General features: G+C 42.5%; 6 protein-coding genes across 14 annotated transcripts in view; 4 read left to right on the forward strand and 2 right to left on the reverse strand.

Moving 5' to 3' along the window:
* Positions 1-4,201, reverse strand: part of arhgef7a (Rho guanine nucleotide exchange factor (GEF) 7a) — a 41,483-nt gene extending 37,282 nt beyond the window's left edge. The window contains exons 1-2 of one of the 3 annotated variants that reach the window (XM_050048788.1): positions 4,063-4,201; positions 3,729-3,975 (exon numbers count right to left, since the gene is read on the reverse strand). In XM_050048788.1, coding sequence (XP_049904745.1) covers positions 3,729-3,893 — 165 coding nt within the window. In that variant the 5' untranslated portion in view covers positions 3,894-3,975; positions 4,063-4,201. Of the gene's footprint in view, positions 1-3,728 lie in introns of all 3 variants that reach the window. The other 2 variants (XM_050048789.1, XM_050048787.1) reach the window with 2 other exon arrangements.
* Positions 4,202-13,176: 8,975 nt separating this feature from the next.
* aff3 (AF4/FMR2 family, member 3) lies at positions 13,177-41,609 on the forward strand. Of its 5 annotated transcripts, none has more exons than XM_050049277.1 (19): positions 13,182-13,474; positions 15,257-15,301; positions 24,987-25,061; positions 26,582-26,615; positions 26,720-26,777; positions 27,906-27,957; positions 29,521-29,555; positions 31,376-31,565; positions 34,947-36,950; positions 37,172-37,299; positions 37,418-37,583; positions 37,677-37,780; positions 37,879-37,942; positions 38,792-38,928; positions 39,013-39,084; positions 39,199-39,292; positions 39,389-39,438; positions 39,545-39,750; positions 40,793-41,609. In XM_050049277.1, the coding sequence occupies exons 1-19, from the start codon at positions 13,403-13,405 to the stop codon at positions 40,912-40,914; spliced, it is 3,708 nt and encodes a 1,235-aa protein (XP_049905234.1). In that variant the 5' UTR covers positions 13,182-13,402; the 3' UTR covers positions 40,915-41,609. The 5 variants fall into 5 exon arrangements, with proteins under 5 accessions (XP_049905236.1, XP_049905237.1, XP_049905234.1 ...); XM_050049278.1 differs by lacking the exon at positions 13,182-13,474 and adding an exon at positions 14,810-14,982; XM_050049279.1 differs by lacking the exon at positions 39,389-39,438 and having other exon boundaries at positions 13,177-13,474; positions 39,500-39,750.
* A 5,439-nt stretch (positions 41,610-47,048) lies between these two features.
* On the forward strand, positions 47,049-60,131 carry rev1 (REV1 DNA directed polymerase). Of its 3 annotated transcripts, none has more exons than XM_050048695.1 (24): positions 47,049-47,369; positions 48,091-48,166; positions 49,297-49,429; positions 49,648-49,816; positions 49,914-50,429; positions 50,538-51,352; positions 51,786-51,884; positions 51,972-52,088; positions 52,554-52,680; positions 52,768-52,896; positions 53,390-53,544; positions 53,631-53,750; positions 53,840-54,060; positions 54,149-54,321; positions 54,410-54,639; positions 54,729-54,919; positions 55,010-55,288; positions 55,386-55,485; positions 55,572-55,777; positions 55,855-56,005; positions 56,093-56,195; positions 56,289-56,391; positions 59,195-59,280; positions 59,985-60,131. In XM_050048695.1, the coding sequence occupies exons 2-23, from the start codon at positions 48,101-48,103 to the stop codon at positions 59,270-59,272; spliced, it is 4,281 nt and encodes a 1,426-aa protein (XP_049904652.1). In that variant the 5' UTR covers positions 47,049-47,369; positions 48,091-48,100; the 3' UTR covers positions 59,273-59,280; positions 59,985-60,131. The 3 variants fall into 3 exon arrangements, with proteins under 3 accessions (XP_049904652.1, XP_049904651.1, XP_049904653.1); XM_050048694.1 differs by having other exon boundaries at positions 55,569-55,777; positions 59,985-60,128; XM_050048696.1 differs by lacking the exon at positions 59,985-60,131 and having other exon boundaries at positions 55,569-55,777; positions 56,289-59,325.
* Positions 60,132-60,658: 527 nt separating this feature from the next.
* Positions 60,659-64,619, forward strand: txndc9 (thioredoxin domain containing 9). The gene is made up of 5 exons (XM_050049409.1): positions 60,659-60,745; positions 61,866-62,072; positions 62,522-62,640; positions 63,630-63,884; positions 63,982-64,619. Exons 2-5 carry the CDS (start codon positions 61,899-61,901, stop codon positions 64,100-64,102), a joined length of 669 nt encoding a protein of 222 aa, XP_049905366.1. The 5' UTR covers positions 60,659-60,745; positions 61,866-61,898; the 3' UTR covers positions 64,103-64,619.
* A 2,029-nt stretch (positions 64,620-66,648) lies between these two features.
* Positions 66,649-69,901, reverse strand: mrpl30 (mitochondrial ribosomal protein L30). The gene is made up of 5 exons (XM_050048702.1): positions 69,567-69,901; positions 68,339-68,425; positions 67,807-67,953; positions 67,414-67,487; positions 66,649-67,237 (listed from the first exon to the last, which is right to left on the reverse strand). The coding sequence occupies exons 1-5, from the start codon at positions 69,606-69,608 to the stop codon at positions 67,105-67,107; spliced, it is 483 nt and encodes a 160-aa protein (XP_049904659.1). The 5' UTR covers positions 69,609-69,901; the 3' UTR covers positions 66,649-67,104.
* A 220-nt stretch (positions 69,902-70,121) lies between these two features.
* The window catches only part of mitd1 (MIT, microtubule interacting and transport, domain containing 1), a 4,853-nt gene continuing 4,814 nt past the window's right edge, over positions 70,122-70,160 (forward strand). Inside the window, exon 1 of the mRNA XM_050048828.1 lies at positions 70,122-70,160. This exon is cut by the window's right edge and continues 195 nt beyond it. The gene's annotated coding sequence lies outside the window, so the exon portion shown is untranslated.

The following is a 70,160-nucleotide window of genomic DNA, read 5'->3' on the forward strand; positions in this document are numbered from 1 at the left end:
AAACAAAGGTCAGTGGGTTATCATGACTAGCTGGGTCATGATTTCTGGAAAGAGACATTGCTGCTGAGTTGCTGTTGAGATATTAGCCATAGAGGCAGACATCTCTATGGCTAATATCTCAACAGCAACTCACACCAAAACAATCTAGGTTGATAAATAGCACTACAGGTAAGAGGAAAAATATGTATTTTTGATTTGGAGTCAACCATCTCTTAAAGAATGAACAGTAAAGATGGGATTAGGCAATAGGTTACATGTAGCCTCATGTCCACCATCCTCACATCTCTTATCTCTCCATCACAATGTAACTGGGAGGAATCTAAAGGGTGAGGAAAAGATGCAAGTAATGGAGGTAAAGAGGCCTGTTACAGCTAATCAAAAAGAACCATGATACAATATCATCTCTGGTCTATACAGTACTAATATCTATCCTGATAGCAAGTGACATCTGACCCAGCTTTAAACCACACATCACACTGTCTACTGGCCCACATACAGAGCTGCTCAGCCACAACTGAACCACATGAGGGCCACATCTGGGCCAGACAGAGGCACAATATGACAGGCCCATGGGAGTTTAGAGATATCTGACTCATTATAGAAGGGCAACATGTCAATGTAGGGGAAAAGTGGGAAGCACAGAATGGGGAAAATATTGGTATTATTAGTAGTGATGATCATAGAGGTGGGGGTTGCAGTAGTATTTAAAGCACAACAGATTAATCCATCAGTGTAAGCCTATCCCACATGTATCATTTAAGTGTATATGTCGGCTGATACCAAGTACCAAGAAATGTCAGTGCTAACACACCAAAGATATGTTTGAGGTTAAAGGTCCAGTGTATAGGATTAAAGGGCATCTGTTGGTATAAATGGTATATAATATTCATCACTATATTTTCTTTAGTTTCTAATCAGCTAAAAATAAGAATTGTGTTTTTATACCTTTAGAATGAACAGTTTATATCTACATACAGATGTGATGTTGTTTCTATAGTAGCTCAGAACGAACAACTGAAACACTGGCTTTTTTTGTTTTGTCTTTTTCATGTCGGCCACCGAAGTTCTAGTTTTAGGCCCTGTTTAGACGACAATGGTTTCTCTAAAAACGGAAAAGTCTGTCCTTTGCGTTTTAAAAAACATCTGCGTTTATATGACGACGTTATTCTACTGGAAACGCTGTAGAATGCACGCCAGGCCAATGGGTGGCAGTGTAAATTTGCAAAGCAACACCACGGCATGATGCCATGCACCTGCACTGAAGCGCCTTCCTCTACAATGCGGTGATTACAAACCAAAACAAAGAAGACACTATGGCAAAAGCATGCACAGATAACTTTGTCTGGATGGACGACGAGGTGGAGTTGCTACAGTAACAGATCTACACTTCACTTCAAATCACCGGGGTGAGCAGCACAAACAGAGCTCCGCATTGTTGTTGTGACGGTCGGCATGCCTAGTGACTGGAACCGTAATGCACATGTGCGAAAAGTCTCCGTTTTCAGAGGAACTGCATATTGCAAATTTACATGACAACGGAGACGCTGCTGTTTCCAGAAAGTTGCACTCTGGGACTCGTTTTCAAAACGTTACGTTTTCAGGCCCCCAAAACGCCGCTGTAGTTGAAATCATTGTCATATAAACAGGGCCTTAGGGTGCTTTCACACCTGCCCTGTTTGGTGCGGTTCAATCAAACTCAAGTTTGTTTGCCGCCTAAGTGATGTTTGTTTGGGCAGGTGTGAACACAGCAATCACACTCAGGTGCGCACCAAAACTAACCAAGACCTTCTTGAAGAGGTGGTCTCGGTCTGGTTACAAACAAACTCTGGTGCGGTTCTTTTGTGGTGAGAACGTGTACTGACCTGGATCTGAACCAACTGCAGTCACATGACACATTGTTTGGGTTAAACATGAGCATGTTACAGTCCTGGAGGATTATTAATGTGCACCTCCTCCTGTACTGCCTTAATATGCACATTCAGCACATCCAATGCATCAAAACATTGTTTTCTAGTTGGAGCCGCGCCTCGTTTTCAAACTGTATGGTTTGACTAAAATGAACAATGACAGCAATATAGTCCACGATGAGCAGCGCTAAAATCAACCTGCGTAGTTGTCCCTCCATTGTGACATTAGAAAGTGTCACATTTATCTTGCAAGTGTACTCTTCTTCAACGTTTTGTTTACTTCCTGGATTTATCCCACATGGAAATTCTGACCAATCAAGAGCAGCTTTCTCGTGCAAGGCATTTTATCTGGTCCACTTGTAAATGCTGTCATGACAACACAAACCAACTCTAGGCAATTATACAACTTTGTAAGAAAATGAGTCCCTGATTCAGACCAAAGCAAGACAACTCTAGGTCTGAAAGCACCCTTAGTTCTGCAACCTCATCACTAGATGCCATTAAATCCTACACACTGGGCCTTTCACCATTACATCATTTGTCCACCAGAGAGCATTGAGAAGTTTATTTTTCAACTATAAATGTCTCTGTAGTTTTGCGAAACTCGTGGGTTTTCAGTTTCAGTTGGTTGCAATCTACAACTACACCACCAAGTGCCACTAAATCCCAAACACTAGACCTTTAAGATTTAATTTAGGACTTACAGTAAGCTGTCTTCTCTGACCAGAGATTTTTGTCACAATTTTGCCGTTTCGTACCATTTGGATTAATCTATCACAGCAATAGTGTGTTTGACAATGTAAGCATATAGTTGTGGGGCAGGACAGAGACATTAATCTATGACAGTTGAGCAGTTATGTGTCAAACATTTAAAAAATCCTCCCAACCTGAGATGGCAGCAGATTTAACAGAATTAAAATCAGCAACACTGGATTTCACCAATCAGGATGAAGTACCAGTTGTTTCCGCCTTCTCCAGAATAGACTATCTCAAACACAATATGCCTTTTAATCTACATCCAGCCCTCTCCTGTTGCCTATGCAAAACACTGAAACATGATTTGGATATGTCTCAGAGATTAAACAACACCCACATGGAGGAAAATAGAGGAGACGTATTTGCCATTTAACAGGCAAATATCTCATTTGCTTATGTGGAGGTGCAGGCAGCAGCCTCCTCTCTTTTCAGGAAAACATTGCCTCCCTTAGGTGGCTGACGCTATACGTTGACAGACACAAACACTGCGCTGTTTCTTTAAATGGGGAGAGGGTCCATCTCTGTCTGTGTGCGCCTTTGCAGTCAATGGCGGCCCACTCTTATTGCTGTGGTCTGTGTACAGAGAGCTAGTCATCCCTGACTAACCATACTGTGAGTGTGTGAAAAATACACTGACATACACGCCACATCGCCCTGGATTAAAGAGGAATATTAAACAGGGGCTTCACACGATCAGATCTGCAGGGTGTTTAAATCAGCTGCATTAAACGCATAATAAACGAGGCCTTCATTATAAAGACCTCATAGATCAATTATTTTGCTGTGATGTTTAGAGCAGATCAATACGCGGAGGAAACAGCGGCCTTTCTGTGACATCAGTGTATGTGCAGCCATGTAACATAGTGCTGTTTTCGCAGACAATAACCCGGGCTGCCGTGACCTACAAAAGAAATCGCCTCATGGACCAGTGGGCAGAAAGAGAAGCCAGACAACAAACCGCGTCGGTTTCACGGATCTGGGCAGCGGCGCACAGACACGCTGACGGGGCGGGCGGTTGGTGTATGCAGAAGGGAGCAAAGGGGGGTGGATGTATATTGCCCTTACTTTCTCCGTGGACCCCGGGCTGAGCCGCTCCAGCAGCCTACACAACACCACCCCATCCTTCAGGGAGCTCTGCAGAAACGCTTCAGGATCCGAGATGGTCTTCTTCGGCGACTCCAGCACCCCGAGCGTAATCAACCATGTAACCGTCTGTTCCGCCGAATTCATGTCCAGTCACAACAGATCCGATGCAACAAAGCGGCTGTGTTTTGGGTATCTGAGCAGCTTACCGCCCCGGTTACGCTGTCATCTGTGCGTTAGGAGAGAAACATAATTAATCCCCAAAAATGATGCATGAGATGTCGATGAGAGAGAGAGGCTGCGGGAAACCCTCTACCTCCTCGGGTTGGATGCGGATGACGGCTGGCTGGTGGAAATTCAGCAGGTCTGGTTTCCTCCCTTGAATGGTGTGTGTGTGTATGTGTGTGTGTGAGAGTGTGTTTTCCCCCCCTCTAACCTGGCAAGCTGTCAAGTGCGGTTCGCTGTGATGCGTTAAGGCAGTGGACTGCATACATGCGCATCGCAGCCGCCAGCCACTCATCCATTGGATGACATCACACAAGAGGGACAAGCCAGTCCAAGCAGTTGTTGGTGCACCTCAGGATGACATGAATAGGCTTTTCACTGCGTGGCTTTGCATATCCTGCTCTTTTTATCCGTTTATTGTGACCACGCTGCGGGCTGTGTGCTGTTATCTGATGTAAACTGCGTGTTTTGGACAGGCCTCCATTCAAAAGGGGAAGCAGAGCTAAGCAGACAAATCATATGTATTTTTAATAATAATATGGATATTATTTAACAAATGGTGACACAACACGAGCAGGAAATTAAGTCACGACAGCTGGATTTGAGCACTGAGTCATGATGATCTGATCTCTGCTCAAACATTACTGTCATCAGTAATTCTTTCTTATGGCTGTCAGTCTACCCCAAGAGAGGTGGCTTCCAACCTGATAAATATGAGGGGGTCACAAGATCATTTGGAAAACAGAGAAAATGCTTTAAAAAACTGGGGAAAGTAATTCGACATTTTCACTATAAGTTGATGGAGAAAAGCTGGCACCTGACATCAATATGACATCAGAAAGACGGACTCTTACGTCAGATTGGTTGAAATGAACATCATGGTTGACGATAGTTTAAATGTCTTACGATATTAGAATTTAACATTGTGTGGACGTTAACATCATGACGTTTTGGTCTCCATACCTCATGCCCAAATGTGGCTATTCTACCTCAAGATGACGGTGGCATGAGACATTTGGAAGACATTAGATTTGGTTACTTACCAACACAACTTAAAACTAACAAAATATCAATGTCATCTGTCAAATTAAGGAGGAGCAATGCGGCCGCAGAACAGTGGACCAGCAATACCCTTGCAAGGCTGCTGGAGGAGTCCACGGAGTTTGCTCATCCAGTCTTCATGTGTATTGTGGACTTGGAGAAGGCCTACAACTGCATCCCTCCATCCATTCATCCCAAGTGTGAAGCAGTCAGGATGAGAGTCAGCACCTCCAAGTCTGAGGCCATGGTTCTCTGCCGGTAAATGGTGGATTGCCTCCTCTGGGTTGGGAGATAGTTACTGCCTCAAGCAAGGGAGTTCAAGTACCTCAGGTCTTGTTCACGAGTGAGGGTAGAATGAAGCGTGAGATGGATCAGTGGTTTGGTGCAGCGTCTGCAGTGATGCGGGTGCTGTGCTTGTGGTGAGGAGGGAGCTGAGCAGGAAGGCCAAGTTTTTGGTTTACTGGTCCATCTACGTCCCAACCCTCACCTATGGTCATGAGCTCTGGGTAGTGATCGAAAGAATGAGATCACGGACACAAGCGGCTGAAATGAGTTTCCTCCATGGGGTGGCTGGGCTCAGCCTTAGAGATAGGGTAAGGAGCTTGGACATCCGGAGGGAGCTCTGAGTAGAGCTGCTGCTCCTTTGCATCAAAAGGGGTCAGCTGAGGTGGTTGGGTCATCTGATCAGGATAGGATCAGGAAATTAAGTGTTGGAAGCTCAAAAAGTTCTGGGGGAGGACCCCTAAACCCTCTGTTCCATATGGGGATGTCAGCAGGGAGATGAATAGTTAACAGAGGCAGCGCCAGATACTTGCATATCTGGCATGCTTTCTCAGGGCGATTTTTTTTTCTCTCCCTATTACCGCAGCAATATGCACTACCTCACATTTTCAAGCCACTTCATAGTAACAGGATTCCTAAGATGAATGTTGAATCCATGCCATCATAATCTGGGCTGCTCTTAGTAAAAATCAAGGATCTCCAACAATGTCAAGGACATGTGATCCTCATTACTCTGAATTGAATTTTAGGCCAACATAAGAAAATTTACTAAAATACTGTATATTATGTTTCTTAAGAAAATAGAATGGTAGGACAGACAACACAGGCAAAGTTGAAGGTGTTTTAAAGACCTAAAAGATTCAGGACTTTTGAGAAGTAAAAATTTAGGGCTGGAGCCCCAGAAGCCACCCCCCGCTCCGCCTCTGATAGTATAGTCAACTGTTTTAATGACCCTTTCATAATAATTTGACTCACTTGTGAAGCAGCAAGGCCAAACCTTTTCTGGTTTCATCTTCTCATTGTGATGATATGCTGCTTTTCTTTGTCTTGTCTTGTTTCGGACTAATGATTGGACAAAACAAGCAACATGAACATGTTAATTTGGGCTCTGTGAAATTGATGAGTATTTTTTGACTATTATTTGACATAATTAATAGAGACAACAATAAGCAGATTAATCAATAATGAAATAACTGTTGGAGTTGGAGCCTTAAGATGTATCATATCACATCACATTATGATATATTCACAGCCTGTGTGCGTCTGAGTGCACGTTAAAGAGGTGTTATTATACAAGAATGCATAATCCATTGTGTTTATCCTGGGGCAAAAGGGACAATAAAACATTTATGATACATAACACAGCAATGCAGGAACTGGCAGTGTTGTATGGTAAAGCTGTACTTCACACTTTGGCCACAGGGTGGAGTTCTCAGCTCAGTGTGCTCTGAGCTGATCATCTACTCATCAAGCGCTGCATGGACACTGCCAGTCATATCAAGGCACCTCTGTGTGGCCGATACCTTAGGACAAACTGATCAAACTTCTACAAATCTGCTACTTATAATCTTGATCATCTATACATTAATGTTGCAAAGCATTTAATCCATTTACCAGAGGCAAAAGTAGCCTTTAGTTACAATAGGCCTGATACTACTTTGGCATATAGAGGTGTTTGGATAATGAACTAGAAAAATCTTTTGCTGTATCAGCCCTGTCACCAGAATAAAATATTGGCATTGTGTGTTTCTGGAAACCACAGTTATGTTACATTTATATGCTTCATATATATCATCAACATTTTGAAAGTGATGTAGTTCAGATAACATGTATGTTAGCTGTGTTACTCATCAGAAGGACAGGGGGATGGTAGATGGTGTGACACATACAGTAGGCAAGACGACTGCCAAGCAGCAGACCACTGTTCAGACCAGCGACATTTTTCGCTCTGTTTGTAGCGATAACACCAGATATTTTAAGCCAAAACATGATCCAAGAGGTTTTTGTGCCTAAACTTAACCATGTTACCCACAAAACATAAAATTGGTTTGTAAGGAAACATACAGAGTTTCAACACATCTGCTACATATTAAACATTCAAATTTAACATATCCTTGGTTTGCAGAAACATACAATGCAAACATTCATCCATTCATTTTCTGGGGCGCTGGAGTCTATGCCAACATTGGGTGAGAGGCGGGGTACACCCTGGACAGGTCACCAGACTATCACAGGGCTGACACATAGAGACAGACAACCATTCAATAGAGGAATTCTTACATTCTGGGACAAGGCTGCAGAACACGTGGACCAAACAATATCGACAACAATTTCTTAACGTTTAGATTGGTGTAAAAATTATGTTGTAATGTCTTTAATAACATTTATAACTGCAGACGAGTTGGCTTATTAGATACTGAGAAACCACTGAGTATTTATTAATGGTTTACCTACATTTTTCTTGCATCAGTCTGAGGAGTTTTTCACAGCCTGGCAACCCTGAAGTTGTTCTTATTAAAGGCTTGTAACTTGATGTATAAAGGTTTACCACAAACCATTAAAAATAGCTATGAATTAGAGCATATCTAAGCCTTTAAAAGGGTGTCTTCATAGAAAGTGGTACCATATTGTCTACCTTTCCCTCTTTACCTGCAGGAATCTGGAATCTCCATGGTAACCAAAGCAAGCTGCAGGGATAGACAATGTAGCTCAGGCCCACTCGTTCTCTCCCAACACCTCTCCATCTCATCGTCTTCATTTAGGCTGCATGTGAGAGAGAGGCAGAAAGAGGGAGAGAGTAAGTGTGTTGTCAGGAAGGCTGACTCTTGAGGCCAGCCGTGTTCTAAACAGGCAGTGTCGGGGGATGCCGTTGCGCCTTTGAGCTCCTGTCGCCATGGGTCTGTAACCAAGGGTGCTACTGTGTGACTGTGGAGACTGGCCCCAGGCTTTTCTTATCCCTCCATTACCAGTTCATCCCTACATTTCCACTCTGTTCAACAAGGAAAACACTGTTGCTTCTCTCCTGTCTTTGCTACTGATGTGTTGTGGGTATGCATAAGAAAACAGAGACAGAATGAAAGTGTCTGTCATATCAGGACCACAATCTGTGAGTCAGTCTAGTCAAGAGAAAAGAGCAGACAGCCACATGCACTCTAGTGGGAACACCTGTACAATTTAATGCAACCGTTCCGCCCAAGACTATTTTTGTGATCCCTGAAATGTTTAGGTTTTTTGACACTGTCATAGAGGTGTTAATTGCAGGTAAGAATTATATGATTTAGCAGGCAAGTTTCCAGCAGAAAATGTTGGCAATGTATGTTTCTGCAAATCACGAATATGTCTCATTTGCATGTTTCATATCAACGTTTCTGAACTGACAGACTATATAAGCTGATTTCAGGAAGTGGAGAAGATGGTGGATGGCGTGTCACTAAGGTGAGATTCCTGCAAAGCTGCAGACCACTGTTCAAGACCAACAAACAACAACACTGGTTGTGCTTTAGCGAGACATTTGCTGTCTTTCCAGCTGCTTTTTAGGCTGCAAATGTGGGTGTTTTGTAGCAACCTATAGGCTAGGATGGTGCCATGACAGTGGTTGTTTTTTACCAAGACATCTCAGCTGCTTTTCTCTCTGGGATTGGGTCCCCAAAAGCGAGGATTGTAAGCCAAAACTTGACATTTTCCAAACCATAACCAAGTGATTATTGTGCCTAAACATAACCACGTGTTAACCACAGTGTTGTTGAAACCTAAAGGTGGAATATATCCACTACATAATAACGTGCAAAGCGTTGAGGTTATAGTTTGTGATGGTGTTGTATTGGACTGCATTGAAGAATAAGAATTAGAAACACCTGTGTGACAAACAAAAGCGTAAAATCTTCACATTTGAGAAGCTGAAGCCTGCAAATATTTGTTGGGTTTTTTTTCTTCACAAAATTTCCACACTGATTAATCAATTATCTAAATTGTTGCCATTTAATTTACCGTCAACTGAATAATCAATAAAGTTCTCTTTATCTGATACTGAAGTAAGTACATATAGTAATACACCCTGTCAGTGTGCACAGATGTTACAAAGAAAGTGTTCCCTCTCACATCGTCGCTGGTGCATGACGACAGAAATATTCAAATTGTACTGACTCATCCGACGACAATAACCTCTGTCGCCCTCCATGTCTCTTCTCAGTTACATGTTCCTAAAACAACATGATTTTTTGACTGATTGACTAACTAACTCCAGTATCTAAAATGTGAGAATTGACAGCCTTACCCAGTAACAAGTCAGCACCATAAAGTGCTCAATATGTCAGAGCTTTTATCCTTCTTGTGAGTGCACAGCTTATCTTTTACCATAACGGTTCGTTCAAGTACTGCTGCTGTAAAATGCACACTTCCTCTCCGGAATAAACAAAATACCCATCTATCTAAAACACCTCTCAAGTTAATGCACAAGAAACAAACAGATTAAAACTTCCCTTTGAAATACGGAAACATAAAAGCCACAGACAAAAACGTATGCACCCACAGAAACACACACAGATAGACTGCATGACCTAAAAAGAATGAATTAATGCAGTGGAGTTAATAAAGGAGGTCACAGACTGTCTCATTTATTACAGGTAAACATAATGTACACTCCTCTTATCTCTTTCATTAAGATGTCAGACCCATAAAAAGTATTGTGAGCACAAAGTCTTTCTTGTCTCTTCATCTCTCTGCAGATTAAATGAGTTTCTACATCTGGACTAGCAGTTATTGACTGGGGCTGCCCCTGTGTTCAGTCTGTGACAGGTGGCCATAAACAAATAACGGGCACTATGGGGTTGTTCCCTTTTGTCTTTCTAAAAATACGCTTCTGTTTTAGAGGAGAATATGTGGTGGCACCTCTGTTCCCTCAAATCAATGTAGTCGCGTATATCAAGCTCTTTGTGTCTGACTTTCCCTCCTCTCTCAGCCTCCTCCCGGCAGAGCCATCTGAGCCAGAGAGACAGCTCATATTTTATCATGACAAGGCAAAATCCATGCAATCCAGAGCCACTTCACAGGCCAGAATGCATTAAGCAGAATAATGGATGGACGAGACAAGTGCACAAGGCCGAGATGCTGGAAGGAAAGATTATCAGATTTTTGTCATTGACCCTCAACATGCTCTCAGTCACTGAACCGTCTAATGTTATATATTTTATAGTTTAAGTATATCAGTGGTGGAGGTAAGTTACTCAAGTACAGTTTTGAGGTACTTGTACTTAACTTTCCTATTTTTGTTTCATGCTACTTAATACTTTTACTCCACTACATTTCTGAGGGAAGTACTGTAGTTTTTACTGGCTTTAGTTGCTTTGCAGATTCAGATACAGATAAAATTAAGATATGAATTATGATGTGTTATTTTAGATAAGCAACCCAGAAATATGGCAGCATGGTGGTGCTGTGGTTAGCACTGTCTCCTCACAGCAAGCGGATTTCCTGGTTTGAACCCAGGGTGCGGTTACCACCCCCCACCCCCCACCCACCCCACTTCTTCTGTGCTGTGATATCACTGGTATTCATATTAAATGACTTTACATACATGATTACACACTATATACTCTTGACTGTAAACAAGAGGGACACGATACAAACAGTAAAACCTAAAAACAATAACATGAGAATATTCTTCCTGCAGAGAAGCAAAAATAAGCAGGTCATATTAATTGTTATAATATAAATTCATTTTTGTAAAGACATTAAACTCAACTCAATGTCCACTTACTCAGTCATTGTGGAGCTTTTGGCCACACCATGCAGATCTCATGGGCAGACTGAGTTTGTTTGGTTGCCTTGGACTGTAAGTGGATCTATTCTCATCCATGTTGACTTTAAAGTTCATCCTTGACCTTGGAAAAAGCAGTTGACAAAACAAAATCAACCCAAGGTCCACATACTCTGCTTGTTCTGGAAAACAATTAGAGATCTGTAAAACTATTTGACTTTTTGACTATAAGCACTGCTGGTTCCTGGACCTCACTGAGAACCACTGGCTTTAGTCTTCAATAAACCCTGTATAAGTAGTGTCCATGTGTGCCAGGCCCCATTAGAAGTATGACACTTGAAAAGTATGCAAAAATTAATCTGGAAACCTTGGTTTACAGTAGTGTTTAAGGTTACATAAAAAAAATATCTGTTTCCTCTGTAAAAAATGATATTTTGTGGCTGTCTTGCAGGCTAAATAATGATATTAAGTCATAGCGTACGTTTTAAACTATCACTGTACAGGGGAAAAAAAGTAAAAAACAAAGTAATGATCCTATAATTGTATCAGTTTCTTGCTCCTTTCCACACATCATTTCAGAAAAAGCTCTGATAAACCAACTTAACACTAACGCTACATGCCCAACACCAAACTACATACAAAGGTAGCGACTAAGCTAGCTGTTGTAGTGATAGGCTAGCAGCTGAAAAGCCAAGTATTGCTCTAAGGAGTTGATGACAAACCAAAACAAAGACAAAAAGAAAGTAAATTTTGGGGAGAAAAACTTTTAATGTATGTTAATGTTGCACAGTGTTTTTTAAAAGTGTAGGCAACTGTTCACTAACACCTTAGCCATAGCATCGTTAGCTTACGTTAATCCTGTACGGCACTTTGTACATTGTTTTGAGAGGTTTTATCCAAATAAAATTAATATATTATCATTAATATTATTAATATTAAAAGGTCATACTATGTCAAATGTTGTTCTTACAGTTTGTTGAGATGCCCCTAAGTGGCCAAAAAATGAATTAATGCAACTGCTTACCAATAACTTGGCCATAACAACTTTAGCTAATGGTAGGCAATGTTAGCTAACATTAACAAAGTTAGCAACCATGCTAGCTGTTGTTGAGCATATAGGTTAGTAGCTAAAAATCCATGTATTGTTCTGAGGAGTTGAAAAACCAAAACAAAGACAAAAAGAAACTAAATATTGGGGAAAAAGACTTAATGAATGTTAATGTTGCACAGCCTCTCTTTAAAGTGTAGGCAACTGTTTAGCTAACGTTAACTAATGTTAATCCTGTAAGGCACTTTGTACATTAACATTACCTTTATGAGAGGTTCTACACAAATTAAGCTAATATATTATAAGTATTATTATTATTATTATTATTATTATTATTATAAGGTGATACCATGTCAAATGCTGTTCTTACAGTTCGTTGAGATGCCCCAAAGTGGCCAAAAAATGAATTTATGCAACTGTTAACTAACACCTCAGTCATTACAACTTTAGCTAACTGTTAGCTGATGTTAGCTAACATTACTAAAGTTAGCAACTATGTTGCTGTTGTGGAGCATATAGGCTAGCAGCTAAAAAGTCAATATTGTTCTGAGGAGTTGATGACAAACCAAAACAAAGACAAAAAGTAAGTAAATATACAGAAAAGGTTACTAATATATGTTAATGTATGTTGCCCACTGTCTTATAAAAGTGTAGGCAACTGTTAACTAGCACCTTAGCCGTAACCTTAGCTAGCCTTAGCTATAACAACTTTAGCTAACGTAAACTAACGTAATGTGATCCTGTAAGGCACTTTGAGTTTTAACTTTGTTTGGAAAGGTAACGTTAACGTTAAGCCTATATACAAATTAAACTAATATATTATTAAAATTAATATTATTAAAAGGTGATATTGTGTCAACTGTTGTTTTTACAGTTTGCTGAGATGTTCCCAAGTGGCCAAAAAAATAATAATTAATTCAGATTTAGGGGCCCCATAATTCGTAGTGTCGCCCCTGTACGTTGGACCGGATGTCATAAACTTACTACATCAGCGGGTGTCAGGTCGCTGGTGTATTCAGCAGCTCTGACATCCTAATTACGCCTTTAAGAAAGGAGGCAGCACCGGTGATGAACATCAACGGGGCCGCTCTGAGTCGTGATGTCCCTGCATGAGCTGCGTGTGTGTCATCTCTGACGTTACCGGCCCGCCTACATCGCCCTCTGTCTCCCCCGGTGACACAGACACACTCCGGCAGTGAAGAGCCGCTCTGCCCAGCGTCACGGAGGGGGCACCGCATCCGCTGCTCCTAACGCGAGTCCTCACTGGCATGGACACCGGAGGAGAGCACTGACCAGCCAGGAACCATGCCTACTGTCCTCGGTGGCAAAGGGAAACTTTCCGTTGTGTGTTTTCTACTCAGATGCGCATATTCTCAGGTGAGGGAGTGCATGTGGATTATATGTCACAAGACTGCACATGTGGAGTGCATGCAGGTTATTTGTAAAGATTACTAAACACTGGATTTAAAAAGGGATCATTCCTGCAGAGTGTTGCATCTTCTGCTCTTATTTACACTAAAATTCACTTGGCACATTAAAGGTGTTTTCACATTTTTTCCCAACACAGATGGAAGTGCTGCACAGAAGCTGAAAATGAGCATAACTCCAGTAATAGCTGATACTTTAAGAATGTAACAGGTGGTTAGTAGTCTACTTGGCTTGCATGCTGCTTGCTGCAGTTGTTATGATGGGTTGTGGTTTGTTTGGTCCCTGAGGAGTTCACTCATCAGGGTATTGCACCAGAGCTGTAGCCTGTGGTGCTGCTGGGTATGGACGTGTGAAACACATTGCACATGACAATATCCGTACTAATGGACGTGAGAGTGTAAACTGAGGATGACGGCCTGGCTTTTTTTGCTTGTGCACCGCCACAGGGAGGTAAAACACTGGCTGTCTGTGTTTATGTTTTTCATTTAGTGCCTATGGCCTCATAACTGTCTTGTAGCTGTAATAATCAGACAGTTTTTCACACACACTGTTTTTCATCCTCAGGCGTTGAGTGCATCCACTCAGACACTGACCTTAGTGAGTCATGCATGCAAGAAGACACAGCTACACACACACACACACACACACAGGCATGCACGCTGCACTACACACGTTTTCTACTGTGCATACTTATGCTGCACAGATGGCGCAGGAGACAGACTGGGTCACAGAAGAAAGAAGCAAGTCACCAAAATGAAAACTGGCCTATGTAGTGTAAAGGACATGTTAAAGATAGTCCAAAGGTTCACATAGAAATACAGAAATTCAGACTGATGAAGAAGTCAACTGAAACCAAACCTGACAAGATAAAGAGTGTGAGCCCTGCTATGAATGAGGAACTAAACAAAACAATACATTTTTTTGCTGTAGAGTGTTCCCAAAAAACACACTCCCACATCAACAGAGAGCACCTACACACACTTGTCTTGCACACAATGATGCAAAGTATTCATTCCTTAATCTTTCTGCTTGAGCAACATGGTTCTGGGCGTTCGTGCCAATGAGGTGAATTTGAATTGTGAGCTGGGTTGTGACAAGGGGGGGAGGAACGTGGGGGAGGGAGAGCGGGGTTGCCTAATGCGGATGGAAACAGAAAGTTGCTTGCAACAGAATCAACATCCGTCTGATCATCTGCAGCTGTGATTTCTAACATATGAGTCATCAACAACCTCCTCTCAACTCTCACAATTACTGCGTGCGTGTGTGTGAGAGACTGTGAGGTTTACAGTAAAGTGTGACACCGAGTTGTGAATGTCGCAGCAAAAAGGCGGGAAGCAGAATGCAGACAGTTCTTTTTTGAGTGTGTGTGTGTGTGTGTGTGTGTGTTATCTTTGTGAGGGAGAGTGAAAGTTAACATCTTGAGCAATGACCGGTGGAAGAAATGAATGAGTCCCTGAGTGAGTACTTGTGCACGGCTATATTTGCTGTTGAACTTGCGTAAGAGTGAATTTTAGATGTGACACACTCAGCACTTTACTGTAATTTAGATGCTCAGATATGGTCCGTGGGCAACAACAGCTCCTCTTCCATGTTCTTGTCTACCGTGGTTAATGACTTGTTTTGTGTCTGCTGATCTGAAGGGTCACTAAACTCCCTCTGATCACCTGCTGGCCTTGACTTCCTGTGACTTTCTCCTCATTTACCATCGCCTCCTTTCTTCTGTTTGCACAGGTAACAAGAAGCCAACACAGCAGCTGTGCCAAAGATATTCTGGAGGTAACAAATTCCTTTTTTATTTTCTTAATTATAAAATAATTTGATTATAAAAATAGCTTTTTGTCATGTCTGCTGAAACTGTCACTACACTCACACAGTAGTACGTGAGAGAGATAGTTTGTGAAAAAACTCACTTTCCTCCTCCTTGTAGTGCTTCTAATGGCATTTGTTAGATTCTACCATAGAGACCACGCCCACTGGAGGGGGCGACAAATGGCGCCATAATATGCAGCTAAGGCAGGGGTCAGCAACCTTTACTATCAAAAGAGCCATTTTTGACCAAAAATAGATAAATAAATCTGGAGTGCAAAACATTATTGAGTCTTATTTTGAAGGTAAAACAGAGGTCTAAATGAGTATTCATCAATATGTTTTAGCACAAGGTGGCTACTCTGCAGTAAGCTAATTCTAAATATTTGGTAAGAGTTGGAGGTGAAAGTGAATTCATCTGTCCAACCATTTTGAATATCTCTTTTTTCCTCTGAAACTTTTACGTTTTTGAATTTGGAGTCTACAACTAGCCTCGCTAAAGAGACTCAAGACTAGCTATCAGTAGCCCTTTTTAGATAGGACTTCTGCAAATTTGCAGGAAAGCCCAATCAGTCTTCTTTCAGCATTGGCAGTATAAAAACAAAATCGGGGAGTGCAGCAAAATGCCTCCTGCCTACTTTTGTTTATACAGAATGCGCCTTTTTCGGGGCAATGGGGGGCGTGAGCAAGTAACAAAACGCGTAGCTCAGCGTGTGACGTAAACAGCGATGTGGGAGGAAAGCCGTGGCTAGTCAGTCCTTTGGCAATTCTCTCGTAAGTTGGCCCGTTCTTCACCGTCCCCGTCATCTGACGGTTAATGGCCTCTTTGTTTGCGAGGACAAGGAGGGCGCATAATTCCTTGTCTCCCCAGTTGCTCATCTTTACAGTGTCTGTCAGGTTTGCATTTCCCTCTTGCTACTAGCTGCTCGCTAATTCCTACTATCAGCTGTTTCCTGTTTATCCACCACCAGTGGCTCGCATGTGTGGCGTCATCAACAGCTCCTCCCACAAGTGAACTGAAAGGGTTCAACCAATATGACTACCCTACGAGGCAGAAAATTGGGCACCTTGGGTCAACTCGCCAATCTGACTCTGTGTGTCTAAATGCTCGCAGCTTGCCGGCAAAAAGGCCCAACATTCGCAGAAAAATCTGGCAGTGTAAAAGGGGCTACTACTGAAAGTCATTTAGATATGATCCAAGTAACATTTACAGGAAAAGGTGCCACAGGTTACCTACCCCTGAATTAAGGGGTGAAACCCTAACAAAATGTTTGTAGCTCACTATAAACTATAGATATCAGCATGTCAAAGGATTATTTTAACGCCATAAGTCTACCAGACAGGAAAAGTTACATCGACAAACTCAAGCTATTGTCGGTCTATCTCAGTGTCCCTTCTGCTTACATCACTTATCTTGAACAAATGATCCCACTAAATGGCCAGTAGTGACATACTTTTATGGTTACAGCTATCTGATCAAATGACCAGGTAAGATCATCATTAAGCTAATAAAGATCAAAACCAGGTCTTGCAAAACTTAGTGAGCTTCAGCCTCTACAGTTTGTCTGTATGCTCGCTGTCTACAGTAAATGGACTGCACTTGAAAAGCGGTTTTCTGGTTCTCCAGCCACTCAAAGGACTTTTACACTCGGGGCTCTAGTTTCCCGGCGCAGCGCAGGTGGCGCAGGGTGGCGAACCCCGCGCAGAGCTAGTTTCGAGCAGCGCAACCCGAGGCGCGCTCAGTTTGGTAGTTTGGCAGACCGAGGTGCGCTGAGATGGGTGTGGCGGCGCAGCAGGGGGAGGTGTCGACAGATCCAGCTTGGCGCAGTGACAGTTTGGTGCCAAAAGGCTTCGCCGAAGGTGCGCTAAAAGCTCGCCAACTGAAACCAGGTCGACTGTCAGCGCAGGGGGAGCACAGCCGGTGTAAGCCAAAGTTTGGCTGACCGGCGGACAGTGCGCACACGTCACCAAAACCTCACAGGCAGGTTTCCAGAATGTCAGGCACATTAACGATGCAATAAATAGCCACAAAACCACTATTCAATGCAACTATCTGCAATCAGCACATAAATGTATCTCTATATCGACTGTCCCGTCACATGTGATGTCAGATCAAAGGGGATTGGCACCGTTTGACACGTTTGGAAACCACGCGTAATGGAAACCGAACCTGATTTGATTAACAGCCTAATGAGTTCACATCCCTCTCAGCCAACCACAAACAGCCACAGCATCAGATAGGGAGTATATATTCAGCAACTGTCATCTTAGAAAAGTCAAAAGAAAAGAAACAGAGTGAGACTGCGAGAGAGAAAGGGAGAGAGCGCGCGCACGAGAGAAACGCAACAGTGAGCACGGTTACATGCACACTTATAAACCGATCATTATCTGATTTCTAGAGTTAACTGATTATTCAAGTGGTCATGTAAACAGCATAATCCGATAGGCTTTATCAGATAAAAGCCATTATCTGATTATGAGAAATCAGATAAACACATCTAGCTTTTTCCCCAATAGTCAGAGCATGAGTCAGGTGCATGTATACTCTTTAATCTGGTTTCTTTTGGGTTTTGCTATTTTATACTCCCACTCCACTACATTTTAGAGGGAAATATTGTACTTTCTACTCCACTACGTTAATCTGACAGCTTTTGTTTCCTTTCAGATAAAGATTTTACATAAAATAATATATTTTTATATTCTAAACCAGGTTTTTCTGATTATCAGATTATTGAAGTGCACGTAAATGCGTCAAATCAGATTGTTACCATTACCTGATTATTCCCAGTTATCTGATTATTGTGCGCATGTAAACGTGCTCAGTGATTTACAATTGTGGTGACCTCCTCCCAGGCTACCTTTGCATCATCAGCCCATGGACCTCCCGGACCAAAACATAAGTTTCCTCCTGGGAGAAGTTTGGCCGTCTGACGCTGCTGCTCTCTTCTGCCATGGCGAATTGAGTAAACTCTCATTACACCTTCGCGCGGCGCATTTAAGGGCGAGGAGAGGGGCTCATTTGATTGGTGTGATGTGTGTAAAACCCACTCCACGCCTTCTCTCCTCCCTCTTTCCGACTTGCACCGGTAGGAGGGACGGAGGTGGGAAAGAGGAGTAGCTGCGCCAGGGCTCACAGTGTGCCAAACGTACAAAATCCGCCTGGCCACACCCAGTTGGCGAAGCGCAGTTGCGCTGCGCCCCCGCCGCGCCCGGTCTGCGAAACTAGAGCCCTAAATGTCATTCACGCATTCACACACTGGTGGCTGAGGCTACTGTACAAGGTGCCACCTGCTACTCAGTAAACATTCACAAGCTCGCACACCGATGGAACAGCCATCAGAAGCAATTTGGGGGTCTTGCTCAAGGATACTTCGACATGCGGGCTGGAGGAGCCGGGGATCGAATCGCCGTTCTTCCCATTAGTCTTCCAAAAGTCAATAAATAAAAGTCCATGGAATAAAATAAAACTAACACCAGGCATTAGAAATAATTTTAAAGATTGTATTGTATGCGTTTGCAGTTTAAAAAGCCAATAAAAATATTTGAATAATAAAGAAATAATTTTAAAAACCATTATTAAAACCTAAATACTAAGGCTATGACATAACTCTAAAAAACAACAAGAAAAAAACCAAAGCAAATCTTAACATCTGAGATGTTCGGATCATGGCACGCGTTTCTTGTGGAAAAAAATAAACTATTAATTGATTATTAAGATAGTTACAGATTATTTTTCCAACAATCAAGTGACTAATCAATTAATCCACCCATCTTTACAGCTCTAAACTCACAGATATCTCAGACTGTGCTCGGTGGCGCTGAGTTTTCTGTATTTTTCCTGTTATGTTTACGATGCAGAGGATCACTGCTCCCTGTGTCCTGTGTCCTGTCACCAGTGTGGGACAGATAGGAGGAGTGGAGGAGGAGAATAGAGATACAGTACACAGGGTGGGAGGAAGATAGCAACACATAGTGTTTCCACCTGGGAGACCTTGTTGTTGTTGGAGGAGGAAAGGGGTGAGGGCTGGTGCTGTGTCCTTGGTGACTGAGGGAGGAGAGATAATGACGTGAAAGGATGAGCAGAAAGAGGAAACATTTGCCCTTCGAGGTTTACTGTAGAGGGTGGGAAGAGGGAAGAGGAGGTAGAAAAGGTTTTGAATCACCTGACAGGTTCATAAAAATGTGTCATTTCATGAGCGTCACTGGATTTGAACGAATGAAACTGGGAACATTCCTTCTAGGAGACTTCCATTAGACTTAAAATAGATAGTGTGACATTTTGGGAAACACTTATTTGCTTTTTGCTGGGAGTTAGATGAGAAGACTGAGACCTCTCTCATTTTTGTACAGTAAATATGAAGCTACAGCCAGGGGGTATGTGCCAGGTTATTTCTTGACTTTTGCTTAGCTAAGCTACGCTAACTGGCAACTGACTGTAGTTCAAAGGGGACTCCTTAAAAACACAGGGTTTCACCCGGGGGTGGTATTTATTATCCCAATCTTTGCCATCATCCCAAGATGAAACCTACAGGGGACCTAACATCTCTCTTCAAATGTTTTTTTTTTTTTTTTTGTGATCATCAAATTATGAAGATCCACTTTGATTTTTGGTCCTTGTATTGCTGGCCCTGTTGCAACCGGGACTTTTACCTGACTGCTGATAAATTCTCAAGTTGGCCATCATAATGTTATTGTGGAAGGGTCATGACCGTGCACTTGGGGTGTTTTCACACCTGCCCTGTTTGGTTCAGTTCAGTCGAACTCACGTTCGTTTGCCCCCTAAGTGCGGTTCCTTTGGGCAGGTGTGAACACAGCAATCACACTCAGGTGTGCACCAAAGGATTATTAATGTGCACTTCCTCATGTACTGCCTTAATATGCACATTCAGCACATCCATTGCATCTAAACATTGTTTTCTAGTTGGAGCCGCGCCTCGTTTTCAAACTGTATGGTTTGACTAAAATGAACAATGACAGCAATATAGTCCACGATGAGCAGCGCTAAAATCAACCTGCGTAGTTGTCCCTCCATTGTGACATTAGAAAGTGTCACATTTATCTTGCAAGTGTACTCTTCTTCAACGATTTGTTTACTTCTGGATTTTTCCCACATGGAAATTCTGACCAATCAAGAGCAGCTTTCTCGCGCAAGGCATTTTATCTGGTCCGCTTGTAAATGCTGCTGTGAGAACAACTTTATCACAAAATGAGTCCCTGATTCAGACCAAAGCAAGACAACTCTAGGTCTGAAAGCACCCTTAGAGTATGGGCTGAACTGGGCTTAGACGGCCACAGAGCACACATGGGAGAAGTTTGCTTTGCAGGCTAAATTTATTCATCGCAACCCCAAACCAGGCTTTTTTTCCTAACCTTAACCAAGAAATCCCTTTCTGGAAGAAAGCCGTCTAGCCAAAGTTATACCAACAACTCACGGAGCTCGCCGAATCATTCCCCACAGCATGAGTGAATCCCCATGATTTTATGGAGTCCCATAGCTCAAGGGGTTATCTCCTGGTCTGAAAAGCAACTGCAGGTGGAGCAGCTACATGACCCACCATACCTACACGTCAGTCCATGATCAACCCCCTTCGTACCTTGGCTTAGTAGTGGAAGTCCCGTCATCTTGATGGTAGGTTTGTCTTGTATTAGTGGTGGGCATGGTTTGTAGGAGTGTGTCATGTACACTACAAACAGACTGTGTCTGCAGCTATGCCTCCAAAAAGTGAAGTCAACGATGAAGTGCCTTAACCCTGCATTCTTTCTAATGGCCAGCACGGGGTGTTTTCACTGGTTACAAAAAGACGTTTGATTGTTTAGAAGTCTATGAGAAAAAGACCCTACTTCTAACTTGATTTATTACTTCAGTTAACATTTTTGTAATGAGTTTATTGCCTTAATCTGTAGTTTCAAGTCTTCTGCGATACAGCATGATGGTCATTTTGTAAATTATGGTCCCATTTAGAGCAAAATAGATGATAACTAAGGGTATGCTTTAGGACACAGTTACCATGGCAGTGTCCTTGAGTTCTCAGTTAGACCCACCACTCGCTCCTCCGAAACTCCACCCTCTCGTCCAAATATGGTCACTTCTGTCTCCAAAAAACAAGATGATGATGACCAAAGATTACAGCCAGACTCAAGGCTTCAAAACGGAAGTCCACAAACCAATTCATGATGTCACCGGTGGCACTGTCCACTATACAACCTACACTGTAGCTTCATATTTAGCGTACAGACATGAGAGTGGTATCAGTGTAAGCGTATTTTCCAAGATTACAAACTATTCCTTGAGACCTCAACAGCCACGGTTGAGTTTGACATCTGAGCTGATGAAACATGACCTTTTCCAGAGTTTTAGCAGTCAATCTACCTCTTGCCGTCCCTCAGCCAGTGATCACCACTCATATTGATGTTATACCCTGAACCCCCATGCTCCCACATTATACCACAACTGAGGAGCCAGATCATACTAACATGGTAAATGAATGGTACAAAATCAGGCCGTTTTGTCAGCATCCATGAGGCCCGGGTTGTCTGAGTGTGACTGCATGCAATCTAATCAGCAGAGATTATAATCAGAGCAGGAGCAAAGACAGAGTACTGTGGATGCAGAGCTCTCTCCATGTGGCTGGTTTCCTGTTGAGCGCCGTGCGGTGAGAACAAATAAGAAACGGGGTCAATTTTCATAATAGTCCAGGTGTATAATCATGTGCAATCATCACTTCAGTCTTCCCTCAGGGTGAGCAGTGACACGTGCTGTCACCAAGCTGTGAGCGTGCACCACATGTATTTCAAATATGAAATAATATGAGATAATTACCCCGGGATCATTTGTAATTTTTAATTTCTCATTTTCGTAAATACTGTTATCTTTGGTTAACTGAAAAATAGTCAGTGCGTTAACACCACAGAGGTGGAAATAACACATCAGAATTCTTATTTTGGGTGGTGTTCCCCTTTAAAGCCAATCAGTGAAGCCATAGCTTGACGCTCTAATCCTCCCCTTCGTCTTAATAACAATACAGAAACAATTGTCCCTTTCCAAATCCAAAATTATCCAGGAAAAAAGAGGTAAAGTAAAAGGTGAAGGACAGAAGAGATAGGAGGTCAAAAAACTGAGTGGCTCCACTCTCCACTGCGATTAACTCTCTATAAAATCCAAAAACTCCCCCTACTAGTGAGAGTGTAAAAAAGGGGCAATTAAAGGTACAATACAATAATAATAATAATAATATCTTAAAAGTTACAAATGTAAAAACTGCATTTAGGCTCCTACTTTCTTTTTTGCATGGCTTTGTAGTGTTTCCCACAGGATGATATTACATATGTGGTGATAGCTGACAACAGGGGGCGGAGGGAGGGGGCCGGCAAACTTTCTGGGGGTTTTTTTGTTTTGTTTTGTTTGTTTTTTCTTTTAAATGCCCATGGGTCCCTTTGTATCCTTTTGTGTTCCCTCTTTAAAGTCGGATATTTTTGTGGGTCTGTGAATGTAGCACAGGCAGAACTCTCCATGAGTTGGATAAGTGATCTGTTGGGCCGTTCAGAGCTGACCAGGTCAGAGAGGAGTAGCTGCTGCAAGTGAATGCAAACTTTTAGACCCAGTAGAATGAATGGTAAAGTTTCACTCTCAGTGTGCCTGATGTTCTGTTGCTCCGTCTCTGCCCTGAGTGTGCTCTGCGCTACGACAGTGTGCTGCTATTAATAACCAAACGTATACATATTTCAGTGACGCTCCTAATGAACGATCCAGCTCCAAAAATAGAAAATCTACCCATCCAACATTTGTATGTGGGGCCCATGTGGGTAGTAAATGAGCTGAAAAATGGCCATTATATGGGATTGTCCAAGGGCTCCATAATGGCGCCATGCCAATTGCCTGCATGGGTGGATTTTACTTAAGTGGGCCCAGGATAAGATGCCCATTTTGGGCACATACCCACTTGGTGCCTTGGTAGCTGTAGCATAATCCATGTGGGGCCCACTTGGGTCAAACCACTCATGTGGGAAATTGGCATATGGCCATTATGGAACCCATGGACAATGCCATATAGGCCCTATTTTAAAGCTAATTTATTAACCACATGGGGCACACACAAATGTTGACTGGGTATTTGTGGCAGCAGATAATCATGGTGGGCTGCCACAAATAAATGCATGTGTGGGAAACCCTGCTTTAGGTTTACCATTATATCGCTACCTGTTGGTTTGGCGTGCTCTTGACAGCGCTTCAGTTGTGTTTTTGTGTTTTCATTTGGACAGATTTTTTTTACAACAGTGTGTGTAGAAAGGATTTTTTTGAGAACGAAGAAGGGAAAAACCCTGCTTATAAATGTGTTGAATAGGCCCTAGACTATGTAGCGCTCCATATGGGTGAATAACCATCAACTTTTGCAATGTGGTTAAATGTTCCTATGTGCAAATGTGAACAAAATTTGGCTGTAATTGTACCATGCGTTCAAGAGTTGACTACGGTTACAGCTAACAATGATTTTCTTTAAAATATTGATGTATTTTCTTGATGTTTTGCTCAATTTTTATTCTGTAAAATGCAAAAAAATACTCTCAAAAGTCCATCACAAGTTAACTGAGCATGAAGCAATGTCTTAAAATTTAATATTTTTCCAAAATGTATTCAATTAACTGATATTTTGATTTCACAAGAGGCAAATATAAAAAAAAAAATCACTTAACCTGGGCTCTGAGTTCTTTCTGAAAATGTTCAAACAATCTGCAAAGTGATTCGTAATTTCCTCCTCTATTGTACTATCTTCAGTTGGATATTGTACCCTACAAGTGCAGTGTGATTTTAACTGTTGCACTTGGTACTGATGAGGACTTCTTGTGGCCCGAGCCAGCTGACATCTTTTATATTCATTTCCCCAGAGCCGCCTAACGAGTAACAAATGTTTTGATGAGCTGTCTCGTGCTCTGGTTCACTGAGTGCACACCTCTGAGATTTCCACCTTTGAAAAGCGAGGAAACTCGTCAGTGTAGTGATACTCAGATCTCAGATCTGCCCTCTTGGAAAGCAAAATCATGCCTTTTTAAAATGTTTATTCGATCACATTTTCAGCTCATACTGTGCAATTGCTTCATATTCAGAAAACAAAACAAATGGAGCACACAGAGTGAACACAGCCAGAAACAAATTCAGTTTCCAAAATAGAACAGATAGATTCATAAAATCTATCTAGTAATGAATTTTTATAAAAGGAGGTACTTAAAATATCTGGGAAAAGATAAGCAGTACATCAATCAATAAGCAAAATGATGGCACAGGAATCCTGACACCGCTGCAGAGTACACGCCCCCACACCAACCATGTATCACACATCTCTCAGCACACACTGAGACTAACCCATATTTATAGCCAGTCACACTCCCCCTGGTGGGGAGGAGCAGTGCTGATAACAAGAGTCAACTGTCAGAAGAGGCGCTCCGTGTGTGTGCGTGTGTGTGTGTGTGTGTGTGTGTGTGTGTGTGTGTGTGTGTGTGTGTGTGTGTGGAAACAGGAGAGATAAGTTGCTCCTAAATGAAAGAAAACTGAGGAAAGTCCGAGTGACAGATTTAGGATGTGTGGAGTTTCTGCATGTGAGAAACATCACTCACAGTGGCGTCTCACAGTTTACCTTTGACCCCTCCTTCTGTTGCACAGGACATGACTCAGTCGTGGCCATCCCAGCAAGCCTTAGGGGGTGACCAGGCCCAGCGAATCCTCTACAACCCTAAGGTATGCATGTGTGTGCTGTATTTGTGTGTGTGTGTTTTTATCTTGGATACATAAAGGCGAACTCCAACAATTTTACATATTAACGTCTGTTTACAGGTCTAGCAGAGTGCCAGAGGTGCAGATTTCAGTCACATGACTTGGACTTGAGTCACAAATTTGATAGTCTCTATAAACAGACTCTACATTCAGTGAATGTAGAGTCTGCAGGCAAACCCCGGAGATCTTGCCTCCGGAAGAAGAGCGGAAGAGCCCTGGTTTCTGGTTGTAGGCTGTTTGTAGTCCGCGTGATATTGACCAATCATGTTTGAGCCGGCTGCAGTTGTTGCCAGGTTAAACGGTCTGTGCGGTGAAATAACGAGGCGGAACATAATTGGTGTCACTGCAAACTGTGAATCCATCGCAATGGTTCAGCATATTTACTTATATATAAACGGAAGTCGGAAACGGAAATTCGCCTCCTCCGCCCAAATCAAACCAGAATGCCAAAAAACTGGGGGTCTGCCCCCAGAGGCTGTATTCGCCGTCTGCCGGAAGTCAGACGGCGAATACAGCCGATGGGTTCCGAGAATGCAAATTTGATGACTTCAGACTTGTCTTGACAAAATTTAAACTTGGACTTTAATACCAATGAATCGTGACCTCACTTGGACTTGAGCCTTTTGACTTGAAAATACTCGATAACTTTCATCAAGCCCAAAGTTTCAAAACTTTGTTATTTAAAAGGTATGCCAGGAATCATCTAATTTCCCTTTATTTCCCATATCAGCTAATGTTTAAGCTGTTCTTTCCAAGCAAGTCGACACTTAATTCCCCACATCCACTTTGTTTGAACCACTCCGAAAGAAATAAAAGGACATAAACATACAAAAGTCATTCTGTTGTGGTACAGGTTAATTGAGGCTACATTAGCTGCTACTAGTAGAACACACCTGATTCTCTGAAGAAAACTGTCAGTGGTCAGGTTGCATTGTGGGTAACATAGGCGGCAGGGTTTGACAAGGAATAATAGGGTCTGTTCCAATTTGCATATTTTTTTCTTTTTACTTTTAGTAGGTACTGCAGCTACCCTTAAAACGTATGTAGTGTTGCATGCAGTATACACACAATCAGGACATACAATAAATAATTTTACTTATGGGTAAATACCTCATTGTAACAAGTGGAGGAATGGTAAGCCCTCCTATAACTGGTTTATAAATGACTTTAAGTTGTTTTTCTTGTCACTGAAAAAACTTGAACACTGACCTTTAGCAGGACTGCAAGAAAGACAAGAATCGACTTTTCTCAATTTTTGTTTCGAATTATGAGCCTTCTCTGTCATTGTTAGCTAATACTTTTGCCCTTTGTATTTGTATTCCTATTATTACTAATCGACTGCTCATCAGTCACCTGAATGTGCTGTCATCCATCATCGCGGCTTCTGACAGTAGTATGGAACGCACAGATACATTGAAAAAGGACAATAACTAAATCTGTGGACACACATGTTTCACTATCTTCTGTTCTCCCTCTTTTCAAAGGAAGCAAAAATACCAACTGCACAACAAAGGCACAGTATGTGTTTATTAACCTATCTGATATGTACAGTATTCTACATTTGGCTCTCTGTTAATATACGGTTTATTTCCTGGTTTTGAATATGTTTCTCTCTCTGTGAGGTCGGGGGGATGTTCAGCTGCGAATGACCCGTCACCCTCGCGTGGCACCTCACAAATCGTAAGTGGGTAATGAGGAAACACGATCCACCGAGGGTCGTCAAACACAGACAATGTCATACATCACACACATCATTTATGTTTTCCTCTCAGCAGCTTCTGTAAAATTAGAAACAAATCATGAACAACATTGTCTGCGCTGCCACAGGGAGAAGCTGTAATTAGAGTGAAGGGAAATAGACAAGCAGTGTTTCAGGCTACATAACAAAGGTCAGGTCAAAGGTCGGGTAACATTCCTGAAAGCTTTCAGTGGAGACCGATGTGCTCCTGTTTGTTACATCCTCTTTTACTGTGAAACACATGTTCGGTGTTTAAAGCTAACAGCATGTTTCACATTAACACACAGCCTGCGTTATGTAACGTTTTCAAAACATTTGGAAGATATATTTTTCTTCTCACAAATTTTCAGCACGTTTTACAATCCAGCTGGAGTGTGTTTAGTTACATACTGTATATTAACAACCCCGAAACAGTGGATCAGTACAGTATATATGGTTCATCTTAACACCTTGGCTTTGAGAACTGAGTTATCTCTGTTTTTGAAATATGACTTTATGTTTTATTTGAGACACATATGAACCACATTATACCATATCCCAACTAACTGTGGATTAGTTATATAAATATTTGTCTGATACAGGCTCTTGGGTTTGATATTATCACGTATTCAGAAGACTACAGAGGCATATTTTTTGGAGGAATTATAAAAAGACATTTGTTATTTTAGTGTGTTTGATACTGATTAAAAGGAATATCTGCAGGAGGACTTAAAAGTGTCGGAAAGTAAGCATGCACCGATGGATTTCTGTCAGTTCCAGTACCTGATTGATGTGAACAATCTACATTATATACAGTTTCTTCATCAATATAATCAAAAAATTCACAGCATTACCTGACATCGTCTAACTGTACTTAAAAATGATCCACACCATGATTTGTGCAGATTTTAAATTTGTGAAAAAGAAATCACTGGTATCAGATTGGTACTCGGTATTGGCAGATATCCTGAGTTAAGGTATCGGAATTGGTTCTGAGAGATAAAAAAGCTTGGTCGCATCTCTTCTGAAAACCCTACAGATTAAATGTACAACAGTGTTGTTTGTCTGACTGTTTGTTTCTCTGCTTACAGAATGCTTGCTGATGACCTGAAGCTGAGCAGTGATGATGAGGACACTCAAAGGGTAGGTGACATTCAAAGTGCTTTGACGATACCTTCATTACACGGCTTTGTTCAATACTTGAGTCACTCTGCTCATTCTATGCCATGGTCTGTTATTTCTGAATATCACAGGCTGATATGGACAGAGTTCTGATCATAGACACTGACTGAAGCAATGAAATCATTTTCAAATCAATTTTTTTTGTCAAACTATTGATTTGTTTAGTAAGTAGCCATGTAATAAGCGGGATAATTTTGTGAAATAACCCCGTGCCATTTCATGTCTGGGTCATGCATCACCCTGTCACGACCACCCACTGTGCATTCTCCTTCTAATACAGAATTGTTTACTGTTTCATTATTATTAATAAAGCCTGGTTAATGATAATAACATTAGTAAGATAAGATAAGATACGGTAAGACAAGATAAGACACAATAAGATACGACAAGACAAGACACGATACAATAAGATACAATAAGATAAGAGAAGATAAGATAAGATGAGACAAGATAAGACACAATAAGATACGATAAGACAAGACAAGATATGACAAGATACGATAGGATAAGATACGTTAAGACAAGAGAAGATATGGTAAGATAAGATAAGACAAGATGAGATAAGATGAGACAAGATAGGACACAATAAGATACGACAAGACAAGATACGATAGGATAAGATACGATAAGACAAGACAAGATACGACAAGGTACGATAGGATAAGATACGATAAGATATGGTAAGATAAGATAAGACAAGATGAGATAAGATGAGACAAGGTAAGACAATAAGTTAAGAAAAGACAAGACAAGATCTAGAATCTATATCAGCATCTCATCCTCACCTGTGTGGTTTTTTTTCTGGTTTTGTTGACTGCACTTTTCTTTGTTCGCTGTGATCATCTTAATTTTAAGTTTGTACAAGTTATAGTAAGTTGATTCCTTTTCATTAATACATTTATTTGACGTATTTTTAGATCTCAGCGAATCTTTTGTCAGCTGTCAGACAAGTTAACCAGGCCCAGCCTCAGCCTCTCTGTGACTTTTAGTTTGTTTCCTGCACTACATGATGTAACGTTGTTTTTCGTATATGTACTACTGGATGATGCATGTTTTAGTTTTGTAAAATAGCTGTTTCTTATGTGCCAGATGTTTGGCATGACACCAAAATAATAACTAAGTAGGTTTGACCTCAGCTGGATTTATCTTCCTGCTATCGTACAGCCAGACAACGTGAGAAACCAGAAAGAGAAAGTGTAAGACAAAGCAAAACAGACCATGACTGGATTGTTTGGCAGCTCCTGCTGAACGATGCCTGTTTTCTGGTAGTGTTTAATGGTGTGCGTGCGCGTGCACACACACACACACACACACACACACACTCAGAGTCTGGCACAACCGCCACATAGTTAAGACTGTTTCTTGCTACCAGGGCACAAAATAACTTTTTTTGTGTTTATTTTGTGCCCTGCTTGCTACTAAAGATATTATGACAGCTGAGGTAACACACTGAGTGTAACAAGCTGTTTTCTGCACTGCTCCTGTGGATGATATCTCTCTGTTTTGTGTTTTGTGTCCCTGAAGGCAACTCATGAGTCAGCTTCCTGGGATGGACTCAGGTACTTGATTACAAATATCATGTGTGCATACTGTGGATATGGACTTTGGATGTTTGTCTGTTAACAAAAGTTAAAGGTGGGACGGGCAGAAATCTGAAAAGGCAAAATAAAATGAAAAAAATTAAAATACACCCTCCTCCTGCAGCTCTAAGCCCCTCCTACCAGACGATGACGGGCATGTACACGAGTTTTATACAGTAACCCAGTGTTTCCCATACATTGATTTATTTTATCTTATTTCATGGTACAGCTGCACCACAAATGAGACAAGCGTTACCTCTCTCCGTGACAGCCTACCAGCTCTGAACCGTAATTGGGAACACGCTGGCCTATTAACATTAAATTAGCTTGGCTCGTTATTAGCTGGTAACTAGATTCTAGCGATCAACCACTCTACAGAAGGAAGGATGGCTAGGCGTTTGGGTGCCGTTCACAACAATGCCTTTATTGCAGTCTTCATCACAAAACCATAAACATGATTTTCTCATGAGGTTGAAAAGCTCAGTTTGAGCTTATCTAGACACTTAATTCTGCTGACTAACATCTCTCTTTGCCGCCTGCCATCTTCACCAAGACACCCAGAGAGAGCTGCTTCCCTCCACACGCACGTAACACACAAAGCACACGTCACACCCTCACAGGTTACCCACAAGGCCACCGCCCTTAAAACACAATTCACTCCACAGTCCCTACGCCTCGACTGCTTCTCCAAGAGAAAAGATGGCACTAGTTCGGAAGACAGATCTCGTGTTGGTGGCTCCAATGCAGCCAGCACAAACCCCCCAGCACTGGGTATCACAGCAGGCTGGCAGCCAGTGGTAGCATTGGGTCTAAACTGGGTAACAGCAGCAACAGAAAGTTTGTGGTCAGGAGTTGGGGCTGTCCAGTCTCCTGTAGCTGGGGTCTGTCTCTGGAGCAGCCAATCTCCTCCTTGTGAGGTGGTCTGTAGCTGCGAGGAGTAAGGCCGACACACTGTAATTTGAGGCTCTTGCTAACGTTAGCTACATAGAAGTGAACCTGAAGCTGCAGCTGTGAGCCTTTGGCTGCAGGTAGTAGAAGGCTAAACTCTTAGCAACATTTTTTATCCATCTCTGAAATGCTTTGCTGATAATGATGTGTTTTTTTCTTTTATTGTCTGACTCTCTTTTAGACTTTGTTTTTGAAGAGAGTCTAAGGGTGCTTTCAGACCTAGAGTTGTCTTGCTTTGGTCTGAATCAGGGACTCATTTTGTTATAAAGTTGTATAATTGTCTAGAGTTGGTTCGTGTTCTCACGGCAGCATTTACAAGCGGACCAGATCAAAAAAAAAAATCCAGGAAGTAAACAAAACATTGAAGAAGAGTACACTTGCAAGATAAATGTGACACTTTCTAATGTCACAATGGAGGGACAACTACGCAGGTTGATTGCTGTGTTCACACCTGCCCAAACAAACCACACTCAGGGAGTAAACAAACTTGAGTTCAATTGAACCGAACCAAAGTCAATAGGAATACCATCTCTCTAAAACAATCTGTGATTGGTCAAAGTCTTCTGTCAAGGGCTAGATTTTCTAAAGCCTGGAAACAGAGCCAAGAGGAGGTGTGGAAATCTAGCTTTCTCTCAGTCCACTCGAACTACAATATGCTCAAAGTTTATTATTGAAATTTTGCCCAACAACACCAAAATTAAACTGCCTACCTCAGCTTTATAATGTGTGAATAACAACAACATCTGTCTGCCTTTGAATGTGTGTGTCTATGTATGTGTGTGTATGTGCTCAACTGGGTTGTGTTCGTATGCTGACCCCTCTCTGATGTTTGTGTGTGTGTTGACTGACAGCCTGTCAGCACAGCGAGCGCACACACATGGCAGGCGGGTGAGACATTCCAGCTCGGACTCCTCGGGCTCCGACTCCTCCGCCGAGTCAGGCAGCAGCAGCCTTCACTCCCGGAGCCCCAGCCGGAGCCCAGACGTTCACCCCGATCCTGCATCGCCTGTCACTGCGCCCCCACACCGCAACAGCAAGGAGGTACCAACACTGAGCCACAACCTCCTATCTCCTCTTCTCCATGCCTCGTCTGTCTGTCTCCTCCTCTGGTTGTGTGCCCTCAGGGGTGAAGTCTCTACAGGGAGTGGTGGCCTCGAGGTAGTTGACGGCAGGTGTGGGGAGGGACAGAGGAATGAGGAATGCATGTGAGTTGGAGAGGAGGAGGAGGAGGAGGGTGAGGGGCAGAGGTAGCTTTGGGAATTAGTGCCTGGGTGTCATGTCAACAAGCCCAGTCTTAAAGAGGAAAGCCCTCGGGAGGTGGAAGTCACCAAGACTGGAGGTTGTGTTGACATCAGCGACTAGAGTTACCTTTGCCTTCAAAACAACAGTGCACACAGAGAATGTGGACTACTTGCATATCATTATCTTAGACAAATAATGAATGGTGAATGGGCGACTTAGTGCTGAGGTGTAGAGGTATGACGGCCGTTCGGAGGTGTGGGGCATTGTGGGGGTTGAGATGTGTGCTATGTGGGGAATGAAGGGGAAACCTGCTCCTCTTTTATGAATGGAAGGCCCTGTACGACATAGAGGACTGTATTACTAAACACGCACTACATCGGGCCCCTATGGAGGGAGAGGGAGTGGAGTGTGTGTTTGGGGTTGGGGTTGGGGTTGGGGGGGGGGGTGTGCACGCCATGTGTTTTTCATTTACGTAGACTGTTTAAATGTCTCCCAAGGAAGAGATGGGGGTTGGCGTTATGGAAGCAGCAAATCTGGAGTTCCAGGTAGTGAGAGAAAGAGGGAGGGACAGAAGAGAAGGAGGGAGGGCAGTCGAGACGGTACAAGAGATGCAGTGTCTTCTCTGGAAAGAGGGCGAGGGATGTGGGGAGGGGGGGTCACTGTTTGACTTGAGGAGTAGAGGTTTAATTTAGTTCCTGGTCAGCGACGGGAGAAAAGAGAGAACGCCAGGGAGAGAAAGGAGTTTGCTCTCCAGATGTGAGTATCCTCTTTGGGCTTTTTTTTTTTTACATTTAAGTAGAAACGCCTGCTTTCTCTTGTGTTCGTCTCATTTTTGGTTACCAAGCCAGTTGTTAAGTAAACAGTAAGTGAGTCATTTGGCATAATTGGATGGGGGTTGAGCTACTGTAAGCACAGATGTGCACTGTGGGACGGAGGTTATAGTGTCAGTAGGAATTTTTAGTTAAAGAAAACTTTTTGAGCATGAGTCATAAAATCAGTCTTGTGTTTTTGGAGTTTTAATGAGAGCTGAGTCAGTGAGGTATTTAAGTGCATGTTGTGCATTTTAAATGATTATGTTGCAGTGTGAGACTGATGTTATATGTGCCATTCCTCACATGATTAAATGTGTCTGCTTGCACCTTGTCATCTCTTTACTAGTAAAGACAATGATGTGTGTACAGTGATGGAATTTGATGTACAGTTTTATGTACTTGTACTTTCCTTGAGTATTTCCTTTTTCTGCTGCTTCACACTTCTACTTCAACACTTTTATGTGTATATTTTTAGAGCAGGGCTGGCCAAACTACGGCCCGCGGCCTGCTGCCTGCTGCCTGCTGCCTGTTTGTAAATGGCCCAGGGCAAATTTTTAAAAACAAACTAATAGCCAAGTTTAAACATGATGTCACTGTCATCTTAAACAACTAGGCTACTACTAACAAGTCCTGCCAATGTACTTTTTAATTTAAACACTAGCTTTTGCTACTTCGCCCACCAGGGGTTGGCAACCTTAACTATTAAAAGAGCCGTTACTGACCAAAAACAGAAAAAAGAAAATCTGTCTGGAGCCGCAGAACAAATTTAAATGAGGGTAACAGCCTGTTAAATCTAAATTAGCCCATCAACATTACAAACAGGTCAAAATAAGCATTCATTTATATGATTTACTACAAGGTGGCTACTCTGCAGTGGGCTCTCTATCATTATTTAACACTTTAACTTTGCAGTGTTGGTAGTGAAAGCAAATCTACCTGTCACAACTCTATTAATCCTGTATTTTCCTGTATTTTTTATTCTCCAAGACTTTTCCTTTTTTGGATTTTAAAACCATAGCTAGCCTTGTGAGGAAGACTCCAGTGGAGTGTGCTGCAGAGTCGCAGGTTTCCTACCCCTGTCACCTACAGTGATTGATTACTAGTTGAGAAAAACATTTACCTCAGTAAACATGGTGTCAAACCTGAAAAGATGGATAGAGAAATTCTTTTTGTAATATGGTGGCACACCAATAATCTACTGTAATGTCAGACGTTAAACTGTTTGGTAGTGTTGCATAGTAATTTTGATAGAAAATGATTTTTTCTATGGCAAAAATAGAAACGTGGATTATCTTGCTGTGTAACTGGTTGAAAACTATGTTTTTACTACTGTTTGGCCAATGATTTTTCTGTATATATGTCAAATTTGGCTTCCCCTGAGCTTAGGAGCATTTCTTAAACCATCAGGAAAACACAGGTCGGGCACTAAGTGTTACTCTTGTACCTACTCTGTGTCAACTTTAAGGGTACGGAGGCAGGTTGCATCTGAAGATGCTAAGTGACCATAACCACCACTGTATCTTACAAGAAATCCTGAGTTTGGGGCTGATGTTTATCAGTCTAGATTGTTTTGGAGTGAGTTGCAGAGTGATATCGCCTTAGAGATGTCTGCCTTCTCTTCAGTATAATGGAACTAGACAGCACTCTTTTGGTGCTTAAAGCGCCATAAAAATACATTTTAAAAACTCAAATGTTACCGGTTACTCAAGTTAATCCAGAGACCTTTTTGTGAGACCAGACCTTGTGGTTCGGTAAAAAGAACTATTTTCTTTGTACAAAACGACACCCACCAACTGTATCACCGCGAGGAAAAGCATGCATCTACTGCCAGTTCACCTAGCACCACTGAGCTAGCTAAGAGCTCAGCTGAGGAGTTCACATCTTGAACTGTCAAAAGAACGAGCCTCTTGTACATGAGTTGCTGCACGCTCCCTTCTGTGCGGTGATACGGTTGGTGGATGTAGTTCGGTAGAAAGAAAATAGTTCCCACATGAAACTGCGCACAACAAGGTCTGTGGATTATCTTGAGTAACCAGGTCATGATTTCTGGAAAGAGACATTGCTGTAGAGTTTTTTAAATGTATCTTTTGGCGCGTTGAGCACCACAAGCTGAGTGCCATCTAGTTCCATTATATTAGAGAGAAGGCAGACATCTCTACAGCTGATATCTCCAACACTCTGCAACTCACACTGAAACAATCTAGTCTGATATATTAAGAGGAAAAATATGTGTTTTTGATTAGGGGTTGAACTGTCCCTTTAAGAAAAAGTGCAAGCTGGCCTTCCCCCGCCACTGTACCTGCATGTGTGAAGCTTCACTAATAAAGGACTGATATTTGACATTTGTTTCTCTCTCTGTGTTTTCAAGCCTGATCACCCCTCTGCAACCCAGTGGCAGTTGGATAAATGGCTGCAGAAGCCCCACAAAAAATCTGCCAGCAGTGACCAGGATCCCTCCCAGAGCTTTCCAGGACGCCCTCCCTCTCCCCACACACAGAGAGCGCCATCTCCAGCCAGGTCCTGGGACTGCAATCAGGAATACAGCCCAAGTCAAAGCCCTATCCCGAGCCCACAGTTCAATTACAGCCACAACAGCCCCCTCCCTAGCCCTGGTTACAGCTACTGCCCTAGCCCCAGCCCATTCCCCAGCACCTGCCCCAGTCCTAGCCCAAGCCCGAGGCGCAGCCCTATCCTCAGTCCAGTTCCAAGTGTTTGCCCAAGTCCGTGTGGCAGCCCGAGAGCCAGCCGTAGCCCTAGTCCAATACCTAGAGACCCTCCAAGAAGCCCTAGTCCAAGCCTACCTGCTCCTTCCAGGGTTCGGCACCACCCTGAGGTTCAGACAACACAACCTGGTCTAGCAACTAACCCCAACAGGACAAAACACAGGTCATGGATTACCCCACTGCCTAACAGCGACACTCAGAGCAGGCCTACAAATAGCGCTCATCCTCAGCCAACTCATCAGCACAGACTCAAGACTCGACCCACACACGACCAAGACCAAAACAAACCCAAGAACTCTGCTGTTTTAAACTCTAACCAGAGTCACAGCCACAAATCTAGACCCAAGCCTACCTTTCAACCAAGTTCTAAACAGCCCTCCGAGACCCCCAAACCCAAACACACATCGCATTTTGAGCAAATCCAGAGTAGCAGATCCAACCACAACTCCAACCACAAGCGCAGGCTTACGTTTCAGTCCAGCTCACAGCAAAGCCCCACACGAGCAAAGCACTTAGCTCCCACTGCTCGTGAAACCAACTCTGGTCATAGTTCTCATTCCCAATCTCCCTCTAAAGCTGTTACTAATCCTAACACTGGGTTGAACTCTAGATCTAACCCTAGCTTAAAACCCAGGGCCAAGCCTTCGGAGGCTGCAGCACCAACTCCTGTGCATGTTAACCATACAAAAAAGCCACAGAAGAACCCCCAGTTTAAGGAGCAGGAGGTGGAACGCAGAGGAGATCATCTGAGTCAAGCTGACGGGAGAAAACACGAGAGGAAAGAGGACAGGCATCGGGAGAAACAACAAGGGAAACAGGAGAGAAAGGAAGACAGGAGGCTGGCGGAGGAGCAGCTACTGAGACGTCCCTGGATCCAGAGTTCTGCGGAAGAAGAGGAGGAGGAGGAGGAAGAGGAGGGAGAGATAGAGAGGCAGAGACAGAGAGAGGAGACAGCAAGAGGGGAAAGCAGGAGGAGGAGGGAGCAGCAGCACAGACTCGAATGGCAAACAGTGCAGGCCAAGCAGAGACTGCCCACCAACACCGAGCGACACCGCCTGCAAGACGACTCACACCACCAGGGGAGGACAAAGAAGGCAGGGAGGAGTGAGGAGGAAAGAGAGCTACAGCGAGACCCGTCACCTCCCCTGTCACGTTCCCCAACTCCTCACAAACCATCCTCCTCCTCACCCTCCACCTCTTCCTCTTCAGACTCAGACTCAGAATCTGAATGCCAGGCTCCGGTCACCAAAGTTCCAGCAGACTCTACCTCTCACAAGAGACTCCCCAGGAGAGGGCAACCAGGCCCAGGGAGGTCTGATGCCAACAGACCGAAGGCGGTCTACCCAAGAGGACCCGCTTCAGGTAACCCCAGTGAGATCCAGCAGAGTGAGGGGAAGCAAAAACTCTACACCCTGGTCCCGTTTGGTCGAGGTGAAAAAGCCACAGCGCCTTCCCAGCGAGGACTTCGAAATCTGGTGGTGCAAATAGACCTCTGTCTTCTCAAGAGGGTTCCGGACAGCACTACTAGTTCCCCTGTTAAAAAGCCCTCCTCTTCTTCCTCTTCATCAAACAAGGACAAGCAAAAAGAGGCTATGAAACACCTGTACGTCCCCGAGACTGTGACTAAAGACGGCAAAAGGAAACGCAAGGTAAACAACGTATATATTCGCTTTTCTTCCCTGCTGAATTTGATGTGTATCGGCATTGTTTTAAAGGTCCAGTGTGTTGGATTTAGAGGGTTGTGCTGGCAGAAATATAATATAATAAGTATGTTTTCTTTAGTGCATAATCACCTGAAAATAAGAATCGTTGTGGTTTCGTTACCTTAGAACACATTGATTCATGAATATGTGTGTTTGTGTGTGACCAGTTGGAGAATGGTGTGTCGCACAGAGAGAGCAAGAGGAGTATTCCTTATGCACCTGACCCCCCAGGCCGCACGGAGGCTTCATCTCACACAGCTGAGCAGAACTTTGTGATAGAGACCACACACAATGGGTAAAAAAAGACACCATTTTATGCCACACGTGCCGTCACACATCTGTGACAAGTGTTTTTATACTCGCACAAACCATATGATGTGTGTCTGTGTCAATGTACATGTGTGTACTTGCAGATACTTGGAGGAGTACTTGGACAGCAAGAGACCATTGTCTCCGCTGTCCCCGCTGTCCCCGCTGTCCAACAGCCCTGAGTCCACCAAGCCACCCCCTAAAACGAAGACCTCAGAGCAGCATCACATCCACAAGAACAGAGATAAGAATAGAGACTCTGCTGTGAAGGTGATACAAAAAAATACTTTCTAGATCATTCCAGCTCCATTCCTCCCTGCTTTTTGGATGATTTCATCTCTTTTTCTTCACCTGTGCTCTCAGCCCAAGATGGAGGTGGAGTGTGTAAAAGTGTCCAGACAGCCCCAACCACCATCTGAGTCCTGGGGCCCTGCAGGACACAGAGGGACTGTGCCAAACCATGAAACGTGAGCCGACGCTGTTTTATGTTTGTTAGATACAGACTCACCAGACACCTGTCTGTGACTGCACTGCACTTATTCTTCTGTGTTTCTGTCCATCTTAGTCCGCACCATGCTGAGTACTACTTACACGAAGCTAAAAGGATGAAGCATCGTGCAGATGCAATGGTGAGTTCTTCATTTTTGTCTGAATATAAATTATAAACAGTGAAGCAAAACTGGGATGTTGTACAGTCACCGGAGAAATGCTTTGACATTTAAGGGGAAATATGATTTGCTTGCTGTGTAGACATTGTATTTAAAGCCGACAACATTTTTGACCACTAGATGGCAGTGTGGGTTTCTATAAGGTAACAGTGGTCACAGGAGGTAGTGTTCAGGTTTTTTAAGGTCATGGAAGTCTTTTTGAGGACAGCTGCAGGAACATATGGTTCTTACTGTAAGCATTGACTAAGCATGGCACGGCATTAACAGCAAATTAATTTGGATCACTTCACATCCAGTCATCAAGGTAATCTTTCTGTCTTTATCATAATAGTGCAGTAAATGGGAACATCATCACCCGGAGATACTTAGCTGTTTTGGACATTCACTCATTTAACAGGATCCACATCAAGAACAGTTTTTCACCTATGGAAGCAGCTGTATTGGAACATCTAAGTCTAATTTAGTACTGTCTCCTCAGAATTTGAAATATCTTCCCAGGGAGAAACCAAAGTTCAAACCTAATATTTCCACTGTGCTGCCCACTACCCGGTCTAACATAGGGTAGGGCAGCAGACTTAACATGTGTGTATGAAGAAGAAGAGAAGAGCGGAGCCCCTCAGTTGTTAGAAAGCACCTTGCGTGACGAAGGGTTACCTCTTTTAAGGCTTAACACATCCTGGACAAATCCCCCAGAGCTGCAGACCTTCTTAGCCAATACCTGCTTGATTTTATCGCCTAACACTAAAATATTTAAGTATTCCCGTAACATTTACTCCCGTCTTTGCCTGTGTATTGATGTCTGACTTTCAGGTGGACAAGCTTGGCAAGGCTGTGAATTATGTTGACGCTGCTCTCTCCTTCATGGAGTGTGGGAAAGCGATGGAGGAAGGGCCTCTGGAGGCCAAGTCTCCGTATACCATGTACTCAGAGACAGTGGAGCTCATTAGGTGAGTTGCACAAAACAGATACAAGTCAAACAGACACATATACACGAGCTGCAGCTCCCATTGTTAACAGTCCTGTGTCTTAAGGTACGCAATGAGGCTGAAGAGCCACTCTGGCCCTGGAGCGAGACAGGAAGACAAACAGCTGGCGGTTCTGTGGTGCGTATGTCATTTCCTCTGTTTATGCCACATCTATCATCGCGCTGAAGGACCTAGATTTTGAGGATGATTTGTGGTCCGTCTGAGTGTTTTTAACTTTTGTGCTGTCCATAGTTTCCGATGCCTTGCCCTCCTTTACTGGCAAATGTTTCGTCTAAAGAAGGACCATGCACTGAAATACTCCAAAGTTCTGCTCGACTACTTCAAGGTATATCTAAAAATAATAATTCTAAGGTACCATTTACATCCGTAGAATGTAAACATTTGGGTTTGATTTCCTGCCTTGTTTATGGTGTCATCACAGAGTTCTCCCAAAGTGCCTTCTACACCACCCTGTTGGAGTGACTCTGGGAAGTAGGTGGATAGTGACTTTATATTCCAAGGTCTCTGTTTCATTCATTTTCATGTATTCCAGTCACTGATCACCACCACTCTGCTGCACGTGTGTTTTCACCTCCAGGAGTGCTGGAGGACCCCCGTCTTCACTCTCACCCAATGCAAAACACCTCAGCCGGGGTTCACACGGGGGCAGCGCCTTCCCTTCTCTCATAAGCATTCCTCAACGCATCCACCAGATGGCAGCAAATCACCTGAACATCACCAACAGTGTCCTGTACAGCTTTGAGTACTGGGAGGTGGCAGACAACCTTGCAAAGGAGAATAAAGGTAGACAGGGGCTTCTAATGCATGAGATTTGTGTACATAAAAAAAAGACACATATCTTTGTCATCCCAACTCATCTTTGCTGTGTATGCACGTATGCACCCCCCCCCTTCTCATAACAGATGAATTCCTGAAGTACTGCAGTGCATGAGGCTCAAGTAGATCAGTTTTTCTCTGAAGGGATTCCTTAAGACGTTTTCTTTTGTTTTGTTAGTTAGTTAGTGTTACTTAGTTAGTCAGTTAGTTCGTTAGTTAGTTAGGTCTATCTGTTGTTGTCACTTGGCATGGTTTCATTTTGTCTTTGTCCTGGTGTGTCCTGCCTGTGTGTGAGTGTCTCTCTTGGGTGGGTAGGAGGGATCCAACTTTCCGGAAGGTAGGCAGGAGTGAGATCCAGAGGGATGGATAGGAGTGATGGGGGGTTGTTATAGGCACCACAGAACCCCGTTTCTTTCACTGTTTTCATGAATACTGTCTACTTCTGTGCAGAACCCAATGGACACTTTAAATTTTACCAGAAGTCACTTTTTGATTGTGACCATCCAGTTTTGGATCACTCAACTTTCCAAAGCTGCGCTCTTCCAGCCCCTTTACAATTAATGATTGCTCTGTGGTTTTATGTAACGTCTTTCCAGTCAGTTATTGGCAAGGTATTTCATGTCAGTGTTATACTTAAGTACCAAACTTAAGGTGCTTTGTTCAACTGGCCCATGGATCTTAAGATGTCAGGTAGAAAGGTGAGCACACATTAGCAGGTGCTGGGCTAGCAAGCTGCTGAACAGCACAGGAGAAACCCTGGTTTGTAACATGAAACTTCTTTATTCTGTGTTTCTACTGGTTTTAATCACTGGGTTTTACAGAGGAGGAGACCTCTGTGGATAATTTGACTCCTGGTAAAAACCTCCTGAACAAAGAACACTGAAATAATTCTAACCAGGAGAAGCTTCAACTGGTTGCAATCTTCTATTCTCACTGCTTGATGCCACTAAATCCAATGAAATCTTATATACACTATCTTTAAGAGCACTGTCTTCCTTTTTCATTACAGAGTTCTTCAACTACTTGAACACTCTCTCTGGGCCATTGACTCTTCACAGTAGCATCGCTCACGCTGTCCAATACACTAGACAGGCTCTTCAGTGGATACGCATTAGTGCCAAACTTAACTAACAAGGAGAGGATTTACTGTAACCTGCCCACTGGATCTCCAGGCCTCATTTGGAGGAGACAAAACTCTGGATCTCTATGCAGCTGACAGGACAGCACTAATATCTACTGAGCTGTGGAGGAAATCCCACGGAGCCTGATCATCCTCATAGGATGCTGGGGTGCTTTACTGTGTGCGAAGCCTTCTGAAGGAGCGATCCGTTAACTTCTCACAGATGAACTACCTTCCTCCACCTCATTGGATTCATCTGAACAGTCATGTGTGCTATGGATGTGAAGTCTATGATCATTTGCCAAATGTCCCACAGTGACAGAAACAGGACTCTCATACTGTTGTATGTGCAATTTCACATGTGAATCCTTTTTCGTAATTATCCAGTGGACTGTTTGTCTGGGGCCAAAACAGGAGAAGATGACCGATTCAATTGTAAACCACTTTCTCCAAAGTCGGAAACATTTCTGAATCTTTTTCTAATGAAGGTTTTAAAGGTTTTGAATCTCTGATGTTTCTACTTTTATGTGTTTTTACTGTGCAATATCTGTTTTTGAGAAAAAAAAGAGAACAAAGCCCAGTGAAAAGATGTTGGTGAGTCTAGTTGCCAACATTCAAGGTCCCTTTTATGCAAAGTGTATTTCTGTCCCTGTTTTGAGTGTGGGATGATGTAATTTAATGAATAATGAAGTTGAAGAGGTCTCTCACTTCTTGTTACGTGTTCTGTCTTGGGTCTGGTTCTGCATTTTTAATTTCGAGTTCATTACAGCACAAGTGGCACAGGTAACACAGCATCACTATAGAGGTAACAATCTCTAATGCAGGTTATTTTTCAGGTTTTAAATGAAGGATTACACGTCATCTGTGGGTCAAGACATTCTTCAAATCATCAGCCTATTAAACCCATTAAAAAAAATCAGGGTGTTTTGTTTAACCCTGACACCTGACAACCTGACAATCAAATTGAATTGCTGTTTTACTTTTATTCTTTTTTAAGTATTTGAATTGCTCAACAAATAAAAGATGTGGGCACTGATTCAGAGCTATGAAAGTGTCACTTAAATTAACACATGCCAACCAGGAAGAGACTCAAAATGACCACAAAGAGATGCAAAGAGACACAAATTTATTACAGACTGTCGAACCTCAGATTCAGGAGAAGCAATGCTTATTCCGTCCTGGCCCTGGAACAGTGGACCAGCTCTTTACCCTTGCGAGGCTGCTGGAGGGGTCATGGGAATTTGCCCATCCAGTCTACATCTGCTTTGTGGAATTGGAGAAGGCTTACGACTGCATCCCTCGGGGAGTCTTGTGGGGGGTACTGCAGGATTACGGGGTACCTGGCTTGCTGCTACGAGCCATCCGGTCCCTGTATGACCAAAGTGAAAGCTGCGTCTGCATACTCAGCGTAAAGACAAACATGTTCTCAGTGGGTGCTGGTCTCTGCCAGGGTTGTCCATGGTCACTGATCCTGTTTGTGATATTCATGGACAGGATCTCAGGGGGCAGCCGGGGGGAGGAAGGGGTCCAGTTTGGGGACCTCAGAATCGCATCTCTGCTTTTTGTAGATGATGTGGTTCTGTTGGCTTCATCACACCATGACCTCCAGCAGGGACTGTGGCGGTTTGCAGCCGAGTGTGAAGCAGTCGGGATGAGAGTCAGTACCTCCAAGTCTGAGGCCATGGTTCTCTGCTGGAAAAGGGTGGATTGCCCCCTCTGGGTTGGGGGAGAGTTACTGCCACAAGCAAAGGAGTTCATGTACCTTGAGGTCTTGTTCATGAGTGAGGGCAGAATGGAGCGTGAGATGGATAGGCAGTTTGGTGCGGCATCTGCAGTGATGTGGGCACTACGCCAGACCGTTGTGGTGAAGAGGGAGCTGAGCCGGAAGGCAAAGCTTTCGATTTACTGGTCCACCTATGGTCATGAGCTCTGGGTAGTGACCACAAGAATGAAGAAGCAGCGTAAATGAGATTTCTCTGGGTGGCTGGGCTCAGCCTTAGAGATAGAGTAAGGAGGGAGCTCAGAGTAGATCCGCTGCTCCTTCGCGGCAAAAAGGGTCAGTTCTGGTGGTTCGGGAATCTGACCAGGATGCCTCCTGGGCGGCTCCTGTTAGAGTTGTTCCGGTATGTCCCACTGGTAGGAGGCCCCGGGCAGACCCAGAACACGCTGGAGGGATTATGTATCTCGTCTGGCCTCAAACGCTGTGGGGTCCCCCAGAAGGAGCTGGAAAGCGTTGCTGGAGAGAGGGATGTCTGGGCTGCTTTGCTCTGCAGATGTAAATGGATAGATGGGGCAACACAAACACAAAGACACAAACAATGGCTGAATTTGAAGGATGCTATGTCATCAAATCCCCCCAAAGGACTGTTTCAGTGTCAGAGATCCTTCCAATTCTACCAAGGACAGAGTCCTTCATTCAGAGAATTTTCAAGGCAGAGCTCAGCAGGATACAGATAAATATGTAATTTACTTGGACTAATATCTGCAGGAGTTTTTATCACACAAGCATGAAAAAAATAATGACAGACACCTCATATTTTACACTTTCCAATGTGCCCACTGCCAAATAATGAGCTTCTTAAAATACCATGGATTAAATAAAGGGGTTTAAATCAGTCATTTACAGCAGTGATGGAGCACTAAGGGTCCACACACCCTGCTACATTTGTTCAAATTGTACAGCAGCATTAGAGAGTGCCAGAATTATGGCAGTACCCTGAAATGCCCTCAGCTTGCTGAGGGTCACCTGGGGACACTTGTTAGTCTGTGCCAGAGTGTGCTCACTGAATGCAAGGGAGGACTCTTGCCTGCCTCTGTAGCATCCTTCCAAGAAGGGATCCTTGACTTTGAGAAACACCTCTGGTCTCTATGCACAAACTATTAATAATAATAATAACCCCTCAATGTGTGGGGGAAACTCCTGAGCATCCCACTGAATATCCTGCTCTTATCATATTGATCAGAACTTTGTTGGCAAATCATGCATGTGTTAATGTAGAAGAGGATCCTATACAGGTTATTTCTGTTGATCACTGACACACACTCTCTCTCTCACACACACACACTAGTGACGTGAGTTACTGTGTGACTCAGACTCATCAGTCGGTCCAGTTGTGCAGAGACCTCCCTCTGTCTCTGAGCACACTCTCCTCACACATCCATCAATCACTCTCTGACTCTCCATCACTGCAACCACACTTCCTGCTGCTGCACCGACACAGGAGTCGCGCATGAAACTTCAGCATCCGATGTCTGGTACCATAGCAACAGAGAACAACCAATAAGGGGGGCTCTTCGGGACACGACAAGCCTTGGGTCAATGTGGCATCAAAATCCGGTTTATTGCCACGTTGGTTTTTGACGTATGGGGACATAAATAGCACAGAAAAAAATAAAATAATAATAATAGGGGGAAATATTAATTATTAAATGAAAGAGCTAGAAGGGAATTTTTAATAAATACAAATAAATTGTCCGCCTGACCTTATTTCACTCCTAACACACACACACACACACACACACACACATGTGCTATTTTAAGGTATTTTTAGACATATATGGTTATTATGGTCTCAATGTGAGGCTGCCGGAGCGGACCGTGCATCTTCACAGCCTGCCGTGACGCCGCTGGCTCGTTCAATCCGCACGTGCCTCTGCGTCACGGCCGTTAGTGCCCGTGTGCCGGGCCGTCTGAGGACAGCAGTACTCCGAGCCAGACAGCACAAAAAAATCCTAGACGGGGCTTTTGATCGACTGTCTACCGCAGGAGAGCGGGCGGTGTGGGCGCCCCGTGAGCACTAACCCTCCTGATTTAATCCACGTCTGTTTAAAAAGGTGAACAATCTGCCAGAGAGCGATAACCGACGGTTTAACGGCTGCATCAAACAGCTTCACAACCAACCGGCTCTGATGTTCACGTCGAGCCCGATGAGTAAAATCGGTGTGAAAGTGTCAGAGTGGGCGGTTTGAAAACTGTACAAAGCTTCCCAGGAGCTGTTCCACAGTCATTTCAGGTGACATGTACTCAGCTGCCCGCATAGTGGCAGCACTACAGCACAACTTGATGCTAAAAACAAGAAGCCGGGGACGAGCTGGGTCAAGCTAGCTAATGTATGCTACAAGCTAACCGGAAGTTGGGCGTATAGTTATTTGAAAATAAAATACTTTTTAATTTACAAGACAAAATATAAGTTACTGAACTTGACTACCCAATTTTCAATGGTCAGATTAAACTATAGGCTATGTTCAAAAACACAAATTACATGAATTGTTTTTTCCCAAAGTATTATTTCAAACACAAGACACACTGTAAACATAGGACAGTTCAAGTTCAGTATAATGAGGGCTTACTGGTATTATTGTAGAAACAGCACCATATAGACCAGAGCTGTCAAACATACGCCCCGTGGACCAGAACTGGCCCGTCAAAAGGTCCAATCCGGTCCACTAGATGACTAGACTAAGGGTGTTTTCACATACAGTCCTTTTAAAACAAACCGAACTCAGTCCTCGTTGTGTGTTTTTACTCTTGGTCCTTTCAGCCCTCTAAACAGACTCAGAGCGGTGACTCAGCATTTTTTGCGCATAATTGAACACTCCAAGAGAACTCAGACTCCTCTGAAGCAAACCGAACTCAGAGCACAGATGAGCAAGTGTCTAGACTCAGTTTCAGGGCCGTTATTATCTATCTAACATTTGCAGGGCCAATTTTCACACTCAGTGGGGGTCTGGGGGGACTTATAAGCTAACCTGACCATTTTAGAGCATTTTGAAACAAAAATCTTAGATCAGGGGTTCTGTAAGTTTTTATGGCTGAGTGCCATTTTAGGGAGCCTGCGTATGATTGAGGGCCACACACACCATGACTTTTTAAAAACAGAACATTGTTGCATTGCAACAACATTGCAAAATTACCCACCTATCAGCCAAAAAGCCATTGGAATATAAAGGACAGCATACCCACTTCCTCCTCGGTAACCTACCCATCTACGTAGGAGTACACCCACCTCATCAACTACCACAACATCACTGATAACATCTCTTTTGATTTATCTCATATCCAAGCTGTGTGCCAGCAGTAGGCTCAGTGCAGACTGGCTAGGATCAGAATCAAAAATATTTTATTGATCCCTGGCAAGGAAACTATAAATAAATGAATATATTTTCCTTGATCCCTAGGGGGAAATTGTAATTTGTTACAGTAGCTCTGATGTAAAGCATGGAGACTTATAGGAGTAGAAATAAGACATATAATGCAAAGTATGTAAAAAAAATATAAATATAAAATATGTGCAATATACTACAATGTTAACACTAGTATGTAAAATATTAAATATAAAATATGTATAATATGCTTAGTAAAAATATACAAATATGTGCTTTACGCTACAATACAATGTATAAAACTAGTGTGTAAAGTTAGAAATATAAAAGTATGTGTATAATGCTACAATGTTCAACACAATATATACATAAGTAGGCATAAGAATAAGAAGTATATACAATATATGCAACATATGTTAAATATACATTCAAGAGTGGAAGGAAGAAAGAAGAAGTGTAAGAAGAAAGCTAACTAGTATCTAATGACCCATTATAGGGTGTACGATGAATGAATGAATGAATGACCAAAAACAAAACATAATAGAAAAACAAACAAGACAAGGATAACAGTGTCCGGACAAAGAGTAGGTAGAAGTAAAAATTAAATGTCCCTGCTATATCTTACATTTCTTCTTTTAACTCATATATTATTTCAAGAAAATCCCCAAATTTATTACAACTAATATACAACTATCTCCAGTCTATTTACCACCCAGTGAAACAAATAAGTAATAAACCAGTTCATTTACAGTCCCAGTACCACCCAGTGTTACAAAATAAATATGCTCTCCCCTAACACAACCCTTTCTCATCTATATATCTGCCAAAATATATTTTTTGTATAATTTTTTTATATTGATTTATATTTATGCCCCATTCACTGAAATACACAGACCTTTTTTAAATTAGATTCTTAAATTATAAAATTGCAGGACAAGCCGTGTATATGTGTCATAAAACATATATTGTGTCTTTTCACTATGTGCTCGTGTAATCGACTTTTACTTTGAATTTTTTCCCCGGAAGTACCGCGTTTCTTCTTCGTGGCTTGACTCTCGCAGAGAAAAGGGAAAGCAAAGAGCCCAGGCGGTAGAAATGGAGAGCAAAAGGACAGGGAGGGTGAGCGTAAACGTTGAAGAGACATGGCGTGGCAGCCACCCAGAATAAGGAGACCTCAGTCCGCCGTGAGGAGTTTCCTGAGGAACAAAGCCGAGGCTGAGGAGTCGAGCTAACTGTGTGGAGGATTCTCATTTCGCTTCGCTTTGGCTCTCACCTCGTAATCAGCGCGCTCTCAACGGTTTGTGTTGGTCAGTATCTGCAGGGAGAAGTCTGTGGCAAACAACCCAGTCTGACAGGATATAAGGTACAAAACAAAACCAACTTCTGTTAGCTAACAATCACTCAGCACTTTTGTTTGTGTACACATTAACACCGTGCTGAAGTTACAAAGTCACACACTGTGTCTATTGTGTGCTAGCTAATCTCACCAGCATTGTTCGTGAACACACTTCTACTCGTATTTCTGCTCGCTTCATTTGATATGATGTTCCGGTCGTGTCGAGGCGCAGCGACGTGCACGACTAACTAGCAAAGCATCGCAGAGAGTGGCTAAAGCTAACTTACTGTTAGCTGCTACATGCACTAATGTGACACAGTGCCACATGGGGCTCTGTTGTAAGCTACCTGTCAACGGCTGGAGACCTGCCCGGGCATGCCCTTGGACACAACCAGTATCCTAACACTTACACATAATTATCAGCACACTAGAATAATACATGCACAACACAACCGCCATTTATAGCAACTATTAACAGTGTCACAGCTTATCTGTGCCATTTGGTTTGTATTGTATTGTAAACTAAGAAAACACCACACAGGAAATGCTGACTTTTCCAAAATCCAATATGTATTTACCTCATCAATAAGTTGGCAATCAAAACACTCATCATCAACACTTGAAACCATTCTCAAAATAGAGTTAAAAATAGATTTAACTAAGCACCAAAATGAGTGCAGCCTGGTGTGTGACCCAGGCTGGCCCTGTATGACTCATTACTGATAACTAGCTCCTCTTGTGCTTTCAGGTAGCTCAATATGAGTCGAGATGGGTGGGCAAAGAAGAGAGCCAATGCCAGCGGTGACAATGGTTGGGCTGAAAGGGTGAGTACCAGTCGTGTCGTCATAAATAACAGAGTGAGGCAGAGATGACCCCAGTTTGAGGACATGCTCAGTCTGCAGAGGGATACAGTAGCCTATATAGCTCTGTAACCTAGATAGACTTGAATGTGCAGCTGTAAATACTGCAATAAGAGTACAAAATGCAGGATGAAAGGTATTATGTGTTTTTTTTTTTTAATGCACCGTAAGCTTTACAATATTGCTGGGAAACTGGAAGGGAGCCACCCTGTTTTTCTGTACCCCCTGCAATTTCATTACAGCAGCTAAGAGCCTGGAGCCGATCAGTAGTCACTGTCTAATTAGGTAAACACTACACTGCCAGGCAAAGCTTTAACACGACTGTGAGGGCCGCATATAGCACAATAACATCCCATAATAGCAGTAGTATCACCATAGAGGCAAGACAGCAATTATAACTGAAGGAGAAAGCCTTGGTGGACACACAGCAACATGTATGTGCCCTTATGTAATTGTCATACACAGTGACGGGATCTATTAAGAAAACAACATGTAAATTAAGTATGTTAGAAAAGTAGATATCATAATTAAAGCTGTGTTCTTCGTGCCAGAGTGTACATACTGTCCCCCCTAGCATTACAAGACTGTACATATGGTAATTTATTGAGTGGGTGGTAAAACAAAACAGTCAATTTCGCACCATTTTTATGTAAATTAGAGCTTCAACAACTAATCGATTAGTTAACTGCTGTTAAATTTGGTTCGATTATTTGGGTTGAGTAATGTTTTAAAGTAAAAGAAAGGCAAAACTCTCTGATTCTAGCTTCTTAAATGTGAATAGTTTCTTGGCTCCTTTATGACAGTAAACTGAATATCTTGGTTGTAGACAAAGTAAGACAATTGAGGAGGATGTCATCTTGGGCTTTTTCATAATTTTCTGATATTTTATAGACCAAACAACTCAACGATTAATAATTTAAAGCTTAATATACTGTGAAAATAATTTAGTTCTAGCCCTGATATAGATGTCTCACGGCCAACCATCAGTTTTGGGGCGTTATTTTGTAAACCACAAACAGCAGGGTTCTGCAGGCGCAGTTGTCATGAAGGATTTTCTAACCTTATTCTGTCACCGCTCTCCTTCCTGTTTGTAGGGCGGTTACATGGCTGCCAAAGTTTCAAAGCTGGACGAGCAGTTTAAACTCGACGCCCCCAGAGAGAAACAGAAGGATGGCACATGCTCCAGCATTTTCAGCGGGGTGTCCATCTATGTCAATGGATATACAGGTAAGAGCACATCTATAGTCTGTCTCTCTTCTCTCGCTTCACAATGTCATCTGACAGTCGTAACAGTTAGAAGAACAGAAGGGTAATGTAAATGCCAGGGGAGTATCAGAGAAAAGAAGTGTTTCTTTTCCCTTCACCTGAAATAATAATTAGGTTTTCAATGTATTAGAGAAAACTCTGCGCTAATGAGTTTTTACTTTTTACCTGTTTGTGAGCAGAGCCAAGTGCAGACGAGCTTCGCAGACTGATGATGCTGCACGGCGGCCAGTTCCACGTGTACTACTCTCGCTCCAAGACCACACACATCATCGCCAACAACTTGCCCAACAGCAAAATACAAGAGCTCAAAGGGGAAAAGATCATCAGGCCAGAGTGGATCACTGAGAGGTGAGTTCAGCGGGAGTTGAGCCTGTTACGCTCATTTAATGTCATATTATGTAGCAGTGAGCATTAACTAAGAATCCCTGTGTCATTTTTTGAACAGTATCAAGGCTGGGCGTCTCCTGCCTTACCTACAGTACCAGCTGTACGCCAAACAGAAAGGCCCACTCTTCCCTGGCGTGACTCTGCGCCAGACGTCAGAGATGGCAGGACCCAGCCATGGGCCGCTTCAGCTGAGCGTCCATCAAAAGCTTCATCTGCCACAGCACTCTACACTCAAGCACGAGCAGCCCTCATCCAGCTGCCAGAATATCTCCACCCCTAACCCCAGCCACAGTCGACTTAACAAAGACAACATCCAACCTCAGACCATCCAGCAGAACTCTGCAGCTCGATTAATTAACCTCCAACCAAGTCACTCAGCATCCACTTACCTCAATGCACACACTCAACCCACCCACCTGATGTCTAACTCAACCCCGACAAAACACCCACACAGGCTCTCGCCATCTACCCTTCAAACACCTTCTCATCTCCAGCAGCAGAGAGCTAGCCAAACACAACCTCAGATCAACTCTTCTTGCAGCAGTGCCCAGAGTGGCTGCAAGGAATTAAAAATGTGAGTATGCAAAGCTTACAAGTGGAGATTGGAGAGTTTTTGCACACATGATTGAAACATCTTGTAGCGTTACCTCTTGATTAATAACATCTCTTCCTTATCTCACAGAAATGGATTACTGCAGACCTCATTGGATGCGATGAGCCATTCAAAATTGAATGAAATGCAAGAGTGTGTCAAAGAAGATCCTCTCCTGCAGGTGGCGAAGGAAGCACACCTGACAAACGGACACACTCACCTTGTTAATGGTGCCTTAAAGCCAGAGGATCTGTCCCCTGTGACAGATGAACCCTCTGCTGATAAGGAACTGCCTCAATGCAACGTCAAGAGTTCAGATGATAAACCTCAGAGTCCTCCAGTACAGTTACAGACCAAACCTGACCCGTACGAGTTCCCCCACAGTCCTCCAAAGCAATCTGACCAGTCTGCTGTTTTTCAGAATGAGCAGAGACCTAAACCTCCTCCACCCACGTACCAAGAGGCTTTAAAAGCCACCGAAAGCCACCTACTCCCAAAACCTCTCCAGCCATCCCGTCAAGTTGATCCGCATCCTGAAAAGACTCCTCTTTCACCTGCATCTCGCTCTCTGTCACATTCTCCAATTCGACTGAACGGAAGTCACCACAATGCCTTTTCATCCGACCCCGCGTCGCTAAACACAACCAACGTAACAGCTAAACCGGATCCTCCCACCGAGACGTCTTCGTCGTCAACTGGGTCTTCAGCACAGCTGCTGGCACAGACGGGCGGTTTGATCTCTGAGTTCTACTCTCACTCACGTCTGCACCAGATCTCCACATGGAGGTCGGGCTTCTCCGAGTATGTCAATGAACTGCACAGCAAGAGAAAAGCAGCAGGGGGCGCCTCCTTCCCTGGGAAAGACCGACTGAGGAAGTCTGTGGCCCAGCGGTCGACAGATCAAGGTTAGAAAGGAAGGGTCATGTTGTTGCTCTTATGTAAAATTGAGTCTGCTGTTTGTAACTGCAACTTGTTTAGTTAAAATCAAGACAGAGATGGTCTTATTCTCACACTGTGTCCTGTTAATCTCAGTTACAGCCTGCCAGTAGATGTGAAATGCTAAAAACATGGGGTGAATCATCATAAATAAGCAAAGCAGTACTCCTAAGGCCTAGAAGTACATGTGCTAGTTATAAAAGACGAACTAAATGTTCTCTGTGATCTCAGATATTCACAATATCTGTGTTCTTTCTAATTTAGGAGACAGCCACGGCACTTCCATCACAATTATTCTCCCCTCCAGTTAAACTGGATTTAGATGCTCATGATGTTCATATCTTTTTGTGATTAGGAAAGTTTCCCTCTAATGATCTGGTATGCATTTATCTCTGTGTCCAGGTACATCAGCACCTTCAAGTGTCAAATCTTGCATTCTTCACGTGGACATGGACTGTTTCTTTGTGTCTGTGGGGATCCGACATCGACCAGATCTCAAAGGTTGGGCGACTTTTGTCTGTGTGTGTTCTGCCAGTGAAACATCCTTATGCCTCAAACATCCTGCCTAAGCTCATGGTTGTCTTGCAGGGAAGCCTGTAGCTGTGACCAGTAACCGTGGACAGGGCAGAGTGCCCCTAAGGCCCGGGGCCCACCCTCAGCTGGAGCAGCAGTACTACCAGAAGAAATATGCTCATCCTCAACCCGGTGAGATTGTCATACCAAACCTGTTTGTCATGATGCATGTTGACCTTGATTTTCTGCTTGACTAAGGGGGCTTCTGAGGACACTTGACCCCAAAGTCCAGCTTGTTTGATTGGGGTGAACACTGTGTACTGCTCCCTGGACACAGTGTGCCAATGCGTACTCGAGTCCATTTAGAAAGGTGGTCTCGAGTGTAGCTCATGGTCACTCTGGTATGGAACACATCAGGCAAACACGATCTGTACCAAAACACATAAGTGAACAGCTCTATTAACCGATTATGAAACAGCAGCACCCAACAGCAGCGGCTCCTCCTCTGACGGAGAGCAGGGCTTTGCCTCGTTGCTCTGCTGGTCCTTCCTTATGACAGTCTCCAGGGCAGCAGTGTCTGTCTGCATTTGGGCACGGCGCAAATTAATCGTACCTAATATGAAAACGCCTTAATTATGCCCTTCTTCCATCTCACAGAGAGGGCAGATGATGATCTACACCGAACTCCTTCACAAGAGAGTCCTGACTCCCACGCTAACGGAGTGGACCAGGATGCTGCCACTCTCTCAATGGCAGAGATCGCATCCTGCAGTTATGAGGCTAGGTAAGGTGTTAACACACACTCCTGGACATTTCATTCATAATTACAGCTTTGCATTTTGGACTAACTGGAATCGTTTGTCTCTCACAGGCAAGCTGGTGTCAGGAACGGCATGTTTTTTGGAAAAGCAAAACAGCTGTGTCCCTCGCTGCAGTCCGTCCCGTATGATTTTGAGGCCTACAAAGAGGTGGCTCTCACCATGTATGAGACTCTGGCGAGGTAAGGGGAACTTATTTACTTCCCACTCCTTTACATGTACAGTTATACCCATTCAAGTTATATCAGGGATTTAATGACCCCCTACATGTCTGGATGTTCCCTTAGATCAGTGGATGCAACTCTGCTGGTTGTTTCTAGAGCCTGTCTTGTGACTGTGGAGCACGCTAACGATTGAAATCAGATTCGCTACATCATTAGCATTCAAACCCCTTCATAGAGCTTTCTTTTATGGGAAAGCTTTAATGAATATTTGATACGTTGCTGGGTTTTATCATCCCTCCTTGGCCATTTTGTTCTACTTTTTTAAACTTTATTCCATCCCCTGGTGTTTAGTTGTTGTTTGCGTTTTATTTCATTGCTGTTTCAGGGTTTTATGTGCTGTTTCGTTGCTGAAAAACACGTAACCTTGATAAGAAAAGTGCCATATAAATAAAGTTTATTTTATTATCATAGTGACCTGAAGTGCATCGTCTTATTTGTATGATCTTTGCAGTTACACTCACGATATTGAGGCTCTGAGCTGCGATGAAGTGTTGATAGACGGTTCTGCCCTCCTCGCCGAGTTAGGCGTCAACCCAGAAGATCTGGCCAGTGCGATCAGAGCAGACATCAAGGAGAAAACAGGATGCTGTGCTTCAGTGGGCATGGGTGAGTTTGTATGTTCGTATGTTTGTCCTATACTGAAAAATACATCAAGACAGTGTTCCTGTTTTACAAACTCTGCGTCTGTTCAGGGTCCAACATCCTGCTGGCTCGGCTGGCGACTCGCAAGGCCAAGCCAGACGGCCAGTACCTCTTAAAGTCTGAGGAGGTGGATGATTTTATCAGGGACCTGCCAGTGACCAGCTTACCAGGTAGATACAGCACCACCTGCTGGTCGTGACTGTCAGCATGCAGCCGTTCTTGTGGTGAATACTGGATTGCTTGTCATTTCCTTTTCCAGGTGTCGGGCCTGTTATGGGCAGAAAGCTGGCTGCTATGGGTGTGAGGTCATGCGGGGACCTCCAACAGGTGTCTCTGTCTCAGCTGCAAAAGAAGTTTGGACCCCGGACTGGACAAACCCTGTTCCGGTTCTGCAGGGGGCTCGACGACCGGCCTGTGCGCTATGAGAAGGAGAGGAAGTCTGTCTCAGCTGAGATGAATTACAACATTCGCTTCACAAGGGTTAGACATAGTTTCTTTCTCCTCTTCCATCTCTACATTTCCCACCTGTCCCTCTTTAATCCTCTTGCCCCTTTACGTCTGTGACCAGGTTGACGAGGCAGAGTCTTTCCTGACTAATTTGTCCATGGAGGTGCAGAAACGTTTATGTGAAGCAGGGCTGCGGGGTCGCAGAGTTACCCTGAAGGTCATGGTTCGCAAGGTTGGAGCACCACTCGAACCAGCTAAATACGGTGGACATGGCATATGTGATAACCTAGCCAGGTAAGAAAGGGACAATCATGTCCTCTCTCCATTCATCTTTGAAATTGTCTTTCAGTAGGTTCATTTTATCTGTGTCCTCTTCCGTCAGGACTGTAATGCTCGCTCAGTCCACCGACAGCGGTCAGCTGATTGCCGCGGCAGTCATCAAGCTGTTCCACGCCATGAAGCTGCAGGTTCAGGACATGAGAGGAGTTGGCATCCAGGTTCAGCTTCTGGACGGACATAACTCTGCCCCCCAGGACTCTACGGGCTCTGGGACACGCTCCATCAAACACATGTTGCTTGGCAAGGGATTAAATGCGAGATCAAGCAACAAAGGTTTGTGTAAAGTCTTTGTGTTTCAGTTTAAATCTTTCTTTTCATCATCTTTGTTGTAAAATCAATTAAGCTCAAGATCAACGTTACAGATGTTGCCGAAAACAGCGTACATCAAGAAAAGACTTCAACCACAGGCCCATCATCTCGCTCCTCTCCACATCCTCTGTCCTCCCCTGAGCCGGTCCCAGGGACAAGCAGAGACCAGCAGGCGTGCAGACAAACTCCAAAACACTCTCGAGCACGTCTCAACTTCAGTATCGAGGTCCCCTCCCCGTCACAGGTAAGGACACAACAAAATGTCTGGTTGATTAAAACAAGAGCTGAACAATTAAAAGGTTTCAACAGCTTGTCTTTCTTTATGATATCCAAGGTGGATCGTTCTGTGTTGGAGGCATTGCCGGCAGAGCTGAGAGAACAAGTGGAGCAGTCGTGGACTAATCGGGACAGGAAACCAAGTAACCCTCGGTCACCCAGTCCACAACCTCTTGCTCATGTCCCGCAGCCTCCGTCTCTGAAGTCTCTTCCTCCATTCCCCAATCCTGCCCCTGGTCCTGCTCTGTATACTCCACCTGTTGGGACGTTGCTTCTGCAGATTCCAAACCAGCCAGACAGTCCGGGAATTGTACTAGAGCTGCCAAACTTCTCACAGGTAGGAAGGCAATAGTTTTAGATTTTATGTAAAGCTAATGCCATTGTTTGTGACTAGACGTTCAGTTGCTCTTTGTCTCTTGGCTTTCTGACTGCAGGTTGACCCGGACGTATTTGCCGCCCTTCCCAAAGAGCTCCAGGACGAACTGAAGTCTGCCTACAACCGCGTAACAAATGTCCACCCCCAGGCAAAAAATTGTAAGTCCTCAACTAAATTCATCGTAAAGGTCAGATCAGTGTGCGTATTCTCTTTATGTCATGTTCTTTCTTTGGTTTCTCAGCAGTGGAGCAGAAGAATCCGCTGTTGCAGCTGAAGCAGTCAGGACTGGGAGTCGGCATCGGTCGGGTGAAGCGGCGATACAAGAGAAAGAACGCAGCGAGCCCTGTTAAGAAAGGTCCTTCCCCTCTGAAGAAGCGCCTCACAACAAACAGCCCAGCCAAAATCCTACCATCACCGATCAAATTGCGGGAACCGATGAACATATTAAAGGTGAGCCGAGAAACAGTTTCACACATGAAGATGGTGGCAGTATGTGAAGATAGCTAACACCTGTTGTCCCTTCTCAGACTGAAAACGGTCCCTCTACATCAGCCTCAGATCCAGACATCCCGGAGTCTCTGTCCAAAGTCATTCCTTTCCCTGCTCCAACGTTGGCCGGAGCCTATGACCTGACGGACATTAAAACTCTCCTACGGGAGTGGGTCACCACCATAACAGGTTAGTAGTAGAGAGCAGCTCGGTTATTTTGCCTTTTTATGCAGCTACTTATGTTGTCATGCACTTAAATCACTTTTTTTTTGTTAGAACCCATGGAGGAGGACATCCTGCAGGTGGTGAAATACTGCACTGAGCTGATCGAGGATAAAGATCTGGAGAAGCTGGATTTGATTATAAAATATATGAAAAGGTACTGCAGTTTTGCCCTCCATTCCTTAACTTTCCCATCTTCCTTTTAATTGTTTTTATGTATTCCTCATGTCACCTGATCTTTTCTCCGCAGGCTCATGCAACAGTCGGTGGAGTCAGTTTGGAGCATGGCTTTCGACTTCATCGTAGACAATGTGCAGGTGGTTGTGCAGCAGGCCTATGGTAGCACCCTGAAGGTAGCATGAAGACAGAGGGGTCACTGTGCTCCCACCACTTTCTCTTTTGCGTCTTGCGTCATTGGCGATAGAAATTACGACATCTAAATCATGATTTTCCTCTGGACTTAATGTTCTCGGCGGCCTCCTGAGAGTGACACAACATAGTGACTACACACCCACACACACGCACACACACATACACATCAGAGAGTGTTACAATAGCCATGACAGTATTCGACGAGAGCGTGTACAGTTCATTATTTTCTGTACTTGCTTTTTTCAAGGGACAAGTAACACAAACTGAAAGGCAGGAAATGTACTTCTAATCTACTTGCCAAAACTATGAGCAGCGATAAGCGTAGTAGCTTTTTGCAAATGCATTGTTTTTCATATGGAGTTCTTTTTCTAAATAAATGTACGTGAAATTTTATTTAAGGATTTTTTGCAGGCAGTGCTTAACGATTTCTTATACACCCAGTCTAAACCAGGCCTGATAAGATTTTAAATTTACCTCCTGGTGAGCGTTTTCCAGTAGATACAGTCGGTGTCCAGTTTTAGCCAAGGGGCGTGGTGAGGGCAGAGTCAGCGAGGGGGAAACATCCTTTCTAAACATGTTTTTATAAAGCTTTATTTTGGGCATTTTTGCCTGTAATGGATAGGATAGAGTAGCGTGAGATGGGGCTGCAAGCTGGAATCGAACTCGGGCCGCTGCAGCAAGGGCGGAGCCTTTGTACATGGGGCGCCAGCTCTAACCAGTAGGCCTCGAACGCCCCCAAAACATGTTTTTTAACTAACATAGGGGACACAATTACATTTATTAGAAATATGATTAATGAAACTTATGATAATGTCAGTACCTTAAGGCCATTAGCACTATGACGTAATAGACGTTACGTTACTTATTGCCATCAGCCGATCATGTATGGGTTTCCAGTTTAAAGAGCTACAGGTCCTCTGAGACTCATTACTTTTTTAAACCTGTGTTTAAACAATCTAACATTGTTTTATAAAGCGCTGGGTCCTTTATGTTTAACCAGAAAAGGCCCCAAAATCACTATCGCAACACACACCAGACTCCATTTTAAAAAACGGTAATTTTACCGTGTATACAGCAATCCTATTTTTCCATCCTATTTGGGGAATTAAGGGTTTATTTCAACCAAACCAAAGCTGGTAATTGTTAAAACAGTTCGAGGAGGACGCAAGATGGTTTCTGTGAGTTTATTTTGTTTCTGTGGACTTTGAATGAAGTGTGTTTTACAGTGATAAAATAGCTGTTTTCTTAAATGGAGTCTGGTGTGATTGGCGATAGCGATTTCAGGGCTGTTTCTGGCTAAACAAAAAGGATCTTACTTGTTACCAGAAAGGTCTATCTCTGTAGGGATCTTTTCAATAATGTTGTCAGACACTTATAACAATCTGAGCCTGTCAGTGGCAAAAACAAGCACTTTTAGTGGACAAAAATTGACGGTGCAAACATGCCCTCAGTGTTTAGCGCTCGCTCAGTGCTGGACCAGGTTCCAAAAATGTTTTCTTCGATCCAAAAACAATGGAAAACAGACTGAAAACAACCCTTATGCAGAAAGCCTCGCAACAACTCCTCAGCATAGTAGTGAATGCTTTGTGTCCCCCCTGGGTGTAGGTGTTCATAAAATACCGACTGTATCTATCTGGAATAGCGGTTGACTTCGCCTGTGTGTCCCTAAGGTTTTAATAATCTTACATGGGCACATTTGAGTGTTCCTCCATGTATACAGTTAAATCTAGGTTTAAAATTATGGCTGTGGTGAACACAGTTATCATGTTTAAATGCATTGCACCTTCTAGCGATTTTAGAATCAGTCTTGTAGCACTCTTAAGACATCAGACTTATTATAATCCCAGAATGGAAGGAATAAAATATCCTCTTTTCATCGTTTCTTTGGTGCTTCATGCCAGTTGCACTGACCTGTGAACTATCTACGACTGCTGTGTCACAAAAAAGCAAACAAAATATAGTCTGCTGCGTACAGTAGTATCTCTTCTCTTGTCTCACGCAAAAAAAAGTGCCAAACCCTGTTATTATAGTGTGTAAATAATGTTTTTAAAGATACTTGTCAAAGGTTTAAAAGAAAAGATGTACGTGGAGGGTTTACCTCTTGTATTGTTTACATGTAGTGACTTCTTAGTAACTGTCTTTAAATTGTAAAATCTTCTCACTCTTTAATTGTTTGTAAGTGTCAGAAGCTGGCCAAAGCTCTTTGTGTGAGGTTAACTGTTGATTCTCAGTAGCACTCTGACTCGGGAGGATGTTGACAGGGGTTATGGCAATCAATAAGTAGCCTATGCAGTTCTTTTATTCACTAGCAAGTGAGATGTCCCTGCAAGATAATGTAACGTTTCATACAGCCTTTGTATCTGGGGTAAATCTTTTTCTAACGTGTTGCCAGTCTCACAGATCTGAATATTGAAATAATGCTGGGTTTGAGAGGAACTGGTGACCTGATTTTTAAAACTGAACGTATGTACTTGTGTACTTCACACATTGGAGACATTTGTATGGCTCGTGGCTACATCATCGTATTTCTGTAAAGTTAACTTTTATAATCGGTGATTTGAAGTTCTCTGGCTGGCTTGTGATCTCATCATGCGAGACTTTACGTGTGTGTGGTTGAAAAAGTTTGTTCAAAGCAGTACCCCCCCCACACCCCCGATATGCAAACCAAATCAGTCATTTTTTTCAACTCGTTGAAATGAATGTAATTCAGAATGTGCAAGTAGTCTCCACTCTCTCCACTTTCAAGATGTTTGCTTCTCTTCACCTGTCATCATATCTTTCCAGAAGGGAACGGCCAGAAGTCAAAATTGGCCAGTCTTGTCTTCTCTAAACTGGCTTGTGCCTGAAGACCTGAAGCTGTGAACTTGTTTGTAAGTTTTCTAAATCTTGGTAATAAACTGTAAACTCTGTATTAATTTATTGGTGGTTGTCAATTTTTAAAATGATGATAAATGAATTGCCTTGCCTCACAGCAGCTCTATTTGCAACATTAAAAGAACAAATGTATAAAACAGGAAACAAGAAGCACTTTTAACAACATTCAAGACCCGTAAACATGTATTTGATCTGGGATTAAGCTCCATATTTAGTTTTAGGATTGCCTGGTGCACAAACTGCTTCAGTCTCACCTTAGTAAACGTGGGACCCTGTGTCTTTAATTTGATGGCAGCAGTTCATTTTCACAGTTAAGGACTTGATTTAGCTTAGAAACAATAGGACTCATTCACAAACCGTGCATACACACTCTTAAGTGCTATATCATAGGCAATTTGGATTTGCTTGAGTTTCTCGAAGACATTTCACCTCTCATCCAAGAAAGGTGTTTCTTCAGTTTATACTGAAGACTCCAGTTGCCTATGATATTGCACTTAAGATTACCATGACCTGGATGACGATGAATCTAAATAAACAAGTGCATACACACAAATGTGCTTAAAACGGTACAAACATTTTATGACTTGAATTTGTTTGTATTCTAAAAGTGAGCATGTGTCATTAATCTGACAGCTATTTTGCGTTTACACTTCTTTTATTTATTCATTCATTCCTTTTCCATAACCACTTATCCTGTTAGGGGTCGCCCCCGGGGGGCTGGAGCCTATCCCAGCTGACATTGGGCGAGAGGCGCCAGGACAGGTCACCAGACACATAGAGACAGACAACCATTCACACTCACATTCACAGCTACGGACAATTTAGAGTCACCAATTAACCTGCATGTCTTTGGACTGTGGGAGGAAACTGGAGTACCCGGAGAAAACCTACGCTGACATGGGAAGAACATGCAAACTCCACACAGAAGGGCTCCCCACCCTGGGATTGAACCAGGAACCCTCTTGCTTTGAGGCGACAGTGCTAACCACTACATCACTGTGCCGCCCTCATTGTCATGTAGTCATATTTAAATTTTATTCAGACAAGTTGCTACGGTGGCCAGTTTCGTAATTATATTTTATTATTAAATTCAAACAAAACTGTTTATCAATAATATCAATATCAATTATCAATAATAATAGAATAATGTGAATAATAAATTGATTGTACAGGTTTTACTCACCAAAGTAATAATTAAAAAGTAATAATGAAAAAAATACATATATTTTTGTTTCCAATATGTGTATTAATTATATGCATGACATTTTGGGTCTAATAATACCATTTTTTAAAGAAAAAAAAAAACATGTATCACGAGTTGGAAAAAAAACGGACCATTTATTTTTTATTTCATGAGTTGCCCGGATGTAGTTTGACGTCAAACGGGCCTGGTGACGTTACATCCGCGGCATTTCGTTTTGCATTTCGCGCACGAAGTGAAGTGTCACCAGGCTCTAACAGGTAACCAAGTCATTCAGCGCTATTGTTGTTATAAAATAAGGATATTTTTATTTTAACACCACACATAATTCACGTTTATTATAGTCTCAAATACTGATCATGTATTGTTCCGTGTCCGCGCGAGGGTTAACGTCTATGAAACTCACAGGGCTAACGTTAGCTAGCATAGCAGGCTAACATATGAGCAGGCTAACATAGTAACGTCATCAACTGTTTGATTTTTACTTGATTTCTGGCAAAAGTAAGCGACACGCTGCATTTTTCCAATTAACTGGCGTGTAGTTAGTGGCTGCACAGTCAACGAAGGAAGAAAAGTCGAAGAAATAGACAACTATAACTATGTATGTTATCGTAGCTAAGCTAGGCTAACGCTAGCTAGCAACCGGCGAAAATAAGGTGTGCCCAGCTGTCACCAAGGCTTTGTCCCTACCAACAAGATGCTGCGCAGTCTGACAGCTGACGGTGTATCGTTTTACTCAATGGCTGTAACACAGTAATGTTACGAACACACGTTGTTGGTTATACAAGCTCGTGTTAGGGCATGCACTGGTTCAGATGCCAGTTTATTAGGTACACTTGGGTAAATGTAATGCAGTGTAATACAGCAGTCCTGCAGTAGGTTATGATGATTTTAGTACTCATTTTTAAAGCTGTTTCTAATATATTGTCTGCTGTATTTGTAATCAGTGCGGGTAGACTTAACATTAGAAACATCCCTCACTGTAACGCAATACAACTCAACAATACCACAAGCTGCAGCCTCCAAAGTGACCTTAATATTGAATCAACACCCCTGTGAAAGTTTTGACCAACACCAAACATCATAATGTTCATGAATGGAGGAGTCATTGTTGTATTATTGTTAAGTAAGTGAAGACAAATATAACAGTGTTACATGATGTGTGGTCTTGTTAAGTCTGCCTGCTGTCTGACTGCAGAGGCACGCTGTCTTGCACTGTGGGTGTCGCAGTCTGTTACTGAGGGAGCTGAGTGTCATGCAGGGGTTGAGAGGTGTTGTCAATGATTGACATCAGCTTGGCTAACATCCCTCTCTGTGGTATCACTGTGTGTTATCAGGTGTCATGTCTCATCTCACATTATCTGTTCTTTACTCCCTCAGTCACAGAAAGAGTTTCACACTGAGCCGCCAACCATGGCCAACCAATCGATAGACATTGTGACAAAGGTTTTGGAGCAGTCAGCCAAGCTGGTGGAGGAGAAGCTGGATGCACAGTTGAGCAAAATGAATGAAATGGATGAAGATGATTTGGAGAGACTGAAGGAGAGGCGATTGGAGGCGCTGAAGAAAGCCCAGAAACAGAAGCAGGTACCTGGGATGTTTTCTTTTATATCTTTTATACTCTGTGTCTGAAGGAAATAAAATTATCTGGGTCATTTAGTAAATACACTTCTTACAGCAAATGCAGCACGGTATTTCTTGCAGGAATTATGTTTTTCTGTGACAACCTGATTTTGAATTCTGTTACTTGATTTATTTGAGTAGTAATGGGATGTCCCAAATGTTTCCTCAAGCAGCCGGTTGCTGGTTTATTCACAGAGCCCTTTAGAAATCATTTGAACTATTGTACTGTAGTTTAACTTATACATCAGAAGTACACGTGGATCTTTTGTGGGAAAAATGGTTTTACATTCACACATCTCAGATCAGCCAACAAAAGAGACCGCATGTTTTCATGGTGCTCGAATGTAAAGGCCAGTTTTTCTGCTTTTTGAAATGCATTGTTCTGCTACTCATCCCAGTTCTCTGTTCTTAAGGAGTGGTTGTCTAAAGGCCACGGAGAGTACAAAGAAATCCCAAGTGAGAAAGACTTTTTCGGCGAGGTCAAAGAGAGCAAGAATGTTGTCTGCCACTTCTACAGAAATTCCACTTTCAGGTAAGTCCATAGTTTTTGTTTATGTCTGTTAAGTGTCAGAGTGACAAGATAACAATTGAGAAATTTACTCTAGTGCTAAAACAACTCAGGCTCGCGGCCACTAACTGTGTTACTTAAGTCTTGTTAAAGGGATAGTTCAGACTTTTTGAAGTGGGATTGTATGAGGTACTGATTCATGGCGGTCTTTACACCCACAGTTTGGAAAGTGAGGCAGGGGTGCCGACATGGAAGCTAAGCAGTGTACTGCTGTGAGCAGGGGCAGCAGAAAAACATATTTTAGCCACAGTCTACGCGTACGCTATAATCAGAGTACTTTCACCGCTTTACCTTGCAGACAGACAGCCTGATCCATGGAAAAGCTGTTAACAGCTTCAGTTCCTCATCTATGCTCTGGTCAGAGCCACCAGTGTCCATTCACAAAATCGATTAGTTAAATAGTCTGTGTTATTGTGTGACTTTGGTGAATCTGAATTAACTCCTTTAAACGCTGAAGTCACACAAGAACACAAACTAACTGACCGATGGAGGCAGCAGTAGACCAGCAGCTCCTGTGTTCGGCGATGTTAGATCACTGTTTTTCCCAATGGATTCTGGCTTTGAAGAGAGCAATGTAATGGCTTAATTATCCCAACAGATATTGCTGTCTGAAGGCAAGGTAAATCAGTGAAAATATTCTAAATATAGCGTGTACTTAACCTGATAATGATTTTTTTTGGGGGGGTGGCTAAAAATGTCTTGTTGCCGCCCCGTCCACAGCAGTACATTGTTTGGCTTCTGTGTCAGTGCTTCTGTCTGCTTCTCCAAAATGGGGGCATGTTGACTGACATCCACTGTTTACCTCATACAGCCCCACTTCTAGAGATCCAAACTATCCCTTTAACATGATCGCGTTCCTTTGATGTTAGATCTTCTCCTTAGTTTTGAATTTTAGTAACATGACTATGTCGTCATCAGGCCGCTGAACTTGTCATTCTGTCCCCCACACACAGATGTAAGATCCTCGACAAACACCTGGCCATCTTGGCAAAGAAGCACGTCGAGACCAAATTCATCAAGCTGAACGTGGAAAAGGCCCCGTTTCTGACAGAGAGGCTGCATATCAAGGTCATTCCCACGCTGGCCCTGGTAATAGACGGGAAAACAAAGGACTATGTGGTCGGATTCTCTGACCTGGGAAACGCAGACGAGTTTCCCACAGAGATGCTGGAATGGAGACTCGGCTGTGCAGATGTCATTAACTACAGGTGAGACAGAAGACTCCCTCCGTCACCTTTTAGGCATCGTGAGCTGATTAAAAGAATACACTACTGGATTTTAACATCATCTTTTTTCCTGTTTCAGTGGAAACCTGATGGAGCCTCCTACAGTGACGCAGAGGTCGGGCACAAAGTTCACAAAGGTGGAGAAGAAAACCATCAGAGGTCGAGGTTACGACTCAGATTCTGACTCTGGAGACGACTGAAAAGCTCCGACCGTCTGGTTTTCTCTCTCAGGGCTACCTCTTTAAAAAGTCTAGCAGACAGCCCGCTTTACTTTCCCTTCTCTCAGTGACTTACCCATTCATAACAGATTTCCATATTTTAATTTACCATCTCTCTTTTATATAAAGCTTTTTTTTTTCATTCCCGCCTTATTTAATGATTTGTCTGCCATGTTTTATATTTGAATAACAAATAAAAAATGACAGACAAGGAAACATTACACATCAAATTGTAGATGCAGTCTGTGTCGCTGAGCCACCAATCATGTATCAACTAGCTCTTAGCTTTATCATCTGTGATTCTGTCTCCTCATGAACCTTTGTCTTGAATTTCCAGCGAGCTCATTTAGCTCACTCTGTTGTGTGATGTTAGAACAGAAACCATGATGCATGAGTGCCAAGATCATCTTTGAGCATCAGAATACATTTTTACATGACATTTCCTTGTAGCAAGAGTTTGACTTGACTAATACAGACTTAATAAAAAACATAAAAGGAATTTAAATTCTGTGCTTCTGTGATTTTGTACAGCTCCTCTATAAAGTCAGGGTACATGTGAGAGATGGATTTTAGTTTCTAATGTGGTTGAAAACAATGGATCCTACCATTCCCATAATGCAGCACTACAGTGTTCCTTTGTTAGATCCTTCTTCCATGGGAAGCGTTCATTTAGTGTTGGTTCAGACTTCATCACACACCTTGAAAAGCTTTGCAGGACAGGAAAAACAAAATGTGACGGACAATTAAGCTGGGTGTCTGCAGGTCCTTAAAGAGTCATAAAATGTCTTACATTTAAATTTGTGAGGTCTTAATTGCTGCAAACATTTTATCTAATTTCAGGGTTCAATAATAAGAATTGCCTGATTGCCCAGGGCAGGTAAAATGACACGTTGGGCTGGTAAATCTAGCAACAGACGGTACAAAAAGAATTAAACAGGTTTTTTTTTCTGAAAAATAAATAAAAGATAAATAAATAAAATAAGCGTGCTTGTCACATGTAATATTAAATAAAATAATTAATTATAAATTAAATAAAATTAATTAATAAATAAATAAAATAAGCACACCTGTCACATGTAATATTAAATAAAAATAATAAATTATAAATTAAATAAAATTAAAATAATTAATTATAAATTAAATACAATTAAAGTAATTAATAAAAAAAAATAAGCACACCTGTCATGTAATATTAAATAAATTAATTATAAATTAAATAAAATTAAATTAATAAAAATAAATAAATAAAATAAGAACACCTGTTACATGTAATATTAAATAAAATAATTGATTAGAAATTAAAGAAATAAAATAATTAATAAAATAAAATAAGCACACCTGTTGCATGTCATATAAAATAATTAATTATAAATTAATAAATAAAAATAATTTAAAAAAAATGTTTTTGTAGGGTTAAGCAGATTTTTGACCCAACTTTCAAGCAAGTGAAAAAAGTTAATGTTGAACCCTGAATTTAATTATCCATTTAAATTTATCCATTTTTAGACTCAAGCTCTTCTGCATGAAAGTCGACATTTCTGACGTTACAAATCCTTAAAACTACCGCTGAACCTAAAACTGTCTTTATACTCACGCTTACCTGTTGGCACAATGTAGATTAACCCAACTCACTCTAATAACCATATTCCTGCAGAAGACCACATGCATACTAATTATAATTATTCTTACCTGCAATGTTTGAACAAGACAAAGATGATTTGTCCAAAAATCAGCCTTCAATTTGGTAAAAAAAAAAATACCTTGGAAATTTCTTAAAAAGCATTAAATTCCATTGCTGATACCTGTAAACACCTTGTTAGGTGCCCTGCACACTTACACAGGTGTGTTCAATTATCCTGACTGATTAGAGCTCTGCTCTGATTAGTCGGCTGGAGCTAAACTGGGAGTTCTGTGTGTTCGAACTCAATGTGAATGAACCAGTGGCAATAGAGGTGTAAAGTGTTCTGCTTTAACAGGTGCAAAAGGAACTGTGTGTTACACCTGGTAAACCGGAGCAATTAAGGCATGTGTCAATAAACTTAAGCTGTGTCCCAAATCCATACTGTTGATAGACACTGTTGTCACACAATGCTACATACTCAGGAAACTGAGCTTCTCATGGTGGTGAAACAATTACTGCAATTTAGTCCTTGTTGCCTCTTTTTATATTGCTAGCTTATTGTTGTTCATGTTTTCTGACTGGCTGCAGTAAATGTTTTCATGGTGTCCTGGATGGTTCTGGTAATCCATTGTTTCTGATTATTGAGAGAACAAATAACTTCTAAGTTGTGGGGGGAAAAGCAGTCTCCTTGTAACTGAATCTGCAGTGTTATAAAGTCATACATAGCTTGGCATTGTGCACGCATGGCATCATTTACAGTTTGTATGAAACAGTAAGGTTTGTTTTATTTCTCTTATACTTACTGACATGGCTACAGTCCTGTCAGGAGGTCTGACTGTTAAAGAACAAGTGTAAACAAGGGGTGAGGGAGAACTTGTCTCCACTAAAAAAAAGTGAAAAGGAAACATTTCATTTCAAAAGGTCTTTAATTTATTGAGTTTTTACAAGTTGTGTTAGACAGAGAATGTAATGTAATGTTTTCAATCGTAACAGCTGTATGTGTGACTGATATTTTGCCATTTATTGATAAGGAGATGAAACAAACCAACATGCCTGGATAACTTTTCAGAGTAACCCCAGAACCTATTCAGACCTGGAAAACAATGTGTTTTTCACTCAGGACAGTTACTGAGATAAGTTGGTAATTCTGAGTATTCCTGCTTCATGAGAGAGGCTCCTGGTTTGCTGAGGGACTTGTAATAGAGTTTGATGACAACATTTCTTACATTCACTTGGAGTCTAAAGTCCCGTAAGTCAGAACACTTCGCATCAGGTTTAAGTCCAGCGAGAGCCACGACATTTTCTCAGTGTGATGGAGTCAGAACAGGAAGCTATGGACAACTGAGCATGATTGAAAGCACAGCTAGGGTTCGATAGCTTTGGGGTCTACAGGTTTGAGCAGGCGACGGACAATCAGCTCTCCTTTGCTGTTGATGTAGGTGTCAGCCATGTCCTCTTCAGCAGGGACTCCATAGGGCGTCTTCAGCGGCTGAACCCTGAGGGACAGAGATGACAGAAGCGCAGGAAATCATACAAACAGAACAAAAAGCTTTACTAGGCATTTACTGAATCTACTAAAAAATAAATCGTCTTCTGTTGTGCCATGAGACTTTAATCATTAGCAGAGACTTGACCGCTATAATTTAAAGTAGATATGTTACGTTATTCTTACCTTATAAGGTGCTTGATGAATTTCAGCTGGCTGTTAACTGCAGGTGTGTTTTTGTGGATTACAGGTACGTGTGACTAAAGACATGACAGAGAGAGAACAGAGGGAAAATTCAAATGCTATATCTGCTTGAGGTGACACAATCACAGCTGACATTTTTTTTCTGATGAAAGGTGTTTCCTCAGTCAGCAAGATAAGGGTGAGGCACACTGTGCGTTACACTTACTGAGGTGCTAATTTACACTTATTTTGTGGTCATAAAAGAATTGAACATGAAGCATTTACACATATGTTGTCCTCAAAATACATCTTAGTATCATTCATTTCCTAAATCTCTTGATGGTCTTGTGTTTGTCAGAGCATTTCCTTTATTTCTGAACAAAACAAAAGCCTTACCTTTTCAAGCCCAAAGTGTTTCACTATCTCCTTCTCCCAGTACGGTCTTCTCATCGTACTCTTCACTCGTGTCACTATGTGCAGTTTGTGAGGCTGTTCGGGATCTCCCCCGTATTTCTCATGTTCTTTTGATCTCTCCACAAAAAGCTGTGAAGAACAAAAAGAGCATTTGAACACTGACGTTCTTTAATCGTTTAGAAATGCAGAACAAGGGAGCGTCATTATAATCAGGGCCGGATTATTCTGTTTACGAGACCCTGGGCACTCAATGATCCCCCAACACTTCCTGTTCATCTGTGCTGGAATTTTACTCCGCCTAATTTACCAACATGAACCATGTGAGAACAATGTAGATTAAAATACTGAGGTATTAACTATTACCTACAAGACGGGACCAAAAGTTCAGGTAATAAAAATGACCCACCTTAGCTGACACTGCACTTAAGTGGTGCAAATTGCTTCTCAAATTTGCTATTCATTAAATTAGTGAAACCAATTTACATACATCGCACCTGTTTGTCTTGATTCTTACCTCGTTTGGGATTCTTGCTTTGCGAAATTTGCTGCGTGCTGGCACAAACCACGGGCAGGGTGGCAAACGTGTGGCAGCTGTCAGGATCTGTAAACGTGCACAAGCAGAGATGAGATAAAAAACAAAATCAGAGGGTGGTAGTGTAACACAGACTTAGATGCACATCTGTTTTCTAATACAGGAATGATCGAATACAGTGTCCTGTGAAGGTGGGGGGAGAGGACATGACTAATATTTTTTGCACATCCTGTACATAACTCTACAGCTTTCTTATTCTGAAACAGCTCTGTTATAAAGCAAATTCCTTGTAACTGATAACCTACTTGGTAATAAATGTTGTTCTCATAAATGTGTCAACTGTCAGACTTTGCCAGATGATTTATACTGCGGTGGCTATCACTTTAATATCTTTGGGTTGAAGAAGAAGAAGAAGAAGAAGAAGAAGAAGAAGAAGAAGAAGAAGAAATACTGTATTAATCCCGAGGCCTGAGGGGAAAGCTTTCATGTGCTCTGCTCCTCTCACTTGAAATAACCTTCAAAGAGATTTGAAACTACATGCACTGGTCTCTCTGCCTGATTTTAAAGCCTCCATAAGTACAAGGATGAACTTGACTTGACCCAGGGACCCTCTGGTTCCCAAGCCAAGACACTATAAGCAGAGCTACTGCCACTCCAATTATTCCACCTTTGTGGGCAGTGTGTTTTTAGTCAGTGGGTTTGGCAGCTTTAATTTTGAACAGGGTTTGTGCAGCAATTTAATCTGTCTCGTACAATAAAAAACAATACATTCATGTCAAGTTATTTCTTTATGTGACATATGTTGGTAACAGAAAAAAATGGAGTCAGAGGATTTATCTCTGTTATCTATATCACGTCATCTAGTGACCATTTAACGACATTAGAGACTGGCACAATCATAAATCATAAATAAAATGTAATTTTAATCCTATAGGTGCAATTTTTCACAGATTAATTCTTGTGCAAGTTTCAGTATGGCAGACGTTGCAAGAGTTGAACATGTAATACACAAAACAAGATAACTGTGACATCCCCATTATATTGCTTTTTGTAAAACCCAAAGATAGTCCGTTAATATTATTTCAGACAATTAATGGTACATTTATATACAAAATACCCGTAACGTTATACAGTATCGACATTGAAAGGTCCTAAAGTAAAAATACACAAGGGTAATTTCATTCTGTCAGTATTGTGATGTTTGTCTTACCTTGCCTGATAAAGAGCTCAAACTGCGACAGACACCCGACATGTTTTATATTTTTGGTAGAGTTACCGTTAACGGGCACCAGTTACAAAAACTACACTCATGCACGCCAAGGTTATCGTTAACTTCCGGCCCCAGTAACCGCTAAACAAGCGCGTGGATCAGACGTAACTTAACGTTATTAATAAAAACACAATATTTATATCATAGTCACCAAATTTACACGATAAACATTAATTCAAGAGCTGGAAAACGACTGCAAACAGACTGTCACGTTGGAGCCATGACAGTTTTGTCTCCTCCATAAATGTGTAAACCGGAAGTTGTAAGGAGTTCTATTGAAACTGCACCGATGTGACAAATGTTCCCGCAACAAGGTTCCTAGAGCTATTTTTAGCTATATTTGAGAATTGGAAAAAAGGATTATGTAGTATTTAATTTTTATACGATGTGATTAAAATATAGGTGCTCTAGCTTTATGTTTTTGTGTTGAAACTGTAAACATCGTGGACCACTATTCCACAAACACGTTTCTGCGGGAAATATTTTTGTGGCGCACTTCAATAGCGCATTTCCTGACAGTAGATGAACATGAAC

Source organism: Epinephelus moara, chromosome 7, assembly GCF_006386435.1.
Source record: "Epinephelus moara isolate mb chromosome 7, YSFRI_EMoa_1.0, whole genome shotgun sequence".
NCBI lineage: Eukaryota > Metazoa > Chordata > Actinopteri > Perciformes > Serranidae > Epinephelus > Epinephelus moara.

Excerpts from the sequence above, each read along its gene's own strand:
- mrpl30 (XM_050048702.1), bottom strand. The coding sequence starts at position 69,608 with ATGTCGGGTGTCTGTCGCAGTTTGAGCTCTTTATCAGGCAAG. Across the intron at positions 67,954-68,338 it reads AAGCAAGAATCCCAAACGAG|CTTTTTGTGGAGAGATCAAA; the intron begins GTAAGAATCAAG and ends TGTTCTTCACAG. Across the intron at positions 67,238-67,413 it reads TTCATCAAGCACCTTATAAG|GGTTCAGCCGCTGAAGACGC; the intron begins GTAAGAATAACG and ends TCTGTCCCTCAG.
- rev1 (XM_050048694.1), top strand. The coding sequence starts at position 48,101 with ATGAGTCGAGATGGGTGGGCAAAGAAGAGAGCCAATGCCAGCGGTGAC. Across the intron at positions 52,681-52,767 it reads TCCTGCAGTTATGAGGCTAG|GCAAGCTGGTGTCAGGAACG; the intron begins GTAAGGTGTTAA and ends TGTCTCTCACAG. Across the intron at positions 54,920-55,009 it reads AGGTCCCCTCCCCGTCACAG|GTGGATCGTTCTGTGTTGGA; the intron begins GTAAGGACACAA and ends ATGATATCCAAG.
- txndc9 (XM_050049409.1), top strand. The coding sequence starts at position 61,899 with ATGGCCAACCAATCGATAGACATTGTGACAAAGGTTTTGGAGCAGTCA. Across the intron at positions 62,073-62,521 it reads AAGCCCAGAAACAGAAGCAG|GAGTGGTTGTCTAAAGGCCA; the intron begins GTACCTGGGATG and ends TCTGTTCTTAAG. Across the intron at positions 63,885-63,981 it reads GCAGATGTCATTAACTACAG|TGGAAACCTGATGGAGCCTC; the intron begins GTGAGACAGAAG and ends TTCCTGTTTCAG.
- aff3 (XM_050049277.1), top strand. The coding sequence starts at position 13,403 with ATGCCTACTGTCCTCGGTGGCAAAGGGAAACTTTCCGTTGTGTGTTTT. Across the intron at positions 26,778-27,905 it reads CGCGTGGCACCTCACAAATC|AATGCTTGCTGATGACCTGA; the intron begins GTAAGTGGGTAA and ends CTCTGCTTACAG. Across the intron at positions 39,293-39,388 it reads TTCTGCTCGACTACTTCAAG|AGTTCTCCCAAAGTGCCTTC; the intron begins GTATATCTAAAA and ends GTGTCATCACAG.